General features: G+C 44.3%; 1 protein-coding gene across 1 annotated transcript; it reads left to right on the top strand.

Annotated features, from left to right (window-relative positions):
- The first annotated feature begins 20,230 nt into the window (after positions 1 to 20,230).
- Positions 20,231 to 57,672, top strand: LOC126235252 (uncharacterized). Its single transcript, XM_049943982.1, has 3 exons — positions 20,231 to 20,571; positions 20,614 to 21,082; positions 57,277 to 57,672. Exons 1-3 carry the CDS (start codon positions 20,231 to 20,233, stop codon positions 57,670 to 57,672), a joined length of 1,206 nt encoding a protein of 401 aa, XP_049799939.1.
- The last annotated feature ends 14,417 nt before the right edge of the window (positions 57,673 to 72,089 follow it).

The raw sequence follows: 72,089 nt of genomic DNA, 5'->3' as shown, positions 1-72,089 counted from the left end.
GACTTGGAGTGTGCTTTGATTGAGATTATCTTGCCAGAATTTGCAAGACCAGATGTTGATGCTGTTGATAAATCAGTATTAAACAGCTGTCTATTGAGAAATGTTGCTCTGGATTACGGACAAGTTCCTTAGTCGGCGTCTTTCCTTCATCCCTGTTGGCCAGTCTTGAAAAGTTCTTCGTGGAATGTTAAATGTCCTTGAAGTCTCCCCAACAGTAATTCAGATCACACTGCTTCAATGGCCTTCCGTTGATCCTCAGTAGAGCACTTTGCACAAAGATTTGGACAGGGCTTACAGAGATCGTCACCTAGATGAGAAAAATACGCAAATGGTGTTGTTACCTGCAGGTGTCTTATTGAAGTTTTTATCAAATGTATTGGAAAATATTTAAAGATTCTAAAGTTTATTTATAAGCTTTAATACACGAAAGAATGCAATCACATAGTAATCGAAACATTAAAAGAGAATAACATTATAAATTTATCCATACCTCCTTTAACTGGCGGAAAATATTTAGTGCCGATAGAAAGCAAACTTTTAGCACGCGACCTCACTCTGAAAGCTGTAGAACTCACACTGAGGTTTCCTGTGCCACAAGGACGCTCCATGCAAGTAGTGGAAGATCCCCACTTTTTCCTTGTCACTTACTCGGTGCTCGACCATCGTAATATTTCCAAACTAGCCATTAAACTGCTCATGGCGTTAAAACCTGCACAGCATTATTACCTTCAATTAGCCTATGTACATTGGGCGAGATGTCAGAACAAAGGAGCAATTTGGTAACGGAGTTCAAGTTACAGGAAAAGAAATAAAAACTTTGAGGTTTGCTGATGATATAGTTATCCTATCAGATACTGCAAAGGGCTTGGAAGAGCATCTCAAGGAACTGGATGGTGTTTTGAAACGAGGTTATAAGATGCATGTCAACATAAGTAAACCAAGCATAAAAGAATGTGGTCGAAATAAATCTGGCAATGCTAGGAATTTAGCTCCATTCAGTAATTCAAAACTACCCTCCAAAGTTGTGCGTTCAATTAATGTCTCAACAATCAGAAATTTCAGAGAAAATCTTCAGCAGTTAGATTGGGATGAGGTGTACAACGAACCTGATGCTAATTTAAAATATAACTTATTTCATGTTACACTTGTAAGAGAATTTGAAAACTGTTTCCCCAAGAAAGTAGTTAAATCTAATTATAAGAAACCATGCAAAAACCTTGGCTTACTAAAGGAATAAAAATATCTTGTAACCACAAAAGGGAACTGCATCTAACAACAAGAAAGAGTAATGACCCAGAAACAGCCAAATATTATGAAAACTACTGTGCTACATTAAGAAAGGTTGTTAAAAATTCCAGAAGCATGTGCATCATGTTTGAGATTAATACCTCTGATAACAAAATCAAAAAACTTTGGAATATTATTACAAGGGAGACAGGGCAACCAAGAGTACAGGATGACGGCATCACCATCAAAGCGAATGGCAACTTGATAAACAACAAGCCGGAAGTCGAAAACATTTTGAATAATCATTTTTAAGTGTTGTAGAGAAAATAGGATCTAAATGTTCATTAGAAGAAGCAAGGCAGTTAATGTAAGAGGCCTTACCCACACCATTTGATACAATTGAAATTCCACCCACCTTTCCTTCTGAAATTAGGAAGATAATAAACTCTCTCAAGAGTAAAAGCTCACATGGAATTGATGGCATTTCCAGCAGGATAATAAAAGCTTGTTCCCAGGAAATAAGTAGGATTCTTAGCCACAAATGTAATAGCTCTCTGAAGCAGGGTATTTTCCCAGATAGACTGAAGTATGCCATTGTTAAACCATTGCATAAAAAGTGGGATACGTCTGATGTCAACAACTACCGCCCGATCTTTCTTCTGACTGCATTTTCCAAAATTCTTGAAAAAGAAATGTATTGTAGAGTAGCTTCACACTTTTGTAGAAATAAAGTTTTAACAAAATGTCAGTTTGCTTTCCAGAAGGGTTTTTAAACGGAAAATGCTATATATACTTTTACTAATGAAATATTAAATGCTCTGAGTAACCGGAAGTCACCTGTTGGGATTTTTTGTGATCTATTAAAGGCTTTTGATTGCGTAAATCATGGAATACTTCTAGATAAGCTCAAGTACTGTGGTATGAATGGGACAGTGCTCAAATAGTTTAAATCATACCTAACTGGAAGAGTGCAGAAAGTTGAAATAAGCAGTTCACTTAATATGCAAAAAACTGGTGATTTCTCAAACTGGGGAACAATCAAGAATGGGGTGCCGCAAGGTTCTGTCTTGCGTCCTCTGCTGTTCTTAATATATATTAATCACTTGCCATTCCTTTTTCACGAAGATGCAATGCTGGTACTTTTTGCCGATGATACAAGTATAGCTATCCCAACCAACAGACAAGAATTAACTGGTGAAATTGTAAACGATGTTTTTCAGAAAATCATTAAGTGGTTCTCTGCAAATGGGCTCTCATTAAACTTTGACAAAACACAGTATATACAGTTCCACACAGTAAATGGAATAACACCATTAATAAATATAGACTTCTATCAGAAATCTGTAGCAGAGGTAGAATATTCAAAATTTCTAGGTGTATACATTGATGAGGGGTTGAACTGGGAAAAACACACTGAGGATCTGCTGAAACGTTTGAGTTCAGCTAATTATGCTATTAGAGTCATTGCAAATTTTGGCGTTATACATCTCAGTAAATTAGCTTACCACGCATATTTTCATTCTCTGCTACTGTAGGGCATCATATTCTGGTGTAACTCATCATTGAGTAAAAGAGTGTTCATTGCACAAAAGCGTGTAATCAGAATAATTGCTGGAGCTCATCCAAGATCATCCTGCAGACACTTATTTAAAGACCTAGGGATCTTTACTGTAGTCTCACAATATATATATTCACTTATGAAATATGTTATTAACAATCCGAACGAATTCAAAAGTAATAGCAGTGTACATGGATACAACACTAGGAGAAAGGGTGATCTTCACTACTCAAGGCTAAATCTAACTTTGGCTCAGAAGGGGTTGCTGCCACAAAAGTCTTTGGTCACTTACCTAATAGACTCAAAATTCTGACAGATAGCCATATAGCATTCAAAAGGAAATTAAAAGAATTTCTTAATGGCAACTCCTTCTACTCATTAGATGAATTTTTGGATATAGTAAGTGGGTAATTTCCCCAACCCCCACAAAAAAAATTAAAAATTTTAAGTGCATGTAATATTTTGTGTAATGAAATGTCTTGTATAGACACATTTTCTTAACCTGACACGTTCCACATCATTACGAAGTGTCGTATTCATGATCTATGGAACAAGTACTAATCTAATCTAATCCATTAAATGAGACACTAAAATCAGTAGATGAGTTTCAGCAGTAAAATAACTGACGATGGCCACACTACAGAGGGTATAAAAGGGCAGGTTGGCAGCAGCAGGAAAAGGGTTCGTGAAAGAGAGGAATTTGTTAGAACGGAATATAAATTTGTTTTAGAAAATCTTTTCTGAAAGTATTTCGTTCATTTTATAAGGGTTTGTCCTTCTATAAAAGTAAAAAGTGGACGTTAAACATTTCACACTAGAGGATTATAGAAGGTGCTGAAGTGCACTATGAAAGAATACTGAAGATTATATAGAAAGACCGGATTATTAATGAACAGGCACTGAACTGAACTGACTAAAAACACATTTACGACACAACTTGAATAAAAGGAGGATTCTCCTGATAGGGCACGTGCAGTAAATTTGTCAACATAGGCATCAGGCTAAGAAGGGTGTAAGACAGGGATGTAGTCTTTCACCCTTACTGTTCAATCTATGCATCGAAGAAGTGATGACGGAAGTAACAGAAAGGTTCAAGAGTGGAATTAAAAATCAAGGTGGAATGATATTAATGATAAGATTCGCTGACGACATTGCTGTCATCAGTGAAAGTGAAGAAGAATTAAAGGATCTGCTGAATGGAATGAACAGCCGAATGAGTACAGAATATGGACTGAGAGTAAATCGAAGAAAGACGGAAGTACTGAGAAGTAGCATAAATGAGAATAGCGAGAAATTAAACATCAGGATTAATGGTCACAAAGTAGATGAAGTTTCGGAATTCTGCTACCTAGGCAGCAAAATAACCAATGACGGACGGAGCAAGGAGTATATCAAAAGCAGACTAGCACTGGCAAAAAGACCAAAAGAAGTCTACTAGTATCTAACATGGGCCTTAATCTGAGGAAGAAATTTCTGAGAATGTATGTTTGGAGCACAGCATTGTATGGTAGCGAAACATGGACTGTGGGAAAACCGGAAAAGGAAAGGATCGAAGCATTTGGGATGTGGTGCTACAGAAGAATATAGAAAACTACGTGGAATGATAAGGTAAGCAATGAGAAGGTTCTCCAGAGCATCGGGGGAAATGAATATATGGAAAATCCTTACAAAAGAAAGGGACATTACGGAATAATTTCCATGGTACTAAAGGGAGCGGTATAGGGTAAAAACTATAGAAAGAAACTGAGATTACAATGCATCCAACAGATAACTGAGACGTAGGTTACAAATGTTGCTCTGAGATGAAGAGATTTCCACTGCAGAGGAATTCGTGGCTAAGCGCATCAAACCAGTCAGAATACTAATTACTCAAAAAAAAAAAAAGGACCTCCCTCGAAAACTGATGTAAGTACACAACTGGCCATTAAAATTGCCACCAAGGAGAAATGCAGATGATAAACGGGTATTCGTTGGACAAATACATTACACAAGAACCGACATGTGATTACAATTTCGAGTAATTTGGGTGCATAGATCCTCAGAAATCAGTACCCAGAACTAACACGTCTAGCCGTAATAACGGCCTTGATACGCCTGGGCATTGAGTCAAACAGAGCATGGATGGCGTGTATAGGTACAGTTGCCCATGCAGCTTTAACACGATACCACAGTTCATCAAGAGTAGTGACTGGCGTATTGTGACGAGCCAGTTGCTCGGCCACCATTGATCAGACGTTTCCAATTGGTGAGAGATCTGGAGAATGTGCTGGCCAGGACTGCAATCGAACATTCTCTGTATCCAGAAAGGCTCATACAGGACCTGCAACATGCGGTCGTGCATTATCCTGCTGAAATGTAGGGTTTCGCAGGAATCTAATGAAGGGTAGAGCCACGTGTCATAACACATTTGAAATGTAACGTCCACTGTTGAAAGTGCCGTCAATACGAACAAGAGGTGACCGAAACGTGTAACCAATGGCACCCCATACCATCACGCCGGGTGATACGCCAGTATGGCGATGACGAATACACGCTTCCAGTGTGCGTTCACCGCGATGTCACCAAACACGGATGCGACCATCATGATGCTCCAAACAAAACCTGGATTCATCCGAAAAAATGACGTTTTGGCATTCGTGCATCCAGGTTCGTTGTTGAGTACACCACCGCAGGCGCTCCTGTCTGTGATGCAGCGTCAAGGGTAACCGCAGCCATGGTCTCCGAGCTGATAGTCCATGCTGCTGCAAACGTCGTTGAACTGTTCGTACAGACGGTTGTTGTCTTCCAAACATACCCATCTGTTGACTCAGGGATCGAGACGTGGCTGGCGATCCGTTACAGCCATGCGGGAAAGATGCCTGTCATCTCGACTGCTAGTGATACGAGGCCGTTGGGATCCATCACGGCGATCCGTCTTACCCTCGTGAACCCACCGATTCCATATTCTGCTAACAGTCATTGGATCTCGACCAACACGAGCAGCACTGTCGCAATACGATAAATCGCAATAGCGATAGGCTCTAAACCGACCTTTATCAAAGTCGGAAACGTGATGGTACGCATTTCTCCTCCTTACACGAGGCATCACAACAACGTTTCACCAGGCAACGCCGGTCAACTGCTGTTTGTGTATGAGAAATCGGTTGGAAACTTTGCTCATGTCAGCACGTTGTAGATGTTGCCACCGGCGCCAAACTTGTGTGAATGCTCTGAAAAGCATATTTGCATATCACAGGATCTTCTTCCTGTCGGTTAAATTTTGCGTTTGTAGTTGTCATCTTCGTGGTGTAGCAATTTTAATGGCCAGTAATGTAGCAGACATAAGCGTTACATTAAAGCTGTAGAAACATATTTTTCTCAATTTGGGACACTCTTCTCCACAACACTGGGAAATATAGATGTTGACAAATTTGGATTTCTTCCCACGAATAATGTTATTCTGCCAGTCTTAAGAAGAAGAACAAACATATCGAACAGTCCCAAACCATTCCCAACTACAGAATGTTCTCTTTTGAACGCAGTTACTGTATTACGTGTAAACAAAAGAAGCCTGCAAATGAAAGACCTCAAAGAACACAAACTAGAGCATTTGACACAAATAGTTGCAACGGAGGAAGAAAATAATCAGCTACTGAAAGAAGAACAATCCCCTTCACATGTCTAAACAAGGCTTACAAATTATTTTAAACACATTATATGAAAAAAAACTGGATATAACTGGGGGACATACAGTATATAAGTATTGTTGTAAATGCCAATGGAAAGTAGCCATATCTTGTTGTACTCTCAGAAAATGGTGGATCCAAGGACATTAAGTACATTAGAGTATACACAAGAATTTTGTTTATAATCCTCCATCCTCATTTGGATCTGCTTAGAAGTTTGCAGTGTACCTACGTACGGTGGTTCCTAACATTGTGCATTTATCAATAGAAAAGCCGGTTACAGAATTTAATGCTGCTGGAATAACTACATTTAACGACCATTCATTTGCTAAGGGTTACGGAGTTTAAAGATGCGGAACAACTGCATCTAACTACCATTTATTTGCTGAAGGGCTAAATTTAAAGTGCTGTACGTAAATACCGTTAGGACGTGGGGACGAACTGCAATCTTCCACCCAAAAGGATGTGTAATGTCTTAACATTATTAATATGCAGGAAATAAAGGATGAAATTAAAATTCTACACCCTCTTGGCTAGAAGAAGTGCTCTACAGCGTGCACACAAGTGCCGTGCCTGAGTCTTGTGGTTTCCCCTTAACATAGAGCCCCGCTCTAGTCGTAGCATTTGTTGCACCTTGATCATTGTATTCGGATACGAGTATGATACGGGGAGTATACAACAGCTGTGTCCAGCCTCGGTTGGATTCCAGTACTGAGTAGGGAGGACTCAGTCCCCGCACCTGCTATGTCCTGATCACTGTACTTTGGCACTGTTGTATCAGTTATAGCCAAAGTATGATTAGCTGTGGACAAACACTAGGGACAATTTAGACACGGGAATAACATCGTTACATTTAATTTTAGGCTCCATTCTGCCTTACACTAAGTGTGAACAAAGATCGAACCACAGTCATCATGTTTTGGTCTACAACAAATAGTTGCTTATTTGTGATAGACAGTACAGACAATTTAAAAGTTGAAATAACATTGTGGCACTTAATCCGAGGGGTCAACTGTTTTTGACACCATAAGCCATGTGTGTTTTGTAACGTTATGGAAGAATATTTTATCACATAACACAGACTGTTTTTCTTTGGTACAAAGATCTGTCTATACTAGTCGTCTCGTGTAAGTTATCTGCAACTTCAGTCTATGGTGCCAATAAATACCCACGTGTCTACTTTCAGAGAATGATAATACATACAATCTGGACGTGGAAATAACCTCACGATATGTAATTTCAGTATCCTTTGTACCTTGAACCAAGTAGGGGTGCAAAGATCAAATTTTAGCTGTCACCAAGTGTTGTAGAGAGAACAAGATGTCCGACACTAGGGTACATGCTGTTTCGTTTTAATGACCTATAAAATACTGGACTCTAACTGGGAAAGCAAGATGTGTGCCTTGGTTTAGAAGCTCTCTGATCGGCCTATTTCCTAGAAAGAAGTGTAGCTTAGGAAGATAATAGATGACTGGATGACAAAATACAGGGGTTTCAAAAAGAACATACGTATAAAAAGTATTATTTTGTCCAAACTATCGAAGGCTGCGCCTCGGCCCGGCTATTGGAGAAACGAATACATAGTGTAGTTTATATTAATAGCCGCTAGATGTCAGTTGTCTTCCTTTTGCTTGGTAACCGGCCCATGTTTAAAATGCCTACTCCGCAGCAGAAATCATTTTTTGCTATCGAGTTTGCGAAGTGCGATTCCGTGATTACAATGCAGAGACGTTTCAGGTTGAGGTACCAAATTGATCCGCCGAATGGATGGAATATTCACAGATGGTATCGACAGTTTTTAGATACAGAATGTGTATGTAATAGAAAGAGTCCTGTACGCCATCGTGTTCCTGAAGAAGATGTTGCACGAATTCAAACTGGTTTCCAGCGAAGTCCTTCAAAATCAGCTCGTCGTGCCAGTAGGGAGTTAAAATTGCCTACAACAACTTGAGACGTCGGTTGGCTATGAAGCCGTAAAAGTTACAGCTGTTACAAGCTCTGCGTGCTGATGACAAACGCAGTCGTGTGGCATTTTGAACAAGATTCTTGATGCTATTGACAACGGGGACACTTTCGCACAACGCATCGTGTTCAGTGATGAAGTGACATTCCATGTTAATGGTCAAGTAAACAAACACAATGTTCGAATTTGGGGCCTACAGAACCCACATGCAGCCATTGAGCATGTACGAGATAAGCCCAAAGTCAATGTGTTTTGTGCGATATCCCGATCATCTGTTTACGGCTCATTCTTCTTTGATGGAAACACGGTTAACGGTCAGCAGTATCTCGCTATGTTACAAAACTGTTGTTTCCGAGGCTGCGCGAAAACACGGAGACAACTTCATTTATCAACAATACGGGGCACCCCCACACTGGAGTCACCAAGCGAGTTAACATCTCAATGAAACTCTACCGAACCGTTGGATTAGTCTCCAAGAAGCTGGCGACTTCGTATGTCTCAGCTGGCCTCCACGGTCACCGGTTTTCACGCCATCTGACTTCTTTCTACGGGATTTCGTTAAAGACGACGTTTATGTACCACCACTCCCACAGAACGTGGAAGAGTCGAAGAACCGGATCTGTACTGCCATAACATCAGTGACGAAGACATGCTTCCCGGAGTGTGGGAGGAATTTGAGTATCGATGTGATATTGTTCATGTCGCTGATGGAGGACATATTGAACATCTGTAATCTGAACTTGAGAGGTTCGTAAATATGTGTGTAAAGTTTCATATTCGTATTTCTTAAAGTTTAATAAATACTTGCATTTGAAATACGCATATTCTTTTTGAAACACCCTGTACTGAGCTGTGACTGAGACAGCAAAATATGCATGTGTTGACCTATGAGATTTCTGATTTGACTGTTTCAAAAAAAGAGCTTGGCTTGAGGAGGAGTTGAAGAATCTGATTGGATGATAAAGTAAGGAGGTGTGATTGGGAGATCAAAATATGTATGCGTTGGGTTAGAAGTTCTCTAATTGGTTTATTTGCAAGAAACGGACTTGGTTTAGGAGAGAGGGTACAGAGGTGGGAGGATCAGAGGGGAATGGGGAAGGTCCCTTGACATATGACCCCAAATCCTTACTGCATTCCTGATCTAACTTTATGGCGGAAGATCACACCGCATACCAATTGATTTCACACAAAGTGATCATTCTGTCTGGTTTTGCGCCCACCAAGTTTGGACAAATGCACGGAGAAAGTTTGTCATAGTTCTTGCATTGGAAGCAAATGTCTGACGTGATATGCCAGTAATCACCACTAGTTATTATTCTGTTGGCTGGAACACTGACCAAAAAAAGCCATAAAAATTTGTGTGATTTAGTCTGTAATCTCACTTATATTTCGTCAGGTGACACCCTGTTTCGGTACCGAGTACCCTCATCAGACAACCAGTAAAATATAGGCAATCCTTGACCCCTAGCACAAAGTCGTCAAACGCGGTTACCCAATTATGTGTGTCAAATACTACTAGTCGTGATTTGCAATGGGGCACTGTTAGCCCATTTTTTTATCATCCAGTCGTAAAGTAATGTGACAGCACAGTCTAGTCCATGACTAATTTTTTGGAGAGACATGCCCACTGAGTATAGGTATATATCGTCTGCATACTGTAATCACTTACTAGTTGGTGGTAAAGAAGTATCAATATCAGCAGTATACACTGTATGTAATATTTAACTGAAGCTTTATGATATCCTGCGTATATCCAGCAACCCATTCGGCAAAGTGTATGAACAACGGGTGTGTAGGCGTCCGTAGATGCCTGTGATTAAGGTAGTTGGTACTCTAAGTGCGTGCCGCTTACGTATCACTATAGGGCACTGTTCTATGCCGTGCGTATCTACGATTTCGCAGAACATTGCACGGAGGAATCTGCGGAGGTTGAACGTGGTCAAGATGTCCTTTTATATTGCGTGGCTGTCATAAATATGTTCCCCTTCCTTTTCTGAAACTATTTTTGGTGCTTGGCTGTAGGTATAGTGTTCCAGTAACCATTTCAGTTTTGTTTTAACGATTCATTCTAGAGTTTTTCTGACGCTTGAAGGATGCGCAGTTTGCCAATAAGAGTCGTCGTGCCTGAACTCTGAACTTTGCTTTGTTTGTGAACTATGATTTATGTAACCTGCTTGACTATCAGCGATCCCTTAGGACACATTTCATTGAGGATACTTAGTGGATGCTGCAATGACTGTGATGGCAAATGAGGTATCATAGAGTAACAAATGTTGTCAGTTCCGGGTGCAGAGTTGAAGTTTGCTTGCTTAGCGGTTGACCTCGCTGTATTGTGACCATATAGAAAGTGGTCCTTCATCGCAGAATCAGATGAAATCGCTTGAGAGTAACAGTCGGTGCTGTGATTGTGCTCCGAATGTCTTCTGTCCAACGTTTGAAAGTACCTCGGTGTTGTGAGCATACGAGGTGTGGCTAGAAAAAAACCGGACTAGTACTGGTGAAACAATAAAACGAATGCAATAAGGCTGAAAGTCGCGTGGCCTGTCACGTGACTCTCGCTCCGCCTACTGCTCGAGTTTCATCTGCCTCCTGCACTCAGTTTGCCCGTGGCGTCTGTTTTAAGTAGTTGACGTTTTGTCTGTGCGTCGGAAAATGTTGAGTGTACAGAAAGAACAGCGTGTTAACATCAAATTTTGTTTCAAACTAGGAAAATCTGCAAGTGAAACGTTTGTAATGTTACAACAAGTGTACGGCGATGATTGTTTATCGCGAACACAAGTGTTTGAGTGGTTTAAACGATTTAAAGATGGCCGCGAAGACACCAGCGATGACACTCGCACTGGCAGACCATTGTCAGCAAAAACTGATGCAAACATTGAAAAAATCGGTAAACTTGTTCGACAAGATCGCCGTTTAACAATCAGAGCAGTGTCTGAGTTAACAGGAGTTGACAAGGAAAGTGTTAGGCAGATTCTTCATGAAAGTTTCAACATGAACAAAGTGTGTTCAAAAATGGTTCCAAAGTGTCTCACAATTGAACAGAAGGAACGCCGAAGAATGATTTGTTCTGACATCCTGGAAAACATTGAAAGTGATCCCACCTTCTTACAAAATGTTATTACTTGCGATGAATCGTGGTTTTCTACTTACGATCCCGAAACTAAACGCCAATCGATGCATTGGAAAACTCCTGGTTCTCCACGACAAAAAAAAGCACGAATGTCAAAATCGAAATTAAAGGCAATGATGATTGTTTTTTTTTTGACATCAAAGGGATTGTGCACATTGATTGGGTACCAGAGGGACAAACAGTGAATCAGCATTACTACATTAGCGTCCTGGCTACCCTACGTGAGCGAGTACGGAGAAAACGGAACGATTTGTGGAGAAAAAAGTCATGGATCCTTCACCAAGACAATGCCCCAGCTCACAGTGCGTTGTCAGTGAAGACGTTTTTGGCAAAACACAACATTCCCATCTTAGATCATCCACCCTACTCACCTGATTTGGCTCCCTGTGACTTTTTTTCTTTTCCCTAAAGTCAAGTCAGCTTTGAAAGGAACTAGATTTGAGACTGTTGAAGCAGTAAAAGAAAAAGCGACGGAAGTAATGTATGGACTTACCGAAAATGATCTGCAGCATTGCTATGAACAGTGGAAAATTCGTATGGAGCGGTGTAGAGACCGAGGAGGAGAGTACATTGAAGGAGATAACATGAAATTGTAAATAATTGTAAATAAATGTTTTTTCCAACATCAGTCCGGTTTTTTTCTAGCCGCACCTCGTCTTCTCTGTTTCCAATACTGCTGACTTATTTTCATATAGCCATTACGTCAGCAGCGAGCGACAGTGATGCACAGAATTGCGCATTTCCAAGAGTATATCCTCTGCGTGTTGCTCTCTACCTTCTCTGAATGTATACCGTACTAAAGCAATACCCCAAAGGTATTCCTGTTTCCAATATACAGTACATTGTTTGCTGCTGGGCGGTAACTAGTTTATAATGTTACTTAAAATCCGTCTTGATTGCAATTTTTTTTTAAATTCATATGACCGGTTTCGGTTCATTCAGAACCATCTTCAGATCTGATATTTCAGTTACAGGAGTAATCCGTCCAAATCCAGCAACTTTCACATGCTCCGTCACATGATGTGATTGCTGGATTTGGACGGGTTACTCCTGTAACTGAAATATCAAGATGTGACGGAGCATGTGAAAGTTGCTGGATTTGGACGGGTTACTCCTGTAACTGAAATATCAGATCTGAAGATGGTTCTGAATGAACCGAAACCGGTCATATGAATAAAAAAAAATTTGCAATCAAGACGGATTTTAAGTAACATTATAAAATCTCTGATTGCTGTTATCCCATAAGACATTATGTCTATTTTTGCAAAGGTAACTAGTTTTCCTTGGAGATATTGTGAAACACATTTTCTCCAAAGTTCCCTCGACAAGCGAGATGCCAATCATCTAGCCGGGTGGGGACGAAAATTGTTCGTTTCCTTTTTCGTGCGTGTCGAATAACTTTACCTGTCAATTTGTCACAGTCGCACTTGCCTGCATCAGCAGCTTGGAGTGGTGGGAACGAGTGTTTTGAGAATGATTAGAACAGGATGATCCATCCTATTGGATCTTTCAGGACTTCCCATTCACTTACCAGAGACAGTAACTGGAAACAGAGGTTTTAAGATCTGACTGGATATATCATCATGAGCGATATATTACTGCTGTCAGCAGTATAATTAGTCCTGGCAGAAATGTGCCATTTTTTTATATAAGACAACTGAAAACGAATACAGCGATTCCTGAATGCATAGCGATACATCAATAAGCTAATTTATGTAGCTATGCATTTGGTAAATTATTCAGCATTGGAAACTAGTTTCTATCAATAAAATTTATTAACTATAAAACTTAGGCTCAAATACGGCATTTCATTCAATATCAGATAAATACCAGCTGCAAGGCGTCAACCAGAGCGCAGAGAACTTACCGTTACTTTCATAAAATATGTGTTTTCGACCATTTACGAAGATTATTCCCAAACAAACGCCGCGTGAAGTTGTGGAATGGTGAGGTGCTGAACTCGTATTTAGGAGGAGAATGTTCCATCCATCCAGATTTAGATCTTCCATGATTTCTGTAAATTGCTTAAGACAAATGCTGGACCATGGCTTCCCAACCCGAGCATATGCTTTGTCTCCTATGACCTCTTCTGCAGTGATACAAACACTAATCTTCCTTTCTTTTGTTGGCAGGCAGACATTTGGTACATTGATGTAGTCCTTGTCGTTACCAGGTGGCCGCCACTGTGTAGGCAGCCCTTGCTGTTGCTTGAACTACATGTTGCACCCAGTTGCAGAGGAGCTTTTACCAGCTTAGGCAGCAAATTTCTTTCAGCAGCTAAGCCGAAATGGGCAAGAGTCCTGCAGCTGTCATTCTGATAAGCACTGAAATTGGATACCATAATGTCACACATACAGTAAAGATTTCCTAAGCAAGGTCATACAAGAACCTAACATTAGATACAGCCCCAGGGACAATTAAGGGGCCACTAACATGAACAAATTTGCGGATCAAGTATTCGCACTCTTGTCCCATAGGCCTTACTATTAGGCACCACTGATAATAATAGAACAAATGCATAAAATAAGTAGAATCACACTTTCAGCCCTTGAACTTCACAATCTGACATCACTCTACATAGCATAACAGATGGATAATAACGCGTATCTCTACCTCTACTAGCCAGTACCCCCACCAATTACTCACTACTACTACTAATATCACTACAGTCAAAAGAGCTACAACTCTATATTTACTATGATCAACACTAATGACGTAATTTCCTGCGCTTCAAAGTAAGTACAATATTCGGCACTCTCTTAGCGTAATCAGACAAATATTCACAAATCTCTCGTTTCGACAGAAATTAACACGGCAGTAGCTTGAAGGGAACATACATTGTTAAGTCCCATAGTGCTTAGAACCATTTGAACCATTTTGAACATACACTGATAAGCCAAAACATTATGATCACTACCCACCGCGACACTGGATGCCGCCTGGCAGCGTTGCAGGCACGTGGCGGGATAGCAAAAGTATGTAATCGGAGCAGATATCGACGAAGGGTCGCCCTAGTGAGAACATGGGCTGAAAATGGGGAAATCCATTGAGATAAGTGACTTTGACAAAGGACAGATTATTATTTTGCAGAGCCTGTGAACGAGTATCTCGAAAACGACGAAGCTCCTCGGATGTTCACGTGCTGCTGTCACGAGCATCTACGGAAAGAAATTGAAGTACAGTAAAACTTCCACTAGGCTCTAAACGATTGGACGTCCACGACCCTTCACAGAACGTAGAGTTTGGAGGCTTGTCTGCTCTGTAAAGTAGAGCAGATGGTCATCTGTGGCTTCTCTATCGAAAGAGCACAATGTTGGTGGAAGCATATGTGTTTCAGAGCACACCGTTCATTGTAAATTCTTGGACATGGAGCTCCGCAGCACACTACCCGTACGTGTTCACATGTTAACCTAACGACATCGTGAGTTATGATTGCAGTGGTCACAGGACCATCGGGTTTCGACCGTTGATCAATGTAAACGTGTCGGCTTCTCCAGTGAATCACACTTTTGCTACATTAACATGATGGTCGTCTTCACAAACGCCGTCTTCTAGGTGAAAGACGGCTTGAAATGTGCAGCGCGTCACGGACGCAGGCTGGTGGGAGACATTCCCTGCACTTTCATGGTAATAATCGAAGACACGCTGACAGCTGCGAACCACCTGCATCCCTTCATGCTTGATGTCATCCCCAATGGCGATGTCATCTTTCAGCAAAATAACTGTCCATATCTCGGAGCCAGAACCACGTACAGTGGTTTGAGGAGCATCATAATCAACTCACATTGATGTTTCGGCGACCAAATTCGTCTGATGTAAATACTATAGAACCCGTCTGTGTCGCTCTCGGAAGCCACCATTGCGTACGCAATTCAGCGGCCTGTTATTTACGCGAGTTAGCCTGGGCGTAGACATCTACTGCCACATGTCTCAACAAACCTACCAGCAATCCGTCGGATCCCTCATATGCAGAATCAGTTATGTATTTCCTTCCAAAGACGGACAAACAAGCAATTAAGCAGTTGGTGATAGTGTTTTGGCACATCAGTGAACAATTTCAGTATACTTTCCTCACGGCCTGATCTAGCAAAATACACTCCTGGAAATGGAAAAAAGAACACATTTACACCGGTGTGTCAGACTCACCATACTTGCTCCGGACACTGCGAGAGGGCTGTACAAGCAATGATCACACGCACGGCACAGCGGACACACCAGGAACCGCGGTGTTGGCCGTCGAATGGCGCTAGCTGCGCAGCATTTGTGCACCGCCGCCGTCAGTGTCAGCCAGTTTGCCGTGGCATACGGAGCTCCATCGCAGTCTTTAACACTGGTAGCATGCCGCGACAGCGTGGACGTGAACCGTATGTGCAGTTGACGGACTTTGAGCGAGGGCGTATAGTGGGCATGCGGGAGGCCGGGTGGACGTACCGCCGAATTGCTCAACACATGGGGCGTGAGGTCTCCACAGTACATCGATGTTGTCGCCAGTGGTCGGCGGAAGGTGCACGTGCCCGTCGACCTGGGACCGGACCGCAGCGACGCACGGATGCACGCCAAGACCGTAGGATCCTACGCAGTGCCGTAGGGGACCGCACCGCCACTTCCCAGCAAATTAGGGACACTGTTGCTCCTGGGGTATCAGCGAGGACCATTCGCAACCGTCTCCATGAAGCTGGGCTACGGTCCCGCACACCGTTAGGCCGTCTTCCGCTCACGCCCCAACATCGTGCAGCCCGCCTCCAGTGGTGTCGCGATAGGCGTGAATGGAGGGACGAATGGAGACGTGTCGTCTTCAGCGATGAGAGTCGCTTCTGCCTTGGTGCCAATGATGGTCGTATGCGTGTTTGGCGCCGTGCAGGTGAGCGCCACAATCAGGACTGCATACGACCGAGGCACACAGGGCCAACACCCGGCATCATGGTGTGGGGAGCGATCTCCTACACTGGCCGTACACCACTGGTGATCGTCGAGGGGACACTGAATAGTGCACGGTACATCCAAACCGTCATCGAAACCATCGTTCTACCATTCCTAGACCGGCAAGGGAACTTGCTGTTCCAACAGGACAATGCACGTCGCATGTATCCCGTGCCACCCAACGTGCTCTAGAAGGTGTAAGTCAACTACCCTGGCCAGCAAGATCTCCGGATCTGTCCCCCATTGAGCATGTTTGGGACTGGATGAAGCGTCGTCTCACGCGGTCTGCACGTCCAGCACGAACGCTGGTCCAACTGAGGCGCCAGGTGGAAATGGCATGGCAAGCCGTTCCACAGGACTACATCCAGCATCTCTACGATCGTCTCCATGGGAGAATAGCAGCCTGCATTGCTGCGAAAGGTGGATATACACTGTACTAGTGCCGACATTGTGCATGCTCTGTTGCCTGTGTCTATGTGCCTGTGGTTCTGTCAGTGTGATCATGTGATGTATCTGACCCCAGGAATGTGTCAATAAAGTTTCCCCTTCCTGGGACAATGAATTCACGGTGTTCTTATTTCAATTTCCAGGAGTGTATGTCTGTAATGATCCATCACTCTCATAGCACGTGTGCATTCTCTCTCTCTCTCTCTCTCTCTCTCTCTCTCTCTCTCTCTCTTTGTCTATTCAATATACAGTGTACTCGGTCCACATGACTCTTTACCTGACCGCCTACCACCTGCCAGACGATAACTGCAGGTCACTAAAGCACAGTCCTCCTCTGCAGTAGTACCCAGAGCCACTCCTCTACATCTCTTACTGGGGCTGATATCCTCTCTCACAAATGGAAAAAGACACCGACCGCCCTCCTGATCAATGATGTCTACAACTGCTCGGCCACATGTCGACTGTCGGTTATTCAAAGAGCCCAGCTCCATGGCACACCTTCCAGCTAACTTCCTTTGGTGCTGTCCAGCGGCTCACCCACATCCATCATCTTCACTCTGTTCTCACAGCTCTGACTGCAGACCACTATGACGTCTTTGGCCTGCCACATCCATCCAAAATGTATCAGGCCAGTGAACCATAGCAGGCTCGTTGCCACCCCCAGACTCTTCAGCTACTAGCACTGCAGCTGCCGGCTGATGTGCTACAAGTCACCACCATGTCTCCCACTACACTGGCTGACCGCTCCAAACGCCACTCACTATCACCAACAGCCTTGACCATCACACCACACTCTGCCACACCCTGCACTGACCATCAGTGATGCACCACTGGCTTCCTGGCTTCTGCACTACAGCCACAGAGCTGGCCTCCAGGAGAAATTAATCGTCTCATGCCATCCCACCTTGTCTTGAAGCGGTACTAACTGCAGCTTGAATCCCACTGACCAAAGACTCGAGCCAGAGCAATGCTGACACAGTCAGCTGCAAAGGCGGGATGAACAACATGTCACAAATTTCATATTCACAGCTCAACCCCAATGGTCAAGTGAATTATTTGTACCGACGTTCATTGCTCTTGTGACACGGATTCTATTAACATTCATGCCCCGACACACACTTGTTGGGAAAGATCCTTACTTAAAGCAGTTCACGTATTTATTACTAAAGTTTACATTTGTAAAACTCTGTGTCCTGTTGTAAATATTATTGCGTCTGTTCCATTGGAACTTTCGTTGTGGAACTACCTCTAACGTGCAGGCCAGCAGTGCATACTACACGCCTGGATTGCCTCCCTGGCTTCTGAAGTATCTCTCATCGTCATCTGGTATGTCATTGTCTACAGAAACGCATTTTTCCACCTCCGCGCACATGGGGAGACGCATCGCAGATTTAGGTTGGTCATCTGAGTACCTTTTTTCACATAAGCATGATATTTTGTTTGCATATGGATCCACAGCTGCAACATATTTTTCAAAAGAGTGCATTGTGCATTATTGGCAGTACAATTTTCGGTTTATTTGCCGCCGGCCAATTTTGACTTATTTAGTCACTAACAAGCAACAGTCAGGTAACAGCTCACATGCTGAACCACCTACAGATATTAACATGATGTGTACCAAATAAGAACAGAATGTTTTTCATACATGAGAGAGAACAATGTAGAATATAACGTACATTTGTGTTTGACATAATATCACTGAGAACTCATTTCATTAGATATACACTACTGGTCATTAAAATTGCTACACCAAGCAGAAATGCAGCTGATAAACGGGTATTCATTGGACAAATATATTATACTAGAACTGACATGTGATTACATTTTCACGCAATTTGGGTGCATAGATCTTGAGAAATCAGTACCCAGAACAACCACCTCTGGCCATCATAACGGCCTTGATATGCCTGGCCATTGAGTCAAACAGAGCTTGGATGGCGTGTACCGGTACAGCTGCCCATGCAGCTTCAACACGATACCACAGTTCATCAAGAGTAGTGACTGGCGTATTGTGACGAGCCACTTGCTCGGCCTACATTAACCAGACGTTTTCAGTTGGTGATAGATCTGGAGAATGTGCTGGGCAGGGCAGCAGTCGAACATTATCCAGAAAGGCCCGTACAGGACCAGCAACATTCGGTCGTGCATTATCCTGCTAAAATGCAGGGTTTCGCAGGGATCGAATGAATGGTAGAGCCACGGGTCGTAACACATCTGAAATGTAACGTCCACTGTTCAAAGTGCCATCAATGCTAACAAGAGCTGATCGAGACGTGTAGCCAATGGCACCCCATACCATTACGCCGGGTGATACGCCAGTATCGCGATGACGAATACACGCTTCCAAAGTGCGTTCACCATGACGTCACCAAGCACGGATGCGACTATCATGATGCTCCAAACAAAACCTGGATTCATCCGAAAAAAATGACGTTTTGCCATTCGTGCACCCAGGTTCGTCGTTGAGTACACCATCGCAGGCGCTCCTGTCTGTGACGTAGCGTCATGGGTAACCGCAGCCATGGCCTCCGAGCTGATAGTCCATGCTGCTGCAAACGTCGTCGAACTGTTCGAGCAGATTGTTGTTGTTTTACAAACGTCCCATCTGTTGACTCGGGGATCGAGACGTGGCTGCACGATCCGTTACAGCCATGCGGATAAGATGCCTGTCATCTCGACTGCTAGTGATACGAGGCCGTTGGGATCCACCACGGCGTTCCGTATTACCCTCCTGAACCCACCGATTCCATATTCTGCTAACAGTCATTGGATCTCGGCCGACGCGAGCAGCAATGTCGCGATACGATAAACCGCAATCGCGATAGGCTACAATCCGACCTTTGTCAAAGTCGGAAACGTGATGGTACGCATTTCTCCTCCTTAAACGAGGCATCAAAACAACGTTTCACCAGGCAACGCTGGTCAACTGCTGGTTGTGTATGAGAAATCGGTTGGAACTTTCCTCATGTCAGCACGTTGTAGGTGTCGCACACCGGCACTAACCTTGTGTGAATGCTCTGAAAAGCTAATGATTTGCATGTATCAGCATCTTGTTCCTGTCGGTTAAATTACGCGTCTGTAGCACGTCATCGTGGTGTAGCAATTTTAATGGCCAGTAGTGTATGAACATCACCTTATTCTGTTGATATGCTGTGGTGATATGTGCTTGATAAAGAGAAAAGAAATTCTACATTGATCGATAGCAAGTGAACTGAAAATTGTACAGCTCAAAATGATATATTTTTTTTAAACACACACTCTGCAACCAGATTCGCTGACTATTTTGGTTGGAATCATACAGGTGTTGAAGAAAGCTCAGTATGGGAAGAGACTCTGATTGTCAGCCTCCGGAGTGGCTGAACAGAGAATACATCGCAGTCGCTCTGAAGCCAGAGTACAGTGGTAAATCCCCGAGGGTGGCTTCCATGACGGTGGAAAACGCCAACAAGACGCAGAGAGGCTATACGAGCAGGCTGTACAGAGTGACCGCGAAAGTGGAAGTAGCAGCAGAGGCGGAAGTTCACGCATGGCGTTTGATAGTGAAGTGCACCTATGAGACGGGGATCGTGTCGGAGGTCAGCAGGCTCCAGCAGCTGTTCCCCAGGGAGACGCTGATGCTGACCAGCCTGGTGCCTGCCGTGCACGAGGCGCTGCGCCGCCTGCAGGCTGAGGCCGTGGCTCCGCGCTGCCTGCTGGCTGCCAGCTCGCCCGTCGACGTGCTGGTGATGGAGGACCTGTCGGCCGCGGGCTACGGCCCCCCGCCAGCCGGCTTCCTGGACCTGGAGCACTGCCGCCTGGTGCTGGACAGGCTGGCGCAGTGGCACGCCGCCTCCTGCACGCTGGACCTGGCCCGCCCCGACTCCGGCGCCGACCCCCTGCTGCGGCGAGACCCCGTCTGGCAACCGCCTGTCGCCAGCCTGCTGCAGCCGTACCACAGGAAGCAGTTCCGCAGCATCGGGGTCGCGCTCGGGAACTTCCCTGACTGTTACAAGTATTCGAAGAAATACAAGACAGACTCCGAGGAATGGGTGGACAAAATCGTGCATGCGGTCACTCGAAGTTGTGATCAGAGCGATTTCAAAGTTCTGGTACATGCCGATGTATGGAATAAGAACATAATGGTTAAGTACCGTGATGGAAAGCCTGTCGACTTACGGTTTGTCGATTTCCAGGTGAGCATTCACACTACACTATTATGAATTATCCAATGAGGGTACACACTATCTGATGAAAATTACTGGGATACCTTCTAGTCGATATAGGGAATGTCCACTCTTCACATTTATGACGGCTAGAACTGTGCTGTGGACACTTTGAGTTAGACGTCTGAACGTTTGCTAATAATAGCAGACCATTCTACCTCAAGAGACCAGGGGAGGTAATCACAAGAAAGTTTTTGTCGACCACCCATCCCCTCTGCGACGGAGCGGTAAAAATAAAGAATAAGTGCGGTTGCGAATGTTCACACGAATTTGCACATAAAAATGTTGGTTAAAAAATGTTACTGCAAATTTTTGCTCTCACGTATGTCTCAGAGGATGATTTCCACACTTGGTGCATTAGTACACTTCCACACCCGCACATTTGTTATAGCTTTTGAATTAATTATTCACTCAGACATGAGTACAGTTTATGCTACGGAACAAGAATTAGGTGATTATTATACTAACATCATTTTTCACAACACAGTTCAATCATTATTTATTGGCGTTGGCTTTTCTTTTACACAATGAAATTAGCACTGGTGAGACGGTTTACAATTTTACTTTAATAATAATTTGACTCCGAGCCCCAATAGCAATAATGTGGGCTGCTACAAACGAAAATTGTTCAAATAATTCGAACAGAACCACAAGTCCCACTGTCCTCTTTGTTCTAACAGTTTTGAAGTGAAATCACAGTTCGCCACATGTTCACTTACGACGATGTATACCTCGTAAATCGTACTCACACAAATAATAGTAGCACTTCCAGTTTACCAAATACACTCCTGGAAATTGAAATAAGAACACCGTGATTTCATTGTCCCAGGAAGGGGAAACTTTATTGACACATTCCTGGGGTCAGATACATCACATGATCACACTGACAGAACCACAGGCACATAGACACAGGCAACAGAGCATGCACAATGTCGGCACTAGTACAGTGTATATCCACCTTTCGCAGCAATGCAGGCTGCTATTCTCCCATGGAGACGATCGTAGAGATGCTGGATGTAGTCCTGTGGAACGGCTTGCCATGCCATTTCCACCTGGCGCCTCAGTTGGACCAGCGTTCGTGCTGGACGTGCAGACCGCGTGAGACGACGCTTCATCCAGTCCCAAACATGCTCAATGGGGGACAGATCCGGAGATCTTGCTGGCCAGGGTAGTTGACTTACACCTTCTAGAGCACGTTGGGTGGCACGGGATACATGCGGACGTGCATTGTCCTGTTGGAACAGCAAGTTCCCTTGCCGGTCTAGGAATGGTAGAACGATGGTTTCGATGACGGTTTGGATGTACCGTACACTATTCAGTGTCCCCTCGACGATCACCAGTGGTGTACGGCCAGTGTAGGAGATCGCTCCCCACACCATGATGCCGGGTGTTGGCCCTGTGTGCCTCGGTCGTATGCAGTCCTGATTGTGGCGCTCACCTGCACGGCGCCAAACACGCATACGACCATCATTGGCACCAAGGCAGAAGCGACTCTCATCGCTGAAGACGACACGTCTCCATTCGTCCCTCCATTCACGCCTGTCGCGACACCACTGGAGGCGGGCTGCACGATGTTGGGGCGTGAGCGGAAGACGGCCTAACGGTGTGCGGGACCGTAGCCCAGCTTCATGGAGACGGTTGCGAATGGTCCTCGCCGATACCCCAGGAGCAACAGTGTCCCTAATTTGCTGGGAAGTGGCGGTGCGGTCCCCTACGGCACTGCGTAGGATCCTACGGTCTTGGCGTGCATCCGTGCGTCGCTGCGGTCCGGTCCCAGGTCGACGGGCACGTGCACCTTCCGCCGACCACTGGCGACAACATCGATGTACTGTGGAGACCTCACGCCCCATGTGTTGAGCAATTCGGCGGTACGTCCACCCGGCCTCCCGCATGCCCACTATACGCCCTCGCTCAAAGTCCGTCAGCTGCACATATGGTTCACGTCCACGCTGTCGCGGCATGCTACTAGTGTTAAAGACTGCGATGGAGCTCCGTATGCCACGGCAAACTGGCTGACACTGAGAGCGGCGGTGCACAAATGCTGCGCAGCTAGCGCCATTCGACGGCCAACACCGCGGTTCCTGGTGTGTCCGCTGTGCCGTGCGTGTGATCATTGCTTGTACAGCCCTCTCGCAGTGTCCGGAGCAAGTATGGTGAGTCTGACACACCGGTGTCAATGTGTTCTTTTTTCCATTTCCAGGAGTGTATATGCTTGCACACTTGCACTATTAAACAATACTCCTCGTCGAAATAAATGGGCGCGAAAAATTCTTACTTAAACGACCACATGGGCCACCCTCCAAAACGACTGACCAGCGACCGACCCCTGGCCAAGATGGCCGCTCGCTTATATGGGCTCGGATCTCCAACCCCCTGGTTATTTAAGTGTCAGTCTCACCAGTTAAGATTACAAATTTTGATACATACATCCCTCGACAGAAATAAGTTCACCATCGGAACCGCGCTAAAAAGTACGTCTCATTTACTATGTTACTTTAATTTCTAGAATTACTCTATCGTCCGTAAATCAAGTTTTAATTTTTGCAAATCTCGCGGGGGCGCGCCACGCGCTTCCGCGAATCGCGCGCCATGTAGCGCGCTCGCTCTCCACAAAGAAATCCTTGCATACTAGAAATATTCATCTAGTAACGTGGGTTTGTACCGACTCACCTCACAATGCTGCTTTATGAGAGAGCACATTGTCGTTCTGATACAATCATCGTCTCTGAAGTGTTCCTCCACTGTACACAATTGAAAGGTTTTCACATCCTTCCGCAATTAGCGTTTTCTTAAGCAACCACACACCAACCACGAAAAACGCTCTCACACCTTACCACCACCTCCTCCATATTTCATTGTTAGCATATGATGACAAGCAACTTTCTCCAAGCATTCGCGAAACCCTAACAACTCTTCCATCGGACAGCCGCAGCGTACAGAGTACAGCGTAACTCGTCACTCCAAACCGCTCGTTACCAGTCATCCACTGTCCAGTTGCGTCGCTGTTTACACTGCCTCAAGCGCTGATCTTAACTGTGTGGCCTATAAGAAGTTTCTCGACCGTTGCAGTTTATTGTTTTTAATTCCCTATGCACAGTCATTCTGCTAGCTGAGCTGCTGGTAGCACTTTGGAACTCAAGAGTGATTCCTTCCGCTGATTTCATGCGATTTTTTACAACCACTCTCCGCAATCGTCGACGGTCCGTATCCGTCAGCACATGAGGTCTGCCTGGCCTTGGTTTAGCTGTGGCTGTTCCTTCAAGTTACGTCTTCAGAGCCACATCACCAACAGTCGACATGGACAGCTTTAAAAAGCACTCCGTCTTCAGGCCACGAGTGGCCTACCTGGACCATCCGGCCGCCGTGTCGTCCTCAACTGTGGATGCGGATAGGAGGGGCGGAGGTCAGCACACCGCTCTCCCGGTCGTTATGATGGTTTTCTTGACCGAAGCCGCTACTACTCGGTCGAGTAGCTCCTCAATTGGCATCACGAGGCTGAGTGAACCCCGAAAAATGGCAGCAGCGCATGGCGGCCTGGATGGTCACCCACCCAAGTGCCGACCACGCCCGACAGCGCTTAACTTTGGTGATCTCACGGGAACCGGTGTATCGACTGCGGCAAGGCCGTTGTGGATAGCTTAAGAAGAGTTGAAATGTCCAGATGGATTTTTTACTCAGGTGACATCCAGTGACTAGCCTAGTTCGAAGTCATTGTGTTCTCGTGACCAATTGCTGTCAGAGCTTCTCTGCTGACAACACAGTACTCCCCGCTTCCTTTTATGCTAGCGGTCTGGTGTCTCGTGACGTTATCGAGTGGCCAATTCTGCATTACATATAGGTATCCAGACACTTTTGATCAGATAGTGTACCATTTGCTGGTTTATGAACCAAGTACTTAATTATTCAAAATTATTAACAGGTAGTCTGGCAGATAGCTCATATTCTTAGACGTCATCTATGTACCGTCTATTGCAGTTATTCAGTATCATAAAAAATAAATGTTCAGGCTCTTTCAAAAAGAATATACGCATTACATAGTTCTGTATTGTCAAAACTATCTATCGCTGCGCCACGGCTCAGTTATTTGAGCAACAAACTCGTAGAATGAGACTATCGCTCCGCAGCGGAGTGTGCGCTGATATGAAACTTCCTGGCAGATTAAAACTGTGTGCACCGACCGAGACTCGAACTCGGGACCTTTGCTTTTCGCGGGCAAGTGCTCTACCATCTGAGCTACCCAGGCACGACTCACGGCCCGTCCTCACAGCTTTACTTGTGCCAGTATCTCGTCTCCTACCTTCCAACTTTACAGAAGCTTTCCTGCGAACTGCAGAACTAGCACTCCTGAAAGAAAGGATATTGCGGAGACATGGCTTAGCCACAGCCTGGGGGATGTTCCCAGAATGAGATATTCACTCTGCACCGGAATGTGCGCTGATATGAAACTTGTGAAAGCTGTGAGGACTGCGCGCGAGTCTAGCATGTGTAGCTCAGATGGTAGAACACATGCCCGCGAAAGGCAAATATCCCGAGTTCGAGTATCGGTCCGGCATACAGTTTTAATCTGCCAGGAAGTTTCATATCAGAGTCATATGTTGCGAAAAGGCTGCTCCACAGCAGAAATCATTTTGTGTTCTCGAATTTGTCAAGTGTAATTCCGTGGTTATAGTGCAAAGATATTTCAGCCTGTGGTAGCAAGCTCATCATCCGAATAGATTCAACACTCGCAGATGGTATCGACAGTTTTTAGACCTCTAAAAAAAGTCACAAAACCCTCACAACGGCCACTGAGAGTCAAAGCAGCTATCTTAAATAAAAACTTGTTCATCTACAATGAAAATCTAAAACTTACCAAAGAATGTCTCAATTCAAGGTACGTTATTGCCCCTCGCTTGTTTCTTGGTCACAATTGATATATAACATTGGCATACAGTTTCTCGACTGAGAATACAACCATCCAATCGTATTCTGTATAGGAAAGAGTCCTGGCCGCCTTCATGTTTCCGACAAAAATGTTGCATGAGTTGCAACCGCTTCCCAGAGTAATCCTATAAAGCACACTTCTCTTGCCAGTCGGGAGCTACAACTGTCTACAACTACAATTTCGCGTGATCTGAAACCTCGGCTGGTTATGAAGGGTTGTAGAACCGGATGCGTACTGCCATAACATCAGTGACAATGGACATGCTTACCCCATTACGGGAGGAATTCGAGTATCGACGTGGTGTTGTTCGTGTCGCTGATGGTGAACATATTAACATCTGTAATCTAAACTTAAAGAGATTCGTAAGTATGTGTCCCAAAATTCATAGTTCTAAATCTTACACATTGATAAATACATGTTGCTGAAGTACGTATGTTCTTTTTGAATGATCTTGTATCTTACTTCCGACAGCTGTCCAGCAAACTGTATTTTATTTTTCACGTAGGAAATATGTGCAAATCTAATTTTCAAATTACGCTCATGTTTCTAAGAAAGACCTGCCTACGTTGTTGAGGTAGTTGATGTACGCCCATGCGGTGGCGCTCGACTTGGAGATGGATTGTTCGAGTCCTGCTGTCGGAGGAAATTTTTGTCGTCCGTTTCTGGCCGACAAAGAAGGCTTTCAAGAGAGAAGCCATACGCTGCTGATCGCCAGACTATGCGCTAGTGTCGTGGATTAAATTAGAAACCCCTCCGCAGTGTTTCGTGCAGCGAGGGCGAGCGACAATGTTGACCGTACTCCCTCCGCTCACTGAGGACGTTAAGCTCGTCGTCTCCTTGGTGCTGTACGAGTTTGTGCCAGCATTGGGTTTCTCCTCTCCTTTTTCTCACCATTACACAACATAAACATGAGACCACACTTCATACACCTCTGTTCCACACATACAACTACACCACAACCCTTAACACGCCGTAAGAGAAAGGGACATAGTACATGGAGCAAGAAAACCTTTTCCGACATTATTACTGAACTTAAACCTCAGAGTCTCCTGGCTAACAACACTGCATGACTCTTGGTTTGCTTTATAATGAATATCGCTCATTTGTCAGCTATGTTGTGTTGGCAGAAGAGCCAACACCGTGTTACTAGAGGAGGCCGAAATGCACGCGCTTTAGCTCACGCAGGCTGGCGTGAGGAGGGAAGAATTATACTGACGTGAGGTCTGGAACATGACAAGGAATTAGAATTAAGAAAGCGGACGTAATTAATTTGATACTTCACTTTAATCCAATAACGATGAACGTCGCTCTTGACGGTAAACGATTCACAGTATTATCTGTTCAGAATTCAGTCTCATTACTGAATATGGCGCCTTGCTAGGTCGTAGCAAATGACGTAGCTGAAGGCTATGCTAAACTGTCATCTCTGCAAGTGAGAGCGTATGTAGGCAGTGAACCATCGCTAGCAAAGTCGGCAGTACAACTGGGGCGAGTGCTAGGGAGTCTCTCTAGACTAGACCTGCCGTGTGGCGGCGCTCGGTTTGCAGTCACTGATAATGGTGACACGCGGGTCCGGCGTATACTAACGGACCGCGGCCGATTTAAAGGCTACCACCTAGCAAGTGTGGTGTCTGGCGGTGACACTACAAGCTATTTTGGTGGAACCAGAAGATTACAGAGAGACTGTGACAACGTTCATGTATTAAACTGACAAAGTTAGTTAAATTCTGTTGTTTTGTGGCTAGTCAGTTTGAGAGTTATCTTGCAGAGGATCACGGCATAGAGAGTGTGGTAAAGCATCCGCCCATACTCGACCTGCAATTTTTACTATCCATATGGTAAAGTTAAAACCACAGAAAAGTAATACGAATCATGAAGAAAATGCTGTATCACTGTAAGTTTTGATTACTAGCAGCATTATCAATATCCAATAGCAATAATCACTTGCGATCTGAGTGTTCCGCATGATTCCTATAAAATAAAGTCGCAAAACCCTTATAATGGCCACTGAGAGTTAAAGCAACTATCTTAAATAAAAACTTGTTCATCTACAGTGAAAATCTAAAACGTATCAAAGAATGTCTCAGTTCAAGATACGTTACTGCCCCTCGCTTGTTTCTTGGTCACATTTGCTGTATAACATTGGCATACAGTTTCTCAACTGAGACTCCAAACGTATTCTATTATTCCAGTCAAGAAATTACCATTTATCTGTCGTGAAACCATCTTACAATTGTATCCTGAATCAGTACTGACAATATTACACACGAGTTGTCGATTACGTGATTTATTTAGTATAACGTGTTTCGGGACTACATTATCCGATCATCAGAAGCTATAAGAGAAGGAAAGACATATCATAGCAATACTACACGTACCGTAATAACAACCATATAAAGTATCTACATTGCCCTGTAGTATTTCATACCTTGAAGTTACTAAATCATTAGACACTTTAAAAACTAGAAAGCCAGCAGCACTGTCAAACGTATTTGAACATTTCATGTCGGCGCAAAACACTCTCAGGGTTCTCAGTTGCTAGCTAAAGGCAGTTACCCTCACCAACCAAACATATCATGTCACGTATACATCCCCTCCAATAGCTATGCCATTTATGGTAAAATCTTCGAATGTTTATATGTGATAACCTAGGAAATGAACAAATTAAAAAAAAAACAATAATGCACCTTTGTTCCATGTTGCGTAACATCTGTACACAATAACCAACAGGAAACATTAGCCATCAACGATCACTAAATGGATTGTGTTGGTGGCTGCTTCTCAACGACAACGTCGCTAAAATGGACCAAGAAGTGCCCCTTCCACATCTTTGTCTTCGATTTACATATTCACGTACCCTACTCTTGACGTGCAAAATAGCAAAAAAAAATCTCTATATTTGACAACGACCACCATTTTTATTCGAAATGTAATACATTCATGCTCTCCGTTATGCTTCCCAAACAATGCTGCTAAAGATGTTTTGACACGACCAAAAAATGGTTCAAATGGCTCTGAGCACTATGCGACTTAACTTCTGAGGTCATCAGTCGCCTAGAACTTAGAACTACTTAAACGTAACTAACCTAAGGACATCACACACATCCATGCCCGAGGCAGGATTCGAACCTGCGACCGTAGCGATCGCTCGGCTCCAGACTGTAGCGCTTAGAACCGCACGGCCACTCCGGCCGGCCTTGACACAACCAAAGAACCATTCTCTATATTACTATTCTTTTTAAATATTATTTCCTGGAATCTGATATAAAAACTTCCAAAGATTTTACGCTGGGCGCTATCATAGTTAAGAGTTGGAATATACACCTTACCTGATAGTACAATGTGCTATCAGTGAGTGCAGTTGCTTTTAATTCATAATTGAGCTTCGGAGAGTGTTACGTACCCGTTAACTTAAGATGTTCAAGAAAGTGTTTTATATATTTGACAATACGTATTTGCTGCTGGCATTTTACTTTTGATGGTGCCTAATGGCACAGTAGCGTGTAATACTAAAGGGCAATGTAGATAGATTTGCATTTGAGGTGCCGTGGGACGTTGTGTTGACCGCCTTTAAACGTTATGGTAACGTTGTCAGTCACGTTGCAGAAACATGGAAGACGTTAGGAATCTACCATGTGTTCAATGGCGTTCATGAGATAAAAACTGAACTTAGGAAATATGTGCATTACTACCTGGTTATTGCCAGCTGCACGGCTATCATCACTTCTGATGGCCAGCTGCTGAGTTGTTCAAGTTGTGGTAAGGTAGGTCATGTTGGTTCTGAACGTCTTCGACGTAGACTGGTTCAGACGCTAATTGGAGACGTCGCTCTCCCAGCGACACCCACTGTGTTAGCTCTATCTTAAACATCCATGATGGGGCTGCCCCCTGTGGCCCCTCTGAATCAGTCGGCACCAGCGTCATCTACTCTCGTTGCCTCGATGAACGTTTTGCCTGTCTCTCTTACACTGCCGCCAGAGGCAGTACCAATGGAGGTTGGCCGTCAGAGGTGCCATACATCCGTCCCGACCCCATGGATATTAATCATAGAGCTGTACCGACCTCCACTTTTCTGCCATCTGGTCACATGTCGAAAGACAGCCGTCCACTTTCCGACTCAGGAGAACATGTTAAGAAGAAACAGTCGCCGGAAGAGACAGCTCCACACCACTTGTGATTACTGGCTCCGTTCGATGTGTGCACAGGATGACGATCCTTATACTGATGATGCACTGTTCTCCAGTGCCTTGTCACTAGAGGGCGTGATGTCTCTCCCTCACTCCATCTCTGGTGAGCATCCACCTACAAACACGACCTTTCCCTGCCTCCTTCTGATGGTGTTTCCCCCCTTACTGTGGGCGCACCTCTGATAGTGTTCCATTGAAATGGCCCAGTGAGACGTCTATCTCCTGGGTGGACGACATTGATACTGAGGATTCGACTTCTGAAGGTGAGCAGAGCGATGGAACCCCATTTAAGGGGTCCACTCTCTCTTTTTATTACAGTTATATGCCGTTCCACAGGAGCCTATCAAGGAGCCCTATGCTTCCTCTATGTTTATACACTCCTGGAAATGGAAAAAAGAACACATTGACATCGGTGTGTCAGACCCACCATACTTGCTCCGGACACTGCGAGAGGGCTGTACAAGCAATGATCACACGCACGGCACAGCGGACACACCAGGAACCGCGGTGTTGGCCGTCGAATGGCGCTAGCTGCGCAGCATTTGTGCACCGCCGCCGTCAGTGTCAGCCAGTTTGCCGTGGCATACGGAGCTCCATCGCAGTCTTTAACACTGGTAGCATGCCGCGACAGCGTGGACGTGAACCGTATGTGCAGTTGACGGACTTTGAGCGAGGGCGTATAGTGGGCATGCGGGAGGCCGGGTGGACGTACCGCCGAATTGCTCAACACGTGGGGCGTGAGGTCTCCACAGTACATCGATGTTGTCGCCAGTGGTCGGCGGAAGGTGCACGTGCCCGTCGACCTGGGACCGGACCGCAGCGACGCACGGATGCACGCCAAGACCGTAGGATCCTACGCAGTGCCGTAGGGGACCGCACCGCCACTTCCCAGCAAATTAGGGACACTGTTGCTCCTGGGGTATCGGCGAGGACCATTCGCAACCGTCTCCATGAAGCTGGGCTACGGTCCCGCACACCGTTAGGCCGTCTTCCGCTCACGCCCCAACATCGTGCAGCCCGCCTCCAGTGGTGTCGCGACAGGCGTGAATGGAGGGACGAATGGAGACGTGTCGTCTTCAGCGATGAGAGTCGCTTCTGCCTTGGTGCCAATGATGGTCGTATGCGTGTTTGGCGCCGTGCAGGTGAGCGCCACAATCAGGACTGTATACGACCGAAGCACACAGGGCCAACACCCGGCATCATGATGTGGGGAGCGATCTCCTACACTGGCCGTACACCACTGGTGATCGTCGAGGGGACACTGAATAGTGCACGGTACATCCAAACCGTCATCTAACCCATCGTTCTACCATTCCTAGACCGGCAAGGGAACTTGCTGTTCCAACAGGACAATGCACGTCCGCATGTATCCCGTGCCACCCAACGTGCTCTAGAAGGTGTAAGTCAACTACCCTGGCCAGCAAGATCTCCGGATCTGTCCCCCATTGAGCATGTTTGGGACTGGATGAAGCGTCGTCTCACGCGGTCTGCACGTCCAGCACGAACGCTGGTCCAACTGAGGCGCCAGGTGGAAATGGCATGGCAAGCCGTTCCACAGGACTACATGCAGCATCTCTACGATCGTCTCCATGGGAGAATAGCAGCCTGCATTGCTGCGAAAGGTGGATATACACTGTACTAGTGCCGACATTGTGCATGCTCTGTTGCCTGTGTCTATGTGCCTGTGGTTCTGTCAGTGTGATCATGTGATGTATCTGACCCCAGGAATGTGTCAATAAAGTTTCCCCTTCCTGGGACAATGAATTCACGGTGTTCTTATTTCAATTTCCAGGAGTGTATAACCCATCCTCCAGGCAATGAGAGATTTTTAATCATCACATAACCATGGTCAATGTCAATACCACTTGAATGTACTATAAACTGGTATTACTGCCTGAAATGCTGCCTAATACAGACATTGACGTTGTCCTCCTTGAGGAGGTGCATGTTGAACTTTGAGGTGTTCTCATGGCTTTACAGCACACTTCTCCCACGCTTCCCCAACTGGTAGTGGGGTAGCGATTACCTTACGTGATGGTATCGTCGTTGATGCAGTTGCCTATCTTCTGGATGCTAGAGGTATGGCTCCCAGGATCATCGACATCTATGTGCTATCTTGTTCAGGTCTCTGCTGCGAATGTTTCACTTTCTGCTCCGAGGTGGCCACTTCATCACCACCCTGGCGCCCAATCTTTCATGTCACTCACTCTGCGTAGCACTAGCTGCAATTATCCAACACTTCGACCTTGTGGACTATTGAGAGCGTGCCCACGGTGATCGCCTATGGTTTACGCATTTCACTAGCCGTTCTTCCAGTAGCCTCGATCGTGTTTGCATCGCCCACGATATTTTCGGTGGGGTGCAGGCTGCTGAATTCTGGCCTGTTGCATTCTCTGACCATGACGCCTTTATCTGTGTCATCAATCTCTGACGCCAAAGGGTGTGACGCGACCAGGGACCTTAGGAACTGAACATGAACCATCTTATTTCACTCGAATGATGGCAGCTCAACAAGGCCAGATGGACAGCCAGCTGTTGACGCTGCGATGCATATCAGTCTGCCCTTTCACAGTGGGTCCTCTGTACTTCTGGAAGGTAGCCCCCGGCGTGGTGGTAATGAACCTAGGACTTGTACTTCACCATTCCATGGGAATATACTATGATGCCGTATTCGCCAGAGCATCAGGTGATGGAGAATCACGCCAAGGCATAGATCACTGTCCTCTCTCGATATCACCTTGAAGGTCCTATGGTCAAGCTGTGTATACATAAAAAGTTAGCGCTGGAGCGACCATCTATGTACCACACAATAGTGGAATAGCACCACCATCAGACCACTTTGACTAAGATACAACTGATGATGGATGGCACTTAGATACTCAATGCACATTATGATACATTGTACTCCGTGCAATGTCACACCCTGCCACCATCATGGTGATCTCCTAGCTCTCTTTTCGCTTGGTTCCTGGGGACGCAACGATGGATCTGCTTGCCGACGTCACGGTGAATGATGTCCACGATGCAATCCAGGAGGGTTCTATGAACAAGTTGCCCGGATTTGACGGCCCCCCACTAGAGTTATATCGGACATTTCGTCCTCGGCTGGCACCAGTGTGGACGGAAATTTGTCAGGACCTTAAGTCGCCTATCATGCAGATTCCAAAAAGTTTCCTCGACAGTCTTCTGATTCCCATCCACAAGACTCCAAGTACGTTACAGACATTCCATTATCGTCTCTTGACGTTGCTCAACAACGACATGAAGATCTTCACCTGACTGTTGGCTGCACAGCTTGAACGGACGGCCTGGTAAGTGGTTTCCTCTGATCAATAACATCCACATTTCCCTCTGTCAGTATTGAGATATAATCACTCTTGCTCACAAACATCATGTGCTTGGATTTCCGGCTGCTCTTGAATTCAGCCAGGAGCTTTATTGGGTTGATCGTCGATACCTGGATGGGGTGCACCAGAATGTGGGAAAACCTGATACTACCGTCGACGTCGTAATGTGTGTCATTCAAGGCGCCGTCTCTCTCCTCCCTTCTTAATCCGTCGTCTGGTTTGTCAAATCAGCTCGCTCTGTGCACCCTTGTGAGTTTTCGCCATGGAACTGTTGCTCTGTGGCCTCTGTCAACGCCTGTCTGTCTCTCAATGGCCACGTATTTTGCTGCACTGATTATGCAGACGATCTCGTCCTCTTTCTTCTTAGCGGTGTTGAGATCAGGGAGTCATTAGCGTGGATTACAGCCTACCGCGAAGCTTCTGGTAGCTGCCTTAACGTCTACAAACCGAGCACCGTCGCTTTAGCATTGGAGCTTCCTGACGACAGAGCAGCTCCATTGCCTATAGCTGCTATCATCTGATGCTTAGGATTCGATTTCGCCAGTGATCTGCAGCTCACGATTACCCTCAACTGCGCGCGCCTACTCTCCCAACCATAAGCTGGGTTCCTTGGCAATTGTTTACGAGCCCTTGATTTTCTGCAACGGATACAATATGTAAATGTATATTTGGCATCACGTATTGCCCATGTGTCACACACACTCTCCATTCCGCCATCCATGACCCTCCACATGCTACTGGCATTGAGTTCATGTGTTTGCCACGGCTTGTAGTTCAAAATAAGGTACAAGATCCTCATCCTTCCGCAGTGTAGTGGAGGTTTCGGCCTGTATCAACCGCTGCTGTGGCGTCGTTGTCCCTCGTACCTTACCAGCCAGTTGCTGGAGGCCCTTGCACCTTGCTCTCTCTCAGTCCCCATCCAGCTTTCGAACGTCCCGCCACCCTTCTTTCACTTCCGCCATTTTTTCCTCGAACTGAGCTATGGTCATACTGCGATACTGTGAACGCGCTTGATGTCCACGAAAGCAATCAATGGCATTCTTCAGCAGAACAGGTTACCAAATGTAGTTGAGGGGAAGCATCCCCACGTGCTCTCTGGCAATCAGTGTGCGCTTCTTATCTTGCCACTGTTATCCAGTCTTCATGGTACCTTCCAGTCAATAGGAAGCAAGTATACCGGTCACGCCTTCATGGGATTCACCTTGTAGACATCTCACTGTGTGTCGCTGTGATGTCCTGGACAGACGAGCATCGCCTGTTGTGCGGATTAGCGATATGTATGGTTATTGGTGCGACAGATGTTGGCCTTAATTACCCATATGACTCCGCATCAGATACCTCCTCACCTGCTCCTCTTTCCCGACTAGGGATACTTCCCTCAAATAGGACAATCTCTAGAAGGTGGATTTATGGACACACGCTTCACTTCTTGTTTTGATTCTAAAGCATTATGTCAAGGCGAAAAACACTAAATAAATTACTTTTTCTCTCTTATCAACATGTGGGCAGGGTGGGTTCTTCCTTGGCTCGGGTATGAGGTAGAATGAAACAGCATTTTTACATAAGATAACTTTTATTGAAGATTTGCACAGTGGTTTTCTTACTGGATTGTTCTGGCTGGGAGAGCGGCAGCTGTGTCGTGTGCGAAGCCTTCATGCTGCGTGAGCGGCGGCGTCTGATTACACCTGGCGGTGTGTATCTCGTGTCGCCGTTTCGCCCAGTTAACTGGAGACGCGCATCGTGCTGTGGCCCGTTTAATTACTGAGAACGAAGTCGTGAATCGGATGGTGATACCTCGGATGTGGCGTCCCAGTGTTTCTCTTCTCTATGAGGCCGCGTGTGACAGTGTTGTGCGTCGGCCAGCGGAGCGGCGCGGCGGGGGAAGGCCAGCGTCCCGTACTCGAACAACGGACTCCAGCTTGCCAGTCTTCGGCTGTCAGATCTTCATCACCAGCTCACAGGTGACTGCTGATGTGAGGTCGTCTCCTTCCCGTCCTCACGAGTCACCCAGGTACGTAAAAATCAGTCTTCAAATACCTTCTAGCTTCTGTCTTCTGGCGGCGAGGCTGCTGCTTGCTATTCCATTACAGCGGCGGACTTGCTGCTTCTGTGTACCATGCAGTCTCTTCCTGCATGACGGTCTTCAGCTCCGAAACTGAACTGAAAACTACTACTGTCAGGCCCACTGCGTCTCGCATATTTGTTCACTTCAGTTCACCGGGGGTGAACGACTTCACGATCATTGCCTCTTCTGTCACGTTGAAAAGCTTCTCGAAGAATCTTCTTAACGTCGGTCATTGGCTCTTGGAATGTAGGCGAGGGCCTTTGAGCAAATGTGACAGTTGAGAAACACGTGAGCCGGTCGGGCGATGCCCTGACGGCTGAATTGACAGCTTCCGCTTATGTGGGGAGGGCGATGGCTTCTCCTAAACGTGCTGACTTCACGGTCATTGCCTCTTTTGCTCTGCCCGCTGTTTGCCAGTGTGTAATTCTTCTAAACTAAACTAAGCTTTTCATTTAATTTCTAATTTCTACTTCGCTTCACACTGATGTCACTAATTTATTTACCTATCTGAAGTACCACTCAACACTTGATATTTGGCTCCTCCTTAATGACAGGCGTTATGTACCTGGCCGCAGTCCCAAATACAGACAATTTTCCTCTACTTTTCTTTGTAGAGTCTTTTTTAACTCATCTCAGAATTGGAGTGTTACTGCAATGAGGAGCTGATACACGCATTTGCCACTTTAGTATCGCTTGTTCTCTGCTCATCGAAATGTTCTCGAGTGTGGCGAATTGGCCCTCCATCCTTGTGACGTCGGTTTCCTGCTACGCTCGGTGGTGTAACATAAATTTGAAAAAAATGAAAAAATAAAAAGAAACTTTTCTCATCGATGCGCTTTATACCTCCACTCCGCGTTTGCTACGCTTTCCTTGGTTACTGTGGGAAGGAATGGGACATGGTGGCCAGGCTTTAGGATGGACCCCTGTTCACTTTGCCCGCACCTCACCTTGGGCGTCAGGAAGAATCCACCGAAAAAAAAAAAAAAAAAAAAATGTGAGTGAGAGATTCCGGTTTCGTGTCCCCATCTGGCATTTAAAAAATTGTTAAATCGACTGCTTACGATAATCGGAATATCCAAGTTCGACACAAATTTCCATGTGTCACCAATAAGTAGGATTTTTATATCTATTATTGCTCATATAAAAAATACTGGCAAATGCTACAAAATTTCGTAGTATGTAGTCAGTACCTACACTTACACTGTGAGTATCCAGAGCTCAATCACAGCTGCTCAAAGCCCAATCACAACTGAAACTGCCTATAAGACTCATGTTGTACCTTTTTTGAAACCGTTAAAGCAAACGGATGTATAACAGTACCACTACCCTTTTTTATTAAGGATTGCTACCACTTCATCTTCTAGAGGCCGGCTGCTGCGTGTGGTAATATCTGCCCTTAATCTGCTTTTGCATTGTAGGTAACTGATTCACAATTTTTCAATGCCTCTCTACAACACACTTTTGAACATCAGCATGTAAACAAACATTTATAGTGACACGCCATTAACACTTTTTCTTTAACAATATAGAGTGCTCCAAAAATATACGGTAGTATTTGTGGGCAAGGCCCAGCACACGCAGGAGATAAAAAAAAAGTTGTGTGAACATGGGTCTGGAAATGGACACCTACTGAGATACTGGACATGGACGCTGGCTACCACGCACATTACTAGTGCTTCCTACGAATTCGATCTAGTGGTCCCACAGTACTGTGTGATGATTCTGTGGTGTGACATCAGTCTCTACAGACCGTGGCCGGGCTGGAATTACTATACTTGGTGGCAGGCCCTACAGACATCTCTGCTGGACAACAAGGTACAACCCTGTTAGCACATACACCACTGCCACTGTAGTAAGGTGGATTTCCCCAGGTGCAGGTTTTGTGCTGTTGTAATGTTGTACTGTGAGAGCTTATTCTCCTACACGTATTGTTTTAGACAGTGGTGTATTCAAATGCTAAGCATGCATCCATGCATTTCATGTATGGGTTGACGAATGGCAATGCTGGATAAGCTCGTCGGGATACCACAAACGATATCCAGAGCATGGTGTCCAGACAAGATAACATTCCAAGAAGTCACTGCCACTTACATGAGCATCGACATGGTAGTTTCACACCTTTACCTGGAACGAGAGAATGATGACGATGCAGCATGTTTGCAACTGAGGACGCTATTGTTAATGCTGCAGAATAGAATCCACACGTAAGCACTCGGCACTTAGATCATCAGATGGATATCTTGGTGACATCTGCATGAATCAGCTGTATCTGTATAACCTGCAGAGGATTGCTCTGCAACACCTACTTCCTCGATGGTTTATCGAACAGTTTGGCAAGAGGCCTGTTTTTCCAACAGTGGTGTTATTAATGATTGAGGCAAGATTCACGCGTGATGGTGTTCAGAAGTTCCATAATCAGCATCAGTGGTTACCACAATCCACATGCAACTTTTGAAATGACCTGTCAGTGAAAATTTTCCGTCAACTTTTGGGATGGCAATATCGAGGACCACTTGATAGGATCCTACGTACTTCCTTATCATCTGAATGGGCGGAAGTACAGACAATTCCTTCGCAGGAGTTTGAATCTTATACTGGAGATCTTGCGCACCTCTGGCAAGAGATGTACTTCATGCACAATGGTACCTCTGCCCATTTTAGTGTTCTGGTTCTCCGATATGTTAACACTGGATGGTGGATGTGTACCAAATGCTTGACCGCCACTCACATGACTTGAACCCACTGGACTTTTCCCTGTGGGACCAATTAAAGGTGTTGGTGTACGCCACACCTTTGGAGGATAAAGCATCAGCTCTTGCAAGAATTCAAGCAGGAAGTCAAACAATATGTGAAACATCAGGACTTTTTGAGAGTGCTCACGCCTCTGTGTGACGAAGTGCAGGAACATGCATACTTGCAGAGGGCGGGAATTTAGAATACAAGGTAGTGAGATACAGGGTGTTTCAAAAATGACCAGTATATTTGAAACGGCAATAAAAACTAAACGAGCAGCGATAGAAATACACCGTTTGTTGCAATATGCTTGGGACAACAGTACATTTTCAGGCAGACAAACTTTCGAAATTACAGTAGTTACAATTTTCAACAACAGATGGCGCTGCGGTCTGGGAAACTCTATAGTACGATATTTTCCACATATCCACCATGAGTAGCAATAATATGGCGTAGTCTCTGAATGAAATTACCCGAAACCTTTGACAACGTGTCTGGCGGAATGGCTTCACATGCAGATGAGATGTACTGCTTCAGCTGTTCAATTGTTTCTGGATTCTGGCGGTACACCTGGTCTTTCAAGTGTCCCCACAGAAAGAAGTCATAGGGGTTCATGTCTGGCGAATAGGGAGGCCAATCCACGCCGCCTCCTGTATGTTTCGGATAGCCCAAAGCAATCACACGATCATCGAAATATTCATTGAGGAAATTAAAGACGTCGGCCGTGCGATGTGGCCGGGCACCATCTTGTATAAACCACGCGGTGTTCGCAGTGTCGTCTAAGGCAGTTTGTACCGCCACAAATTCACGAAGAATGTCCAGATAGCGTGATGCAGTAATCGTTTCGGATCTGAAAAATGGGCCAATGATTCCTTTGGAAGAAATGGCGGCCCAGACCAGTACTTTTTGAGGATGCAGGGACGATGGGACTGCAGCATGGGGCTTTTCGGTTCCCCATATGCGCCAGTTCTGTTTATTGACGAAGCCGTCCAGGTAAAAATAAGCTTCGTCAGTAAACCAAATGCTGCCCACATGCATATCGCCGTCATCAATCCTGTGCACTATATCGTTAGCGAATGTCTCTCGTGCAGCAATGGTAGCGGCGCTGAGGGGTTGCCGCGTTTGAATTTTGTATGGATAGAGGTGTAAACTCTGGCGCATGAGACGATACGTGGACGTTGGCGTCATTTGGACCGCAGCTGCAACACGGCGAATGGAAACCCGAGGCCGCTGTTGGATCACCTGCTGCACTAGCTGCGCGTTGCCCTCTGTGGTTGCCGTACGCGGTCGCCCTACCTTTCCAGCACGTTCATCCGTCACGTTCCCAGTCCGTTGAAATTTTTCAAACAGATCCTTTATTGTATCGCTTTTCGGTCCTTTGGTTACATTAAACCTCCGTTGAAAACTTCGTCTTGTTGCAACAACACTGTGTTCTAGGCGGTGGAATTCCAACACCAGAAAAATCCTCTGTTCTAAGGAATAAACCATGTTGTCTACAGCACACTTGCACGTTGTGAACAGCACACGCTTACAGCAGAAAGACGACGTACAGAATGGCGCACCCACAGACTGCGTTGTCTTCTATATCTTTCACATCACTTGCAGCGCCATCTGTTGTTGAAAATTGTAACTACTGTAATTTCGAAAGTTTGTCCGCCTGAAAATGTACTGTTGTCCCAAGCATATTGCAACAAACGGTGTATTTCTATCGCTGCTCGTTTAGTTTTTATTGCCGTTTCAAATATACCGGTCATTTTTGAAACACCCTGTAGGTGCATCATTGTGAAAATAAAGTAGAGGTTCTCGTGTCCTTGATAACCAACCTCCGTGTCTGATATATCAATAAATACCCATTTCGTGACGCATGTTAATATGAATGTTTTTTATCTGCTACATGTGCTGAACTCTCCTTGAAATATTGCCATCGTGTATTTTTGTGAAACCCCGTATACACCCAGGCGCTGAATCAATAAGGTATGGTGACAAAATTAACATGACGAAAATACTGTCGAAGCTTTTGATCTGTTACACACTCCACTCTGTATCCTCCATACTATTCGTCATAAATTTAAAGTCCTAGTAGCTGTAGCATTAAACACTGCTGGGTCCCAGATGACCACAATTTTACTTTGAAGACCCTCTTTGAAATCGCTCCACATTTAATGACTCCATTAACATGTACTGCTTTCTAAATGGCCAGTTAAAATTGTATTTTCCTTCCACAACACCATGAAGTGGCTAAAGAACATTGAAAAGCGCTCACAACAAAATTAGTAGATTCTTACCTTGGGGATCAAAAGTAGGAAATTTCTGTCATATCTTTGTCCATTTCTTCCCACCAGTCAAGAATTCCACTCGTATTCACGGTACACACCCTCTCTTATTGACAGCGGTATCTGCTCGAGGACCTTTAAGTTTCCCCAGTACTCTATAATCACTTTCACAGTTGCTGTATGGTGGTATCATTACTGTTAATTACGCTACCTCCCTGTTTTTTCACACTGTGACAATATTCATTTCTTCTGGCACTAGCATTGTTCACAGACATGTCACGCATCCGTACTTTTCATTAATTACACAAGTTTGCACTTCATCAATATTTTCATTTACTTACAGATCTAAAGACTCTTATCCAATAGTTTCACTTTGGTTTTTAAATCTTTCTGATTTCTTTTGTGCGTTCCTAATCTCATGCTGGACCTCCCATTCTTTCACAATTATTTTTGCAATGCAAGCATTAAATGTTACTTGATTATCTGTTGTCATTAATTGTTGATTAAGACTAACATTCATCTCTATTGTAAATTCATCAAATGCTTATTGAAAATGTTTGAAAAATTCTTGCTCTTTTTATCTTTCCTGCCTCCCTTGTGGTCTTTTATTCCCTCTCTACTACCTCTCCTGTTGTCTCTTCTTTACCCAATCCTGCTTTTGTTCTTCTGTCCACTTGGTCTAAAAATGTTCAAAGTACACTGAACGCTCCTCACAATTAAAGTAATGACAGAAATCATATACACACAAACACCACATTGGGACTGTTAAATGCAGCAAACGATAAATTAACATTAGAATCCACACACAAACACCTCATTAGGACTGTTAAATGCAGCAGGACGATACATTAACAGTAGAATCACCGTGAAAACCTCTAGTTATTTCCTTTCAGACATCTGTATTATTGCGCAACAAAATAGTATTAGAGGGAAGTAAAAAGTTTCTTAGCTGTCTGGAACGACGTCCAGGTGTAGTCCACTTGTCTGGTGCGCAATGATTGTGTAATAAGTATAAACATTTGGAGGGGCCAGGACACAAACAAGCAAGAAGCACTTTGCCACAGACTCTGTGAGACAGAGGGTCAGGAAGACCTGATGACTCAGCATCACAAGATCACTACAAAGCAAGCATAACGATATTCTATTAATTCGGCAGTGTGGAGTAAATACAATGAAAGACTACGCAAGAACGCCGTTCAGTGTTGCCAGTCACAGCCAGGTTTGTGTCTACCTCTAGCAGTCTGCAGACATTCTTCTGTGGGGAAGAACTTTAATGCTATGAGCTGCCATTCCTCCGGTCACAATGGTGATGACTGAAGATGGGGGCCAAATAGATCTCTGATGGATGAAGAACTAATCTGTCCAACTGCAAGCCGTGTGACTTGGGAGCAAGTGGTCTGGTGCCGACTCTCCTAGACAGTGCATGTAGTACCTTATAGGCTGTATGCTGGGACCACATCTTAGGCTGTCCTCTCTGTCACTGTTGGGACTTGCACCTTCTTACCACAATGACAACTGTCATCAGGGATACGATGATTTCTGGAGTCAAATCTAAGCACAACCACACTCGATGAGACTGCTGAGGCTTTGGCAGAGATTTACAATCATGCTAGGCTGTGGGAACACACTACCCACCACAGAGCCCAGCATGAGGCCATGAAACTGACAGTGGGGAACACCAGGGACTATGACCACAGATTCCGTGGTGGGTACTGGCAGACCACTCAGTATGGTCCTGCAGTGCAGACACAGTACGGTGCTAACAGGCCGCCCTGAGGGGGAGACTGCATCACTATAAAACTCTCAGCACTAAATGGATGTTAATTTAATTCTGTCTTAATGATGCCTTGTGTGTGTCACAGGTGCTCACCACCATCTCTCCATTCAACTGTCCTGAACCTCTGTAGGGTCGCAATCAGTGGACTCCCTAAAATCTGGTTTGTCAGTTGCCACCACTGTAGAGGAACCACACTTATACATCAGTAGCCATAATCCGACATCTCTCATTGTGCATAGTAGTGAGGGACCTAATTTTGTTGGCCTGTCCCCTTTTTCTTTTATTATGGGTTGACAGGTTATTTATATGAATTTAAGAATGATGTTGTTTATATCACAGGAACTTGCAGATCTGTCACATTTCTGGGGTAACAGTAAAGCAGAATATTTGAATCGCTTATTTTTGAAGTGCCTCTTGCCACAAAATCCAAACAGTCAGAAAAACAAAGAAAAATTGTTTATTTTGCAAACATCTTACACAAAATACAATTTCAATTTTTATTTTTTATGATTTCAGATATTCTTAGAACTCTCAATGGTTTAGCTTTTTTTTTTTTTTTTTTTTTTTACTTTCGTCATAACATTTGATTATTTTTCATTTCTAGAAAGTCGCTGACAGGAGTCATTTATAAACAAAGGTGAAAAAATTATAATTCAGTAGTTTTTTCTCAAAGTAAATTGTTAGTTCAAGTTAAGAAAACATGACAAACCTCAACAATTAAGAAAACATGTTTTATATACGTTACTTATTATTGTAATGATCTACATTAAAAATACGTATACAAAACTTTTATCAGCTAAATAGCAGTACTATATTTTTTCTCTCTACTTCTTTAGTTCTCCTTTTTGAAACTAAAACAAATCAAACAGTAACTGTAACGAAAATAAATAGTTTGAATCTGTATGCCTAGGTTTATTATTAAAAAATAATAGCTGTAATAATATTTAACTACAAATATAAAAAGTAATTTTCTTGCAGATCTCAAATTTTCTTTCATTTCTTGTTTATGACTGGCTACTGTAATAACTCGTTGTAAAACCAACATGTTCATTTTTTACGTAATTTAATATCTTTTTCAAGTCATTGATCTTTTCCTGGATTAGCCATTTTTTGTCATACGCGCTATTCCTTGGTAGACAGGCAAAATCTGATTTGCAGAAAGTAAGCTGGAACGTTTTCCTCACAATTACATCAAAATGAAGTCACGTACTAAGATTTTTCCTTTCCTTGACTTTTCAAAGATGTTTCATGGAATACTGATTCAGTAAAAACACATTATTCCTTTGTTTCTTTCTTATTTTTTTCAGAAGCTGTGGTTTTTTTAAAGCTGAGGCCATCGCTGTTGGAAATCCAAATTATCTTCTGTTTAAAGATCAACCGCAAATGTCCCTTGTTTTGTCGAGAACACTGTTTTTCCCTCATCTTCCTTTTAACCAAACCAAAATCCCTGTCATAGGGTAAATGAGAATGACTCTTGGTAGCCTTTAGACTACTTATTTAAACACACCACCGACAGTAAGAGATATTAATAATGTTATCACAGAATGGTTCTTTATCTACGTGGCACTGTTGTCAGTCTCCAGGCAGAGTTCATCAACAGTAGAATGATCATTCTCATTGGTGGCGCATACTTCATTACTTGTCTTTTGTGCAACCCCCCTCGTGATACTGTTTTCACGGATGGTACAGTACGCTTTAGTATTCAGCAAACTGCTACATAGTTCATTACGCCTCCTTTTATGGACAGGGAGCTGTGCATGTGCTATTCTTTTGCAGATCATCGACCTGCATGTTTTTAAGTCTTACAGTAATTTGTCCACACTCACACCACGCATCTGTTTGGGGCCTGCATTAACGAAAACTGAAATGTTCCTTAGAAATTTTGTACTGATAACTGTATTTAAATCAGAATGAGCTAAGCTGTATTTTTATTTGAACAAAGAATGCCTCATTTTAATGTCAAGATTTGCGTCTAAGTCCTTGATTTCCCTGGAAGCATAGTTTGTTCATAGGAAACGAACAAATATGATTGTGAGTCATGTCTGTAAAGTCCTTTGGAAACGTCTTGCGATTGTTTTACTATGCCCTGAAATCTCTGGGGTTCTTACCTGTCAAGAGATTATTTTTTACGCTTCTCAGTCTGTTTTCATCAATGCCATGCAGAATTAATGTGGGGTCCTGCCCACTGGTCTCGTATAGGGTGCCTAAACAATGCTGCGTTCTCGGAATGCTATACAATAATTCAAGCAAATCACATTTGAACCGTGAATTTACTTTCGTAATCTTTTCTTCAAGAATTTACTTTATTCACTGGCGATTCATCAAGAACATTGACACATTCAATCACACTAGGTGGGCATGGAAGTAGTTGCCAGAAATTAACTGATGGAAAATTACCTTTAACAAATGTGAATTAATTCCTAAAAGCTTTTTCAAAACTGACGTAAAATTATAAGCAGAAAAGCACACTCGAAATATCAAGTCAGAATTAAACAAATGTGAATTTTATTCCTGAAAGCCTTTTCAAAACAGATTTAAAATTATAAGCAGAAAAGCACACTCGAAATATCAAGTCACAATTTTATTTGGAGGCAAGAACAATATTAACAGTAGGACCCTTCGGGCTGAGAAGCTTGCCTGCTCCCTCTCAACACGGCCGTAGTCATAACCTCCCACAACAACCTCTGAAAGAGTACACTGGTGCAAATCTGCAACACACCAGATTACTTTAAACAAAAATTTTAACAACTCATACAAACATGTAAACTATGCACCCCGTAAGAGGAATGGAAATGGTACAATCCTCAAATTATTTTCCACCGAAAGCGCAATTTGTTTTTATTTTTTTAAAGGACTCTAACGGTGGAAGGGTGGCAAGCTTATAACCTAAAATAACTAAATAAAACCCATAAAATGCGGACTTACATAAAATGTACAGCATGCTCTACATTACACATATACCACCTCACAAGATGATAAGCAAGATAGAAACATATTTCAAGAATTCGGTCTTTAAGCAATAAATTCGTTAACACCGAATCCGAAAAACATGGCAGAGGCAGTTATTAACGTACGGCAGACGGACCGAGAGACAGACAGACAGACACTAACTGCCTAACAAATACGGACGGGAGACAGACGAGCAAGCTGGGGACGAGAGACTGACCAAGAAAACAAGTAGAATTTAACAAGTAAATAAAACCACATATCACGAATCACTTGACTTCAAAAAAAAAAAAAAAAAAAAAAACTGCCATGTCTGGCGAAGACCTGGCGCAGCACCCCCAAAACGCTTTCCCGAACCGTCCGCTGCCAGCCGCTTCAACGGACGCGGAAGGCGCGCCGATTTCCCGTCTCACGGCGTCGCTGCTCGCCCCGGCCAGACCGATGTCGTGGGTTGACTCCTGTTGCTTTCGTATCGGCCGCGCAGCCACGAGCCCTCGCTATACGACGCGGGCCACTGGACTGGACGTGGCGACCTCACAGGCGCCGACGCTCAAGATATTTTGTGTCCCAGTGCGTGACCGATCAACCGATCGATCCGACCGCCAATGCCCATTGCCTGGACAAACTCGAGCAGACTGGCGGCCTAACACATACTAACACTCCGGACGACAGACAGACACTAACTGCCGCACAAATGCGAACGAGAGACAGACCAGCAACTGGTGACGCGAGACTGACCTAGCCTCACTCCGACTGACCCGTAACGTACGGCAGACCGATAGACAGACAGACACTGACTGCCCGACACTGAGCGGCTGACCAACTGACTAGACTCAGACTGACAGACTGACAGACTGACCTAGCCTCACTCCGACTGACCAACTGCCTCGTCAAGACTGCACCGACTCAGACTGACTGACTGACCACCTGCGGAGTTTTTCTTTTTTTTTCCTTTATTGTAATTTTAATCACCTCATACAAGGCGGGCTGGCAGCAGCATAATACGCTGCTCTTCAGCCTTAAGGGGTACAATAATACGATATATAGGTGACACAGACAATACAAAAAATGGCGGGCAAAGAAAGTAGATACAAAAAACAATAAACAAGAAGCCGTTCACGTTGGACGATAAAAACGCTAACACTTGTTGACACGGCGCACAAAACACGGAGAACGGCGACGGCACATGTGAACAGTTGAGTTGTAATTGCACGAAACACAAAACGAAGCACACATACTAGACACTGATGGCGATGATCTCTGGCGCGCGAATGTTCACTATGTGTGTGCGAGTCCGGGGACCTGCCAACCTGCGGAGCTCATAGCGCCCCTTAAATGCACGTGAACAGGCAACCTTTCCCCTTTCGCACCAGAGGGAGACACCAAAGCTGCGATTGCCACAGCGGCGCCACCGCCAGAAACGGAGGGCGACTGCTTTACACCACGCGCTACGGTGCGCTCTTCGAAACAGCAAATTTCATAGTTTTTGTTATAACGAAGAAGATAAACTGAACTTTGTATTACAAGAACGTGTCGCAAGCGATGGGTGACATGCAGTCAGTGTCTTTCTCTATATACTATATAAAAGTAATGGATATGCATCACTAATAACTGCTATCGTAGTGCTCTCTAGTACCGGTCTAGTACCGCGCGGCCGAAGCTGGCAGGAGCGGCCCGTATATTCTCTTCTTGTACAGGCCGCTCCTCTCTTGGTGCAGTTCTAGTCAGCGGGCTATTAGCTGACGTCGTCTCACAGCCTTCTCTGCTCTTGTGTTCTTCATCTTCGTGCCGTGGCTTGTCTATATGCCAGAACACTTAAAATGCTTTTTTATATACCTTACTTCTTGGTTGTCCAACCACTACAAGAAAAAATTAAATGAACGTGCATGATACTTAGAGTGACAGGGGCTGCGCTGCAGTTCAACTCCCCCATTACCTTCCGTAGGTATAAGCCAAGGACGATTAGTCTTCACAGGAAGTGCTACGGTTGCAGGTTCCAATCCTGCCTCGGGCACGGATGTGTGTGATGTCCTTAGGTTAGTTAGGTTTAAGTAGTTCTAAGTTCTAGGCGACTGATGACCTCAGAAGTTAAGTCGCATAGTGCTCAGAGCCAAAAAAAATGGTTCAAATGGCTCTGAGCACTATGGGACTGAACTTCTGAGGTCATCAGTCGCCTAGAACTTAGAACTACTTAAACTTAACTAACCTAAGGACATCACAAACATCCATGCCCGAGGCAGGATTCGAACCTGCGACCGTAGCGGTCTCGCGGTTCCAGACTGCAGCGCCTAGAACCGCACGGCCACTTCGGCCGGCGCTCAGAGCCATTTGAACCATTTAAACCATAAACTATGCCTGGAAGCATTAAGATTCCTTCTTCACACAAAAGTGGATTTATTCCAAAAATGATCAGAGGCATTTCATAAATTAGCGGTTCATTTATGACCTACTAATATTGTAATTTGTCGACGCATGTATTATCTTGTAACTGTGCGGCTGGTCCCAGCGGAGTTTCGAGTTCTCCCTCGGGCATGGGTGCGTGTGTTTGTACTTAGGATAATTTAGGTTAAGTAGTGTGTAAGCTCAGGGACTGATGACCTAAGCAGTTAAGTCCCATAAGATTTCACGCACATTTTTTTTTTTTTTTTATTATCTTGTACTGCGAGAGTGCCAGGTGAAGGAGGTCGGCCACAAAGCTTAGCAGAGCAGTGTGTCTCGCTGGGCCTTGATACACGGGGTAGATTAGTGGAATTGTTTTGCTTATTGGTGTAGGGTCAATGCATTGGGTTCTCGTTTATTCTATAATTCAGAATGGAGGCTGTACAACGACCAGAAACGCGTGCAGAATCTTTAAGCGAAGCCACTGAAGTTTTGAAGAGTCAGGTAGCCACGTTACTCCAGGATAGAGTGGAACAAAACAGGGCTAATGAGAAGTTGCAGAAGGAACTGGACGTGTCGAAAAATGGGTGGGCACAAGTAATCCCAGGGAGTGGACAGTAAGACCTTAGCGAACATACCACTCCCGACTACTGATCCTACGGCAGCCAGTCTCATTACGCCTTTTTCTGGAAAGACATCCGAGGGCGTGTCGGCCTTTCTTCATACTATGGGGGCAGCAGCTAAGTTAGGTAACTGGTCCGATAAAATTGGTGTGTGTCGCTTAAACGTATGTCATGAAGACCTCAGTAAGGCACAGACATTTGATCAGCTGGCTGAAGGGCTTAGCGACTAGAGATATCGTAAGTGCTAGGTTTCCCAGGGATGAACTCATTGGATTAACGCATAAGCACAATGAGTCGGTAGAAGCATTCTGTGACAGAATTCGTAAAGTGAACTCGTACACATACAGAGTGACACCCAATGAAGAGGCAGATAGAGTTCTCTTGCAGGAAGCGAAGAATAGAACCTTGGACGTATTTTTAAGGAATATTTCGTGGTATAAGTCGCGGCGAGTGAGGATGGAATATGCTAGTCATTTATACTTGGGTCTCATGGTTGCCATGCAGCTGGAAGAGATCCGATATTGCGACTCAGAAACGAAGTGACCATGGTGTCTTCTCCTCTGACGTCAAACGTTACAGATATGGACAGGTGGGCCACATAAGATTTCATGTCACTAGAGTTTTGAGTGTAATGAGGTTGGGCATAGGGCACGTGATTTCAAGAGTAGGAAGCAGGATAAATTGAATCAAGGAAGCATCCTTCAGATGCACGTGGGAGCGGCTTAACCGTTTAAGGTTGTTTCCAATAAAACGGTACACTGCAAGGATGTGTGCAAAGTCGGATTGCTGCTTGCTTGGGACAGTAAATAATGGGGAACATAAATTCTTGGACAGAGGTGCGTATGTGTCGTTGCTAGACTGGAGCTCTTGGGCAGGAAGAGACTTCAGTCTCCACAGTATAGGTTATATGGAATGGGTGATAATGAGGGGGAATCATTGGAAACAGCACTGGTCACCCTTAGCATTGGGGCTAAGGGTTTTAAGGGCATATGGAGTGTTGCATCACGTAGGTGAGAGGCACTGTGTAATTCTTGAATTTGGTTTTCTGGGCAAAAATCGCGCTATAGTCGATCTTTCACTGTCTATGATCCATCTTGGTGTAACTTTGTTTCCGTTGTGTGAGAGGGAAGCTAGTTAAACAATGTTATAAGGTGCGCCTGTCATGAAGGTGCTGCCAGCTAAATTGCATATAGATGCTCTAAAGGTCAATGTGTGGGTTCAAAATGGCTCTGAGCACTATGGGACTTAACATCTGAGGTCATCAGTCCCCTAGAACTTAGAACTACTTAAACTTAGCTAACCTAAGGCCATCACACACATCCATGCCCGAGGCACGATTCGAACCTGCGACTGTAGCAGTCGCGCGGTTCCAAACTGAAGCGCCTAGAACCGCTCGGTCACACTTGCCGGCTAATGTGTGGGATAACATACTAGCAGGTATAGGGAAATTGATCTAGGTTAGTGCAGGTGTGGGCTTACGAAGAGAGTTGTTGTGCATAGTAGAACCACTAGACTATAATGATAAACTGGACAAGTCTTGTTGTATGATGCACAGGAGCATAGTGCGTCTTACAGATATCGATGGAGAGGTTGCAGTGAGTTTAGACAGTTTTCGCATTGAAAAAATGGTTCAAATGGCTCTGAGCACTATGGGACTTAACATCTACGGTCATCAGTCCCCTATAACTTAGACCTACTTAAACCTAACTAACGTAAGGACAGCACACATCACCCAGTCATCTCGAGGCAGAGAAAATCCGTGACCCCGCCGGGAATCGAACCCGGGAACCCGGGCGCGGGAAGCGAGAACGCTACCGCACGACCACGCGCTGCGGACAATTTCGCATTGACGAGGCTAGTCCATAAAAGGCCTAATGGTTGCCAGTTTCAGTGTCTTAGAGGAAGATGATAATGATAGAGCGAATGATGACCATAGCCACAATTATACCATCAGCATTTTTGCACTAGTGAGGGTGACAAGCACTTGCAAAGGAATGATAGGGAAAACATGCAAGCTTTATTGCTTAGATTCACAGCTTTGTTCAATCCAACGCCTATCATACAACACAGGATACTGACAGGAGCAATACTCCAGAGCGTAGGAAACTATACAGGGCCAAAGCATCTATAACCATTTGGAGGAATTCATTGACCAGCAGTTAGCTGATGGAACCATTGAACGTAGTAATATTCCATAGGGTGCGAGCACTGTCACTGTGCCCAAAAACTCACTGGATGCTACCGACAGATACAGTTTCTGTTCTGATTATTGCTAACTCAATGTGACGACTACTGTTGCTGGAAATACCACACCTAACATTAGGGAAATAGTCGACAATTTGGGTCAATGTAGATACTTCAGAACTATAGATGCGAAGAGTGGCTACCACCAGCTTGAAGGAGTTCCAGAAGACTAGCTGAAGACAATCTTTACGACGCTATGGGGGCATTACGAGTATTTTAAAATGCTGTTTGGGATGAAGGATGAACAGACTGCATTTCAGAGACTTTTGAATGGAGTGATTTGGGGACTGAAACATAAAAGAGTGTATGGTCTACCTCAACGACATAGTTGTATTTTCAAAGGGTATGGAAGAAAACATCAAACAATGGAAGAAGCTTTTAAAAGACAAGACATTTGGCATTATCTCATCACATGTCAGTAGTCAAAGACACGGTGGGTGATACAAGACGGCATGCTTGTTTTCCCGTAGTAGGCTTGAATGAACAGTATCAAACTTTTATTGTATACCCTTACCTGGTGAAACGGGGCACTGTGGGAAAGTGGGCATGGATATGAACCAGTAAAGTGCTAATTGTTTCAAAAATCAGGGAAACTTAAGCTCTAATGTCATTGGAAGAGCTATGGGATTGTTAGCAAGAGAGAATCGTGATCTGTACAATCAAGGCAGTCCCAACTGACACATAGGCATGTGAGGTGGAGTTGTTCCTAGGGAAATCCGATGCAGCAGAGTGTAGTTTTCATAGAAAAAGGTGACAGTGGATTTATTTACCATTCATTCCAGAGGCTACAATACTGAATTATCACGAGAAAGGGAAGCCACAGGGTGTGACAAAGATGGAAAATTATGTCAGTGGTATCTTACTTCGTGGTATGGTTTATGACATAGCCAGAACAACCTTCTACCATTTAGCCGTGAGTACAAGAACAACAATGATCCAACCGACACACCGTTTTGGCCAGAGAAGCCATTGGATATGCCACCAGTTCGCAGCTGCACTTCTTTGGCCGATACTTTAAACCTAGCTAATTTAGATAAATTTAGAGCGTCACAGAAGGTTCAGATTTTCACGGAACAGATATTGCAACATATCCAGCACTATCGAGAGGGGTAGCGTAACCATGTTAGAAGCATTTCAGCCACAGGTACTGTAGCAATTCTGGTCGACATTTGTGTAATTTGCCTTTTTTGTAAGTGGAAGACTGAATGACATCCCGAATTACCTGTGCGTCAGTTATCTGTTTCCTACAATTTGGAAAGAGCCGTGGCCGTCCGCGGTGGCCGAGCGGTTCTACACGCTTCAATCCGGAACCGCGCTGCTGCTACGGTCGCAGGTTCGAATTCTGCCTCGGGCATGGATGTGTGTGATGTCCTTAGGTTAGTTAGGTTTAATTCGTTCTAAGTTCTATGGGACTGATGACCTCAGAAGTTAAGTCCCATAGTGCTCAGAGCCATTTGACTACCATAAACACCCCCCCCCCCCCAAATTCCTTCCACTCAGGATCAGCCTCTGGCCATACCATTCTTATCACTGATGGAAGACCAGCTCCATTAATTGCTGGATGATCTGTTGACATACAACGAAGTGTTGCCAGCTGCTGCAAGTTTATAGTACACTTCTACTGCAGCCATTTGGTTGAGCTGCCATTCCTGCTAGTCACAACAGTGACTAACTGCGGGTGTAGACAAGGCAGTTCTTCCATGGATATAGAACTAACGTGTCCGGCTGCAAACTGTTCGTTTATGGAGTAGGGTGCTTGGTGCCACCACTCCTTCGCAGTGCTTGTACCACCTTACCAGTTGTACATAGGGACTGTGTCTTGGGCTGTCATCTGTGTCTCTGTTGGGACTTCCACCTACTCACTATCGTGATAAGCATCGTCAGGGGCATGCAGATTTTTGGGGGCAAGCCTTAGCGCAACTACACTCGACGAGAGCACTGATCAGACACCCAGAGTCACAGTATGCCATGGAGACACGCCAGCTGCCGCTCCACCCTGCTAGAGGCAGCAGAACTGACTGCAGGCAACATCAGAGGCTACAAATGCAGATTTCACAGTGGGTGCTGATCCACCACGCAGTGCATTCCTATAACGGGGAGGAGACTGAATGTAAAGCTCTCAACAATAAGTGGACATTAATTTAATGCTGTCTCATGAATTCCTTGGGTGTGACACAGCTCCTCACCACTGCCTCTTTGTTCGACTGTCCTAAACCACTGCAGGGGTTCACATACAGTGTATATATATGTGTGTGTACTTTGAGATTTTCATTGTTCTGTGTGATTCTTTTGAAGTGTCTCCCTGTAGCAATTATCGTCTGTGTCTGTGGATCTGGAACTGCACTGTATTTGCAAATATTGTAACTCTTTCCTACACTCTGTTTATTCATAGTGTTTCCAGTGGTCGCTTCCTTCATCTGATAGAAAGAGCTCACAATCTAGACTCGTTACATATTAAAAATATAAGAAACATTAAAGTCTACTTTCGTTTCCTTGCATACATTTCTACATATTCCCCTTCATTTACTAATGAAATGGTAAAGAGTAAAATGAAAAGGAAATAAAAAGAACGCAACCACTGTGCATGCCAGCACAGAATATAACCTGAGAACCTTTGATTCCTCTACCTAAAATGGCGTCATTTCACAGTTTATAAAAAGAAGTCCTGTTGATCTGATTCGTGTCATGTGGTGGAAGCAATGGGGACCTGCTGTTACCTTCTGCAGAGAGCCTTAATCTTGCCTACTGTGATGTCCCCTCTCCCCTTTTTGTTGTCGCTGTTGATGTTGAGCCGCTACTGCTACATCTCGGTCGGTGGAATGGAGACGCGACGCGCAGTGATGGTTGTCCCCGTCGTATAACGTGGAACAGCACCTGAAAATCTCTAAAGAAAATTGTTCCTCGCGTAATGTATGAAAGTTCGTTTTGCGAGTCCGCACAGTCTTCTCAGCGATGCGACCTGCTGATTTTAATTGTCTTTTATGGTTTTATGATGATTGGCTATGCCCAGTTAGTTAGTTATTGCAGTATTGAGTGAATCATTCATCACCGGCGTCGTTTCACACCATCGAAGCGAGGAGAAATTCATTTGCGGTTCAGTATCAGTAGTTGTTGTTACGTTGCTAGGCAGAATTGTTCACTATGGCACGACGCAAATCCAGAGATAATCTATAATGCTATCTTGCTTTCGTGCGTAGTGATATTATTTCGGCAAAACACTCCTTTCAATTCTCAATGTTAATCAAGTCACTCTTTGAATTAGAATGTTCACAGTTAATTAATTTTGACTATCAACTATCACACAGTTCAATTAATGATGGAACCAACACGTGAGATTTCCATTACTGACGAACAATTTTATTGTTCCTTCTTAGCACTTAGTTTATAATCATCACACCACACGCACATCGATAAATCAGATCAATTACGATTCTTTTCAATTCGATGATCGTGACAATTACAACAACTTTTACAATCGTCGTATTTGTATTATCTTCGTGTGGTCGTATTAATGTTTCCTACTCAAGGCTAAACAGGTATTGCAGTCTTCGATACAATGTCCATTCTTCGTGTAACTGTTCACTTTGATGAAGGTTGAGTCCAACAATAATATCTCAAATAATTAGAGTTCATTAACTCGTCATACACTATCAGAATATCACTTCAGTTCAAGTTCTCAACGCCCGGGTTCCCGGGTTCGATTCCCGGAGGGATCAGGGATTTTCTCTGCCACGTGATGACTGGGTGTTGTGTAATGTCCTTAGGTTAGTTAGGTTTAAGTATTTCAAAGTTCTAGGGGACTGATGACCTCCGATGTTAAGTCCCATAGTGCTCAGAGCCATTTGAACCATTTGAACCAAGTTCTCAAGTCAGAATAACTGAGAACAAAGTCCGCCCATCCCTATCACACAATATTTCTTTTTTTTGAAAAGGAACAATCTCGTAGCGTTCCGTTTGTAGTACTATAAGAAATGGTGCTCTCTGTCAACTTGATAGCAAGCAAACTAGCAAGCGATTAACTTTTCCATGATCGAGCATTGTAGACGCATTGAATTTCCTTTTCGGCGAGATTACAACTCTCAACTCTCTTTCACAATAAATGTTATCTCTGACCAACATATTACGTTGGACTCAACTTTCGTCGTACTGATTTGCAGTTATTACTAAGATGTTTGATAGCTAATTAAAAATAACCTTACTTTCTTTCCAGCTTTATATCATGACATACTCAGGAATTATTGAAATTGGTGTTCATCAAAATTTTAAGGTGTTACATTATTGTCAAAGTTGTCGTACCTGTCAGGATAAGACTGTTCCCTACTTTAAATTATCATGACATTCTTATTTGGGTTTTCGGGTTTCTTGAGGTGTTTGTTACACTACTGCCCCTTTAAGTATAAAAGATGATTGGCAGTCATTTGCGAGTGGAGTGTTGGTCACTGCCCGCACTGTTTCCACCAAAGAGTCAGCGATTCATTCTGCTAGCTCTATCAACGCTCACTTGCCGTCATACCCACGTGCCTTCTGACTGCTGCCCCTGTTGTTAAGCCTGGTCTCAGTTTGGGCACTACAACACTTGTCTCGTTCTAATAAGCTCACACATTCTCTTGAAATAAATTTTAAGCACCGAAACTGAAACAATTACTGTTTTAAGATGGCAGGAACTATGCCCCTTACATGAATTCATTATAAAGATGTCATTATGAAGATCACCTAACTCACATTGAGCGAACAGTAGGGCTGAACAAAAATGACTGACAAGGCACAATTCATCTTGTAGAGGGTATAGTATGGACGTATTGGAATAATTAATGTCGGGTGGTGGTTTTAAAGTAATTCACATGACATGAAAACTTTGTGGAAACGTGTCGATTTACTGGAGGCTAGTTTATCCCAGGGAAGTATTCAGAATTGACTGTGGCCGGCGGTGGAGCTGTGAAGGGAAGCGACAATAGGCAGCTTAGGGCGGCTCAAGCTCTGAGAAAGCAGTTGTCCGGAGTGGCCGTGCGGTTCTAGGCGCTACAGTCTGGAACCGAGCGACCGCTACGGTCGCAGGTTCGAATCACGCCTCGGGCATGGATGTATGTGATGTACTTAGGTTAGTTAGGTATAATTAGTTCTAAGTTCTAGGAAACTGATGACCTCAGAAGTTAAGTCGCATAGTGCTCAGAGCTATTTGAACCATTTGAGAAATCGGTAACGGGGCACGGCCTCCAGCTGCCTTAAGATGAGTGACAGTGAGTGGGTGGTTGACCCAATGCTGGTGTACCGGGAAGCAGACGGAGAACTTGTATGCCTGTTGATAAATGATCGTCGTCCCGTTTTCAGTGAAACATGCGAGAAAGCCACGCAAATCTACGATGGAGTGGTCAACAGAGGCCAAAATATGCGTGTTCATGACTATAGCAACTTCACACTGAATTCACAGTCCGCAGAGTCTGAAGTAAATCGGGTGAAGAGCGACAGAATGAAATACGCCAGCCTCCAATGGGAACGTAGGACCAAGGAATTTGAAGTACTCTCCTGGGAGTCAGAATTCCGGAAAAATTGATGTTTGTGAAGACGCTAACCTTGATGGGTGGCCTGGGAGGAGCTAAATAGCAGAAGTTGAGAGGAAGGGAAATTTTGTGGGAATTTGTTCACTTCCCAGAGCAGGCATTGGTTGGCACTGGGAAGTGACGCATAATTAACGAGACTTGCGCTGCAATTGGCGTAAGTGATTTTGCTGGAGAGGATACCAAGGTGAAGAGCGGACTGAGGAAAGTCTCCATAGTGGTCTTCCGTTCCCAGCTTGCCTAGAGTGCGGACGTGGCGTTCTTTACTCAGCTTGCCTGAGAGAGAGTGAGCATCTCTGCAGTTTAGGACTTAGCAAACGGAACTATTGAGCTTGGAGATAGAAAGTTTTCGTTCAGCTATGTACTGAGCAAGATAGCTAGAAGTGAATAGACGTGTGCAGCCTTGCAGCACCACGAGGTCGGTCGACGTCCGCATAACGACGCCGCTCCGCCACGCTGTATTCGGTGATATTGCGCCCGCTCCGGCCACTGATTAATTTGCTGGATGACGTCGGCAAAGTTTCCACAAGGGTTTCATGGGCAGTGTATTGTAGAATTCCTTTTGATTTATCGCGCTTTACTCCATGCAAACGCAATTTATTACCACTGCCTGACAGGAGAGTCATGTAATGTGATGATTGAAGGTCATGAGTTAAAATAAAACTGTTTCAATCAAGTAGTTGAAATCCCAAGTCACTTTCTTAATTAATTTTGTGTTCAACATTTACATCTGGTGTTCAATAGCTGAATATAACATCAATGTGCACCCCTTTTTAATTAAAAGGGATCAATTCTGAATCAATTAATGTCAACACTGCCACCGCAGTTCAATCAGGAGTTGCAGGGCCTTATTACTTTCTTTGTGTTATCCGACTTGCAGCAGTTTTGCACACTCTGTTGATCTGTTAGTCAATTACCTGGGGTGAACACACGCCAAAACCAGATAAGTGATGGGTGGGGTGTTACACTGTCATTCCCAATGTATGCACAGAGTACACCAACACTGTAAAGAAGCATTTGTTGAACGTATTCCTCTGTACTTGTTCATTGTTTCCAAAGCATAAGATCTGCACTTCCGGAAGCAAGTCGGTGAGGCGCCGCGCTGTTGCAGGTGTCGCACCTAGCGAGCCCCGCACGCGATCTGGTATTCTTCCTGTACGGCAATGCCAGCGAGCAGGTGCACCGCCACCACCTGTCCGACCTGCTCCTGGACTACCACTGCGCCCTGAGCGCCGCCCTGCGGGACCTGGGGCTGCAGCACCTGGCAGACGCCTACCCCCTCCACAAGCTGCTCGCCGACGTGGACAGCCTCGCCATGCTGGCCCTGTACTGCGTCTGCTACGCTCCTCTCTCCACTGCCACCGACCAGCGCGGCGTCGCCATAATGGACGGTCTAGGCGTCACTGGCGACTACAGCGAGGCTCTCGTTAAGCTTTACAGCGACCCCACTCTCATATCCTACTGGAAGTTCATCAACCCCATTCTTGAGAGTAAGGGAGCACTATAATCTCCATCCCAAGCGTTGCAAATTACATTTACACAATGTAAACTGAAAAAAATTCCAAAACACATGCAGCCAGCGATACAAGACGTTGATCTCTACACTGTTTCGTGTGATTGCCAAATGACATTCAGGTGGATCAAGATCACCTCATGTTTAAACCTCTCCTGCATGATGCTCTAATCCAAAAAAATAAAGATGTGATCACGAACTTCAGACAATTTGCAACTGCATGTTATCAGCATATTAGAGCCGTGTAATCCACACAGCAGCTTATGCATAAAACAGCTAATCTGAGTGTATGTAAAACTATACTCTAAACTCTATCTTAACAGGTCTCGGAAGGCCCAATCGTACCGATCGTGTTATCCTCAGCCAATAGGCGTCATTGGATGCGAATCTGGAGGGGCGTATGGACAGTAACCCAGTCTCCAATCCGTTGTCAGTCTTCGCGACCATAGCCAATATTTCTCAGTCAAGTCACTCCTCAATTGGCCTCACAATGGCTGAGTGTCCTCCTTGCCAACAGCGCTAGGCAGATCTGGATAGTCACTCATCCAAGTGCTCAACAAGCCTGCCACCATTTACTTTAGGTGATCTGATGGGAACCAATGTTATGCAAGGCCACTGGCGAATAAACAAAAATTGCCTGTAATTAATGGGGCTAAGGGGAACACAGTCACATGGATCAATTAGGAAGCAGTGACAAATTCACCCATGCCATGAGTGTAAAAGATGAAATATAAACAAACTACCAACACCATCAGGGTTTTTTAAGTATGTAAGTTAAACATCACTCTACAAAAATGGCTTGTTTATTATGTCCGGCCGCGCGGGATTAGCCGAGCGGTCTTGGGCGCTGCAGTCATGGACTGTGCGACTGGTCCCGCCGGAGGTTCGAGTCCTCCGTCGGGCATGGGTGTGTGTGTTTGTCCTTAGGTTAAGTAGTGTGTAAGCTTAGGGACTGATGACCTCAGCAGTTAACTCCCATAAGATTTCACACACATTTTAGAACTTATTATGTCCATTTATCAGTTATACGGTATACATTCTTGATATTAATGCAACTGCCATTAATTACTCTCACGACTGGAAAAGATAAATGTATTTTCTAGCACATACACCATACATAATGTAACTGTATTATGTATTGAACAGTATTACTGTAATGTTTGTATTCTGAACAGGTGCCTCTGATGATTGGGCTAGAACGCTCGAAAACGGTCATGGTGGAATAAAATGAGGAGCAGATTATTCCAGTCTGAGTCAACTTCTTCTTCCTCTAAGTAAGCTAGTGTAGTTTGGCCAGATTTATGTTATCAAATTATTAGTTTGGAATATAGCAACAACATAATCAATAATAAAATTACAAACCAGTTTGATTGTGATTCAGTAATTTGGTTGACAAATGAGCCTGAGGGCTATGTGTTGCTAGATGGATGTTCCTAGCAATGCGTACATAGCGGAGAATAAAGATCACTCTCAAAGGTTCACTGTGCCATGTAGAGACTATTATAGATTTATAGATAGATGCACACAGAAAACAAAATAAAAAAATGAAGCGAGCAGATACCTTTCACATTTGTTAACCGCCAACATTTATCAGAACAACAGATATGTAAACCGCAGCATATCTTTTTTTTCTGGCGCACACATTGCACTTTTAATCGTTAATAGTTATTCACTCGTTTTCTTTTGTATTTGTTTTGCCTGAATAAGAGCGAGACAGACAGAGAGAGAAAGAGGGAGAGAGAGAGAGAGACTATGTATCTGCACACTTACATTACGTCAGTACTTCTAAAATCTACAAAAGTCATAAACGACATAAATTCCAACACGAGCATGTGACTATATGTGTTCCACAACTTGTATGTAAGTTCCTTCTGCTACTTATCAACATAACTGCCTCTTTGTTGTTATATTAATTGCATATGATGTCAGCTGTTGGTGTATCCTCTTTCCAGAAATTTTCCACGTGTGAAGATACCCAACAGATCACAATTTTTTACGTTTTCTTATCATCAGTGAAATTTCGGCCAGCAAGGAATTCTGAGATCCTGACAAAGGTAAAAACTCCCTTCAATTGCGGCAGATGATATAATTTCCACACGTAGTCGTGTTTATTTACACATTCACAAGCACTTCTGTGCACTTTGTCAACGTTCTTAAGCTTACAAACTTTACAGAAATAAAATTTGAGATATGTTCCTGTTATGTTTCGCAAAATCTGAATATTAATCAGCTCGAATATCTAACGCCTGATCATTTACTTTCCATTCATTTTCATAAACAATTATCTCCTCGTGCATGGCTGACAACTAAATGAAAATGACGTATCTTCTAGCTAAAATAACAATCACGCCACTGCCACAGAATCAAAGCAGTCTTGCAAGAAACGCTATTTTCCAGCTGAACTACCGAATTTATAAAATACGTAATCCTGTATTGAGGACACACGTTCATCAGAACGTTTCTAACATTGTGCATTCAGTGTTATATTTAGTACAGCTTAAGTAGAACTGCACTGAATTCTCCGAGTTACTTCAGATGAATGCCCCCATGCGGAAATGTTAATTCAAGAATATGGCGTCCAATTCGTATCCCCTTTTTTATTCATCAGTGCTACTGTCCTGCTCATATGATCGCATTGTATTCGGGATGTTAGAACCAAACAGAAAAGAAACACAAGTGTTCCAATCGGATAGTAATTTGCGAAAGAGCTGATAAATTCTCCCTCTACAATTGTAGAAGCTGCATTTCCTCGACATTAATTTTCTAAGTAACATTCAATCTGTGTTGCTACGAGTGTTCACATGTAATGAGTAGATGATCCCTTTGCTGTTCCATCGCTATGTAATTTTGTTTGTAATAAAAAGATACCATGGGTATGAAATTTTTCGAACTGGAAGCAATATACAATACATTGTCTCAATTTATCCTCTTTATCAATAGAGCGGTATGTGTGTTCTCCTACAAAAGCCACAAGCTTCCTAGTAATGTGGATGAAGGCAACGTTGTAATACCCACGAACAAGTACCGGTCGACTAGAACGCAGTTAGATAGTGTTACTTTCGTGTGAACTATTCTTCGAATACACAAACTGCTAGTAAAGTACACCTGTAGTAGAAGGAATTTTTGCTCCCATCGTGCACACCTTGTGAATGACTTCCTTGTGAATGACATCGCTCGACTGGAGTGGCCAGCACGTTCTCCATCATGAACCCTATCGAACATGCCTGGGATAGATTGAAACGGACTGTTTATGGACGACGAGACTCGCTATCCACTCTGAGGGATCTACGCCGAATCGCTGTTCAGGATTGGGGCCAACCTGGACCAACAGTGCCTTGATGAACTTGTGGATAGTATGCCTCGACGAATACAGGCACACATAAATGCAAGAGGACATGCTACTGGGTATTAGAGGTACCGGTGTGTCCAGCAGTCTGGACCACCACCTCTGAAGGTCTCGCTGTATGATGGAACAACATGCAATGCGTGGTTTTCATGAGCAATAAAAAGGGCGGAAATGATTTTTATGTTGATCTCTATTCCAATTTTCTGTGCAGGTTCCGGAACCCTCAGAACCGAGGTGATGCAAATCTTTTTTTGATGTTTGTGTATTATAGCAACTCTACTTTACGAAAATTATGTCGGAATACAGGAAGAAAGGCTATATTACTACTGCATTGTACAACTATACATCGGTGGATGACGTTTTAATGGAGGATTTGGTAATGGCGGGAATATGGGCGAAAAGCGGAATCATCCAAGAAGAAACAACTTACAAAATACATTTTCAGCTGGTCAGTCTGGAATCATTTTGACTAAAGTACAACAGAGATATGTCACGCTTCGAACTGAGCCCCTATGACCAGCAAAGACGTGTATGGAAAAGCTACGGAGAGCAGTGGATACCAACTTGAATGTCGCCGGCAATACAGCCCAACAACCAGGAGTGATGGTCTGAGCCGTCATTTCTTTTCATACTAGGCCCGCTTTGGTTGTTATGTGCAACAGAGTTACAGCAAATTCTACGTCGACGATATTCTATGCACCGTTTTGTTGCCCTTCATTGCAAGCCACTCTGGGCTTCCATTTCAGCGAGATAATGCCCACCGTCCGCTGTGAGAGTCTCCATTGCTTGTCTTCGTGCTTGCCAAACAATGCCTTGGCCATCAAGGTCGCCAGATACATACAGTATCTCCTAAACTGAGTACGACTGGAGCATTACGGGCAGGGCCCACCGACCAACTTGGGATTCTGACGATGTAACGGGGCCAATTGGATATAATTTGGCACAGTATCCCTCAGGAGGACATCCATCAACTCCGCAGCCAATTCCAATAAATTATCTAGATTTTCTGAAATTGTAATCGTTTTTTTTTATCTGCAAATATACATCACATCTACCGATTTTCGTTCCATTCGGATAATTCTTTCGTGGTGCGTCGTTCTTTTTCACTGTAGAGTGTATAATGTAAACAATAACGGTCCTGTCACACTTTCATTGGGTACTTCTGAAACTGCCCTTAAACCTGTTGATTTTGTTCCGTTAAGAGTGGCGTGTTAAGTTCTGTCTACAAAAAGGACATGAATGCAGTTGCAAATCTGGACCGATACAAAGTAAGCTCATGCGGCGCTGCTGGACGATGTCATCCCTCGTTCCTGAAGTCAAGGAACATCGCACCGATCGGAGCGCTGATGTCTACAATACTGTGTTTCTCATGGAGGTAAAAAGCGACTGAATTTCTTAAGATCTCTCTTATTCTTATAAACGAGATTTTCGTTCCAAAATATCGTCACAACATATGAGCACAACACAAATTCCAGAAAGTAGATGTAGATTAAGAGGAAGTGTTAGTGAACACTGAGGTGGCACTTAACAACGAAGATCCGTCCGGTAAGTTTCGTAAATGGAATCTTGGGAAGACTTCACTCATCCTTTTCTATCATCATCAGGTCACCGGGGGCAAACGTGAAAGTCGATTTTCCGCAAATTTTACGTCCATTTAATTTTTGAGATTATCCTTCTTCATTATTTTGCAAGTTGGTTACTATCACACAACTTTCCGGCTCAATTCGATGATTAAATACTTTAGAAGAGGCCCGGATCATGAAATAAGACATTCATCTGTATCCATCACAACACGCCTGCTAACAAACATACTTTGGGAATGGGAACATTAAGCAATTTGAAGTGGAAATAAAGCTTCCACCCTGTTCACCAGTTTTTAACCCTGACCTTTCACGTATTATTACCTCCAAAGAAATTTATGCCTGGAAAATATTTTGAGTCGTATAAAAGTTTATGAGAGCGGTTGACAGGTGAATTGCAGACATCGACTTCAGGGATGTAATCCACTCGCCGAAAAAAACAAAAGGAATTGGCAATAGTGCTTTGACCTAAACACGCGGAAGGCTAGGCCGAGAAATTTACGCTCTGCCCACTTATTAGCAGTCTGTCTTTTGATAGATCAAGTATCCTGACACAAGCTACACTCCTGGAAATTGAAATAAGAACACCGTGAATTAATTGTCCCAGGAAGGGGAAACTTTATTGACACATTCCTGGGGTCAGATACATCACATGATCACACTGACAGAACCACAGGCACATAGACACAGGCAAAAGAGCATGCACAATGTCGGCACTAGTACAGTGTATATCCACCTTTCGCAGCAATGCAGGCTGCTATTCTCCCATGGAGACGATCGTAGAGATGCTGGACGTAGTCCTGTGGAACGGCTTGCCATGCCATTTCCACCTGGCGCCTCAGTTGGACCAGCGTTCGTGCTGGACGTGCAGACCGCGTGAGACGACGCTTCATCCAGTCCCAAACATGCTCAATGGGGGACAGATCCGGAGATCTTGCTGGCCAGGGTAGTTGACTTACACCTTCTAGAGCACGTTGGGTGGCACGGGATACATGCGGACGTGCATTGTCCTGTTGGAACAGCAAGTTCCCTTGCCGGTCTAGGAATGGTAGAACGATGGGTTCGATGACGGTTTGGATGTACCGTGCACTATTCAGTGTCCCCTCGACGATCACCAGTGGTGTACGGCCAGTGTAGGAGATCGCTCCCCACACCATGATGCCGGGTGTTGGCCCTGAGTGCCTCGGTCGTATGCAGTCCTGATTGTGGTGCTCACCTGCACGGCGCCAAACACGCATACGACCATCATTGGCACCAAGGCAGAAGCGACTCTCATCGCTGAAGACGACACGTCTCCATTCGTCCCTCCATTCACGCCTGTCGCGACACCACTGGAGGCGGGCTGCACGATGTTGGGGCGTGAGCGGAAGACGGCCTAACGGTGTGCGGGACCGTAGCCCAGCTTCATTGAGACGGTTGCGAATGGTCCTCGCCGATACCCCAGGAGCAACAGTGTCCCTAATTTGCTGGGAAGTGGCGGTGCGGTCCCCTACGGCACTGCGTAGGATCCTACGGTCTTGGCGTGCATCCGTGCGTCGCTGCGGTCCGGTCCCAGGTCGACGGGCACGTGCACCTTCCGCCGACCACTGGCGACAACATCGATGTACTGTGGAGACCTCACGCCCCACGTGTTGAGCAATTCGGCGGTACGTCCACCCGGCCTCCCGCATGCCCACTATACGCCCTCGCTCAAAGTCCGTCAACTGCACATACGGTTCACGTCCACGATGTCGCGGCATGCTACCAGTGTTAAAGACTGCGATGGAGCTCCGTATGCCACGGCAAACTGGCTGACACTGACGGCGGCGGTGCACAAATGCTGCGCAGCTAGCGCCATTCGACGGCCAACACCGCGGTCCCTGGTGTGTCTGCTGTGCCGTGCGTGTGATCATTGCTTGTACAGCCCTCTCACAGTGTCCGGAGCAAGTATGGTGGGTCTGACACACCGGTGTCAATGTGTTCTTTTTTCCATTTCCAGGAGTGTATTTATTGTAGCAGATTCATAGGGACAAAAATTTCCCCGAGGAAGGATAATGAAGCTATGAACATTGGACAGAACAAACTCCGTTAGAGAAGTACGGAGAAGGAAAATAGACGTGGTTGTGTTGAAGGAAACACCCGGCGATTCACCTGAAATAATTCAGGAAAATCGAGACAAACTGAAATCAGGACAACCGAACTGGGATTGGACCCTATGTATTTCCTACACTGCTCCAGTAACTTAATCACTGCGGTACATTACTCTTGCACAGAATAATGAGTGACTAAGAATGTTAACGAGGGCCTCTTCTTAATGGTAGAAACAACAGCTCAGAGACTATTTCGGTCGAGATAAGATATTATGAGACAAAAGGCGAAGAGCAATAAACGAGTAAGTTAAACAGGCTCGTTCCGTAGTGAATAAAGAATCACGGTGACGTGGACAAGTTCCTACAACATAAGACCACGAACTGTCAGCCATCTGTCGCCCATTGTCATGCGTACAGAAAATATGGTTGTGACGTGTTTCTCAAGAACGCTTCGTCATGATCCTGCTGTTTCGTTGTTGCTGCACAATACAGAACAGACACAACTACGGTAGATAAAGGCAAGTTAGCCTGCACTTAAGTAAGTGATCGAGTAGTATGTCGGTTCGAGTAACTTTCAGTGTATGGCATCGTCGTCCTTGCACTCATCCGGCACGAGGATCCACTCACCCAGGCAGTTACATCACCATGTACATAAAGTCATCAGAAAGTAAGTTACACATTTCGTCCCATACTAAGACCCTTGCGCAACAAGAGTGGTGCGTTTTCAGAAGAGAGAACAGTTCCTCGCTTTCCTGCGGGCACAGTTCTGCTGCGGTGCGAATAACACGTGCAGCACAGAGCGCGAGCGAAACGTCGCAGAAAGTTGAAACGCTCTCCATAAATGAAGAACGAGGGACTATACGATTCTTGTGAGAAAACGTCTGTATTGCACACAGATTCGCTGTTAAATTCTGGCGATTTATGGACCAAATGCATATTCGAGTCTCGCCTTGGTAAAATGGTAAAACGCGGCACGGACGTGGGTGATGTGATCGGGATGTCCAGATCTTACACCATGCCGTGGCATTTTCTCCGCAGTCCGAAGAAACATCATCGTCGAGAAGTTGAACGATTGGTACGACGTTCCGACTACTGCTTACAGATACTTGTTGACTATATTGAGCCGGCCGCGGTGGCCGTGCGGTTCTAGGCGCTGCAGTCCGGAACCGTGGGACTGCTACGGTCGCAGGTTCGAATCCTGCCTCGGGCATGGATGTAAGTGATGTCCTTAGGTTAGTTAGGTTTAAGTAGTTCTAAGTTCTAGGGGACTGATGACCTAAGATGTTAAGTCCGATAGTGCTCAGAGCCATTTCAACCATTTTTGACTATATTGAAAAATAGTGTCACGCATCCGAGTCACTTTGAGGTGCAATGCAGCATTCAATAAAAGTTACTTACCTAGCCATGATAATGTGCAACTTACTTTTTTAAGCCACCTCGTAATGGAGTACGTTCTCTATAAAATTTGCAATCCTTATTCTTTAGCGTAGAAGACTGTATGTGACCGGATTTTGTGCTTTCCTCACTAGTACTAACACTTTGCGCATTCGTCTAATGATCTACCCGTGGTTAAGCGTTCTTCAAACGCGATTTTCATTTACCATATGCGCTGTATTCGATGATCACTAGGAATTAAGGATATTAGCTTCACTATGCATATTAGATCTTAGGTCATTACCAATTATGTCCTTTACTTGTTGAGATTATCGGATTATTGGACTCCTGCAGAAATTTGTCTGCTGCCCGTTCATAGAATGGATATATACGAGTTATGCCACCATACGTGTATATTTCCGTTTCATGAGTCTAACCGAATCATTTATGCCATTGTGTTATTTAAAGGAGGTGCTATTTCATTCTATGGGTGCTGTTGAAGATCGTAATTCTGCAGTATACTTGCCCTCTTTTTCTTTTCTTTTTTCAACTCTTAGGCCTCTTAATGATACTATACAGCGGTTCTGTCAATTAGAATTCAGTCTTTCTTTCAGTCTTCAGCCCATAAAGCCTAACCAGCAATAATACAACATATTGCACCCCATACATTCGGTCAGGTCTGTTACCGGTTGAAGAACCCGAGACCATGCCTCGACTTTTCAGCTTAACACTCTGAACGACACACACATACTCACACACACACACACACAAGATGTGCTGTTGGATTAGTAATGTCAGTGTGGCACCTTCAAGCAGAAACAGATGCGTGTTCCTCATTACCAACTGTCTGGGCTAAATCAGTCACATATTTTATACAGCAAAAGTAATAAGAAATATAGAACAACCATTTATTTTATTCCACCCCTTTTACAACCTTCACAGAGCAGTGCAATAGGAGGTGGTCCACCAGTCACCTTTAATGCACCAATCTTGCCTTACGTTAGCTGACAGCACTTACAAGTGGTAATGTTAGAGTATCGCTTGCCCCCTTCCCTTCCCCTGCCCCTATTTTCTCATCATTTACGAATCTCCCAGTACATGATACATAGCATTTTCAACTACCTGATTTTGTTTGCTTTATAGCTGTCAGCAATTCTTGGCGAATGGGATGAATACCTTTATCGTCGTAATTATTTGATGAGAAACGCGTGTGATGCTGTGATCAGATGAAAACATGCTTTGTAAGCCACTCCATTGTGTATGATACCACTTGTCCCCATATTTTCGCATTTCACACTCCCTCCATTAAAACTCAGCCATCGACATGTAGCAGTTTAGTATCACCTTCCTTTCCTATTCCGCTGTAACACAATTGTTGAGAAAGAAATTGAGGGTCAAAGTGCCTGTGTACATAACATAATCTCTTTTATGAGCGTTATACCAGTTATAGTTGGTTTTAATCACGAGAACATAAGGAAATATTTCCCCAGAGAAATGACTGAAGAAGCCTCGCTGCTTTATCTTCAATATCCGAGGACTGAAACAAGAAAATCATGGGCATAACACAAGCAATTCATCGATATCGAATCAGTTCTATATATGTTTCTGTACGTTTCTTAATCGCCATTACCGTATTTATATGATCATTACATTGGATATACAATGGTGGCAGCATATTGGTATCAGTCTTTTTAATGCATATCGTTTTTGTGAGAGTTAACGATCCTGACAGAGTCACAGAGCTTCCACCACATTATCGATCAGATCATATATAAAACTAATGCAGCTGCTTCGCAGACAGACACAACAACCAACAACTCATAGGTACTGAGAGAATCGGGGCATTCGGGAGGACGACGGTTCAATCCCGTCTCCAGCCATCCTGATTTAGGTTTTCCGTGATTTCCCTAAATCGTTTCAGGCAAATGCCGGGATGGTTCCTTTGAAAGGGCACGGCCGATTTCCTTCCCCATCCTTCCCTAACCCGAGCTTGCGCTCCGTCTCTAATGACCTCGTTGTCGACGGGACGTTAAACAACACTAACCTAACCTAACCAAGAATCAGGGCTTAACCACAGCATTGTCCAATTCCTCAGTGTCCCCTCTCCCAGCCTCTTCATGTGATGTTTGAGAGTGGACCAGCCACTATATCGTATTCCAGCTAGCGAAATGTGTGTCTTCTTGTCTTCCCACACGGACAATGCGCATAAGTGTAGTGGCGGTTATTTATTTAGATACAAATCCAGTACACACACGTTGCTCTGACTGTCGTACATGTCGGCAAGATTTATAGCCACTACAGGGGAGAGATGTTCTTTATTCCAACCCCCAAAAACTTAAAAAACAACATTCCTTAATTATTGTTGAATATTAACAACATACTTTTTAAAGAGCTGCTGATGTGTTAAGTAGGGTCTAGAACCTGAAAATACCTTTTAACACTCTCTTAGCAGCATTAATGCACAGTCAACAGCGTGTATCACTCACATCAGAGAACCATAAAAAAATAAAAAATGCACAAGTAGTTCGTTGTTGTTGGCTTTTACTCTCAACGTACTTATTAATGACATATTGATGTGTTAAGTAAAGCCCTGAACATGAAAATAATGTATGTAACATTCATAGTGAAGGTGAGATCTGATACAGAGACTTAAATTTTTGGGTTACGTTTATCAGACAAATTTAAAACATGTATTGAATCTGGTAGAATAATTCATTAAAAACAATAAATATTTCTTCATAATTTAAAAATAACTTAATTGATTATATTACATTTACATCTCTCCACATCTACGTGATTATTCCGCTATTCACAATTAAGTGCCTGGCAATGGGTTCAATGAAACACCTTCAAACTGTCTCTCTCCCGGTCCACTCTGGAAAGGCGCGTGGGAAAAACGAGCACTTAAATTTTTCTGTGCGAGCAATGATTTCTCTTATTATATCGTGATGATCATTTCTCCCTATGTAGGTGGGTGCCAACAGAATGTTTTCGCAATCGGAGGAGAAAACTGGTGATTGAAATTTTATGAGAAGGTCCCGTCACAACGAAAAACGCCTTTGTTTTAATTATTCAATTCACGTATCATGTCTGTGGCACTATCTCTCGTATTTCGCGATAATACAAAACGAGCCGCCCTTCTTTGAACTTTTTCAATATCATCCGTCAGTCCCACCTGATACGGATCCTACACCGCACAGCAATACTCCAGAATAGGGCAGACAAGCGTGGTGTAAGCAGTTAGTAGACCTGTTGCACCTTCCAAGTGTTCTGCCAATGAATCGCAGTCTTTGGTTTGCTCTACCCGCAGTATTATCTATGTACTTTGCGTTTCTTTTTGATGGTTATAGGTGTTACGCTATTCAACCTAGCAGCAACTGCCTTGTGGTCGCTAATCCCTGTATTCGTCATGATACTCCCTAGTCGTTCAGGATTATTTGTTGCTAAGTGGTCAAGTATGTTTTCGCAACCATTTACGCTTCGAGTAGACTCATGAACTAATTGTTAAAAATAATTTTCTGAGAAAGCATTCACTAGAATTTCGGATGACGTTTTTATGCCTGCCGTCGGCTTTAAAAGTGTAATTTTTCCAGCATATCGATGGTAGATTAAAGTCACCACCTACTATAATTGTATGAGCGGGGTACTTATTCGAAATGATAAGTTTTCTTTGAATCAACAACTATATCTTCTGAGTCAGGGTGTCGATGAATCGATCCAATTAATAGTTTAGTCCGATTGTCAAGTATAACCTCTACCCACACTATTTCGCAGGAACTACCTACTTCAATTTCACTACAAGGCAAACTACTTCTGACAGCAATAAATAATCCACCACCCACTGTATTTAATCCATCCTTCGTGAACACTATTAGATCATTTGAAAACATTACGCCTGATCTTATTTCCGGCTTTACCCAGCTTTCTGTACGTATAAGTATTTGAGCTCCATTGCTTTCTATTAGGGCTTGGAGCTCTGGTTCTTTCCCAACACAGCTACGACATTTTACAACTACAATACCGATCGTTTCTACAACTATCTTACTGTCTTTTACCTGTCCCCTTTTAGACAGACGCCCTTTCTGTGGTTCCCTGAGATCCTCTAACATAAGAAACCGCCCAGTCCCTTCCACACAGCCAACGCTACCTGTGTAACCGCTTCCTGTGTGTTGTGGACTCCTGACCTATTAAGTGGAACACGAAAACCCACCACCCGATGGCGCAAGTCAAGGTATCTGCAGCCTACACGGTCACAGAACCGCCTGAGCCTCTGATTCAGACCCTCCACTCGGCTCTGTATCAAAGGACAACAGTCGTTTCTGTCGACGATGCTGCAGCTGGTGCGTCCTGCCTAATCTCTGAAGCAAGACTGTCAGTCCTTGCCATTTCCACTAGCCGTCTGAAACCAGAGAGAATCTCCTCCAATCCAAAGCGACACACGTCATTGGTACCGACATGGGTATCTATATCAAGGTCTCCCCTACGAACCATGGATCTTGCTACTGGTTGGGAGGTTTGCATGCCTCAGTGATACAGACAGCGGTACAGCAGGTGCAACCACAATGGAAGGGCATCTGTTGAGAGGCCAGACTAACGTGTGGTTCCTCAAGAGGAGCAGTAGCCTATACAGTAGTTACAAGGGCAACAGTCTGGATGACTTACTGATCTGGCCTAACCAAAACGGCCGTGCTATGCTGGTGCTGCGAACTACTGAAAGCAATGGGAAACTACAGCCGTAATCTTTCCCGAAGGCATTCAGCTCTACTGTATGGTTAAATATGATGGAATACTCTTGGACAAAATATTCCGAAAATAAAAGAGTCACCCATTCGGATCTCCGGGCGAGGCTACTCAGGAGGATGACGTTATCAGCAAACACAAAACTGCCGTGGTACGTCAGATTCCGTAATCGGACAGGTAGGTTAGAAGATTTAAAAAGGAAAATGGACAACGTAAAGTTAGATGCAGGGTGAATTAGTGGTTCGGTCGCAGGAGGAACAGAACTTGTGGTCAGGCGAATATAGGATTCTAAATACAAAATCGGAGAGGGGCAACGCAGGAGTAGGTTCAATAATAAGAAAATAGGAATGTGGGTAAGCTTCTATGAATAGCTTAGCGAATGCGTTATTGTAGCCAATATAGACATGCAGACCATGCCCCAACTAGTTCAGGAGATGACGAAGAGACTGAAGAAATTTGTGATGAGATAAAACAGTTTATTCAGATAGTTAAGGGAGACGAAAATTTAATAGTCTTGAGGGACCGGAATTCAAAAGTAGGAACAGGAAGAAAAGGAAAAATAGTAGGTGAATATTGACTGGGGGAAAGGAATGAAACGGGAAGCCGCCTGGTAGAATCCTGCACATAGCATAATTTAATCATCGCTAACATTTGGTTTAAGAATCATGAAAGAATATTTTATACATGGACGAGTCCTGGAGACACAAAAAGGTTTCACATTGATTATGTAACGGCAAGACAGAGATTTTGGAACCAGACTTTAAATTGTAAGACATTTCCATGGGCAGATGTATACTCTGACCACAATTTATTGGTTATGAACTGTAGATTAAAACTGAAGAAATTGCGTGAATATGGGAAATTGTGGAAATGGTACCTACATAAACTCAAAGAACCAGAGATTATTGAAAGTTTCATAGGGCGAATTAGGCAACGATTGACTAGAAAAGGGAAACGCAATACAGTTGAAGACGAATGGGGAGCTTTGAGAGATGAAATAGTGAACGTAGCAGAGGATCAAATAGGTAAAAAGACGAGGCTTAGTAGAAAACCTTGGATAACACAAGAGACATTCAGTTTGAACGCTGAAAGGAGACAATATAAAGATACAATAAATGAAGCAAGCGAAAGGGAATACAAACGTCTAAAAGAATGAGATTGACAGCAAGTGCAAAATGGCTAAGGGGAATTGTTAGAGGACAAATGTAAGGGTTTAGAAGTGTATATAATTTGGAGACAGATACTGCAAATAGTAAAATTAGAGAGAACCACCTATATGAATGGCAAAAGCTCATATGGAAA

The sequence above is a fragment of the Schistocerca nitens genome, chromosome 2 (genome assembly GCF_023898315.1).
Source record: "Schistocerca nitens isolate TAMUIC-IGC-003100 chromosome 2, iqSchNite1.1, whole genome shotgun sequence".
In the NCBI taxonomy this organism is placed as follows: domain Eukaryota; kingdom Metazoa; phylum Arthropoda; class Insecta; order Orthoptera; family Acrididae; genus Schistocerca; species Schistocerca nitens.
The sequence above is the reverse complement of the archived record's forward strand: the minus strand, read 5'-3'. Positions and strand labels throughout refer to the sequence as shown.

Excerpts from the sequence above, each read along its gene's own strand:
- LOC126235252 (XM_049943982.1), top strand. The coding sequence starts at position 20,231 with ATGGGAAGAGACTCTGATTGTCAGCCTCCGGAGTGGCTGAACAGAGAA. Across the intron at positions 20,572-20,613 it reads CACGAGGCGCTGCGCCGCCT|CTCGCCCGTCGACGTGCTGG; the intron begins GCAGGCTGAGGC and ends GCTGGCTGCCAG. Across the intron at positions 21,083-57,276 it reads TACGGTTTGTCGATTTCCAG|GTGTCGCACCTAGCGAGCCC; the intron begins GTGAGCATTCAC and ends GCGCTGTTGCAG.